The sequence below is a fragment of the Xyrauchen texanus genome, chromosome 37, assembly GCF_025860055.1.
Source record: "Xyrauchen texanus isolate HMW12.3.18 chromosome 37, RBS_HiC_50CHRs, whole genome shotgun sequence".
NCBI classification, from domain to species: Eukaryota; Metazoa; Chordata; class Actinopteri; order Cypriniformes; family Catostomidae; genus Xyrauchen; species Xyrauchen texanus.
The window spans coordinates 24,958,633-25,030,721 of record NC_068312.1 but is presented as its reverse complement, the minus strand read 5'-3'; the positions used below and the strand labels follow the sequence as shown (position 1 = coordinate 25,030,721).

Sequence of the window (72,089 nt, the reverse complement as noted above, 5' to 3'; positions counted from 1 at the left end):
TCACATTCCTGTCAGCTCCCAAATTAATATTCCTATCATGCACCCGCAAACCAAGCGGCCTCACTCAGTTCCTGCTCAGTCAAATACAGCACTGTGGCTTGCCGAGAATTAATGCGCACTTCTTCAGTCTGCATTCTGCACATCTCCCGTGTTGTCGCTCATATTCCGAGACGGGTTTGCCGTTTTTAAGACCCCTCTCTTGGCATTCACCGCGTGCCTTAATTGTATGGATAATAAATCAAGGTCCGCCGTGAACACGCAGAGTGGCGGGCCCATGTCGCCACCCTCCATGACGCGCGCGCGCGACCGCACAACCACAAACACACCAGAGCAAGCTGCTCTTCAAAGAGTACCGCAAAGAGGGATGTCGTAATGCGTTTGGATAAAACAACAATAGCCTACAATGTCAAAATCAAAATACTAATCATAATATGGTTTTATAGGCCTCGTTGTTTTCTGTTTCTGCTGGAAGCAACACAGTCAAATGATAAACCATATTATAAAGCATTAGTGTGTACTAAGAAATACGCAGAGCAGGCCATGAAATGGCCTATAAATGCACTCCCCATGAGCAGCTCTGGGAGCCTGCAAGATTCTGCACCCTCAATTCAAGGAGCCATTTCTATTGTGCCCCTTCTTTTGAGTCTGGAATTTTTGTGCTTCAATGGCAATGCGTTTAGGAATTTGAAATCCCAAGAATGTCCAAATAAAGCATATAAGGAATGTATCAGCGTAAACCAAGGAATTGCATTGTGGACGACAGAATGAACGTAGCAGCCACCGGCGCGTCGAAAATCTCGCACATTGTTATGATTCTCACTCATTTTGCTGACCTCTGCAGTAGTGCATCCCTTAGACTACATCAGCTGTAAAAAAAAAAAAATTAAATAAAAATGATAGGCCTAATAATAAAAAAGTCTTAAAATCTCAAAATACAGATATGTAACTGTTTTACAAAAAACTGTCAATCAAGCTTATCTAACAAATATATTATCACTGCCAAACCAAGCGAAATGACTTAAACACCATTACAGTCCAGCAAACACGATGCTCCATTTTCTTCATCGAGCATCCTTTGAGCCACCGCCGTATATCTGTTGCATCCCGCCGCGAGGTCACGTCTGTCGTTTAACGCTGATTACGCTGATTGTATCCCGTTTTTAATCGTAATCGTCTCCTGCTGCATTGTTAAAGGGTCTCGTTGCGTCTTGGCTTCGTTGATCCAGTATGGAGTGATCGTATGGAGTGATCAGTGATTCCGCGCGCTCGCCCTCCACTGCTGATTGGACTCAAACGCGAGAGGATTACATCGGGACACGGTGACGTCATGACCCGCACCGAGGGCCCCTCCCCTCCCGTTAACCAAATCCCCATCAGTACGATGCCCTTGAAAACCAGTGAGGCTGACATTCCGAGGAATGAGAACCATTAGCGCCCTTTGCATTCAGTTGCTGTAAAGGCTACCCAAAATTGCCCATATATAACAATAAAGTAGAACTGCTTCATAGATTTTTGTCTGGTTCATTGTCAATCTTTACAGAAGGAGATTGAGACGTGCAATCCCCACCCTCTCAAAAAATAGGCTAACATTGTATTCAGGGGTTGTGTTAATAATTTAGGGATTGTTCACCCAAAAATACAAATTATAATCATTAGGCTCTCATCATACTTTAGCCATTCCAGATGTGTATGACTTTCTTTGTTCTGCTGAACACAAATGAAGATTTTTAGACTAATATTTCAGCTCTGTGGGTGCAAAAAGGACTTAAAAAAGTACTTAAATATTGATGTGTTGCTCACCCACACTTCTGGAGACATATAATTAACCACTGGAGAAATGCATACCAACCCGTAGCCTATAATAGAGAAACAACTGTTATACACCAAGTTTAGATAAACGTTTTAATGCAAAGAGGAACTTGACATTAGATTTGATTATTATGACTGATAAATAAGTTAATAAAATAATATTTGCACAATATGATAGCTATTTCTCTCTGAACATGACAAACCGATAACACAGCCTTATTAACCTAATGCCCCCTCTACTAATTTGCTCTCAGCGCCCCCTGGCATCCATTGAACGCCCCCTGGGGGGGTGGTATACCGCCCACGTTGAGAACCCCTGGTCTAAATTATGAGACTAATTTTCTTTCTTTCTTTTTCTTTTTATGACATTTTTAAGTATAAGACTATACTTTGCATCATTAAAACGAAATACGAGAAAACACGCCCAAACATAGCTCGAAGAGTCCAAATAGGATCTGATGTTGAATTTGCGCACTGCACCAGATTCTTCGGTCGTGCGACTTTCTGACGAGACTCGTAAACATAGGCCCATCTAATTTCTACAAATATAACAGGACATTTTGTAAAAAATGGATTTGAATATAGCATGCCAAGAAGACTTTAATCCATCCACCATCTTTAATTCACCTCACTTACAATCCCCCTAATTTCCACTGAAAATGTGTGCAATCCATTAATAGATGTTCAACAGGGGATATGGTTATTTATTCTTCCCTTGAACAGATATTTTGGGCTTACTTCCGTCTCTACCGTGCGTGGGAGGAGTTGAGTCTTTGCATTACAATAACGCCTTGACGATTCATCCCGTGAGTCTCTGCTCCTTCAGCGGCCTGTCCGCCCAACGCGCGACCGGGGCCTCTCATCACAAGACGTCCGCACAAATACAAGTCGGTGCAGGAGGGAGGCTTTGGTGATGCAGCGGTGCGGTTTATCGGCTTTGTCATTGACGAGTAGTCAAGATAATGTAGATGAATAACAACTGAAACAGCCCATTGAGTTGAAGTAACTGCCTGCACCTGCTTCTACTGTCATGTATATCTAACCCTGCTGGCGAGGTCAAAGAAACCTCATATTATTTAAGGGATTATTAAAAGACGTTTAGACCTTCTCGTTTAGTAGCTATAGGCCTAATAAATGATTGCTACTGCTTATGACCTTTTTAGATGTGACTGTAGACTACCACTGTTTGTTATTTAACATTATGAAAGCATATTAAATGTGTAGTCATCCCTGGAGAGCTTTATTATTTGAGAGGTATAAAATGTGAATTAATCTCGGATAACATCACAGTCTTCGGTTAAATCACATGGTCAAAAAAAAAAAAAGACAATTAAAAAAATAAAGTACAGTACACTGACAAAGCTAGCTGGACAAAATACAGGTTTACCTCTGAAGAAAAAAAATGTTACTCTAAAAATGTGCTTCACGTGGTAACATCTACAGTAAATCAACTGGTTTGCTTCAAATCAAGAATATTAATTAACATCACTGAATCAATCTGTAAGCGTAATGTTGCACCAACAAACCAAATGTTTAGGATTAGATTAAGCAGAAATGTCTCTTTTTTTACAGTAACAGTTGATGTTACCACGTTTTATGTTGTAGTTAAAAAGGCGAATATCTTTTAAAGGGGTAGTTCACACAAAAATACAAATTCTCTCATAATTTACTCACCCTCATTACATCCTAGTGAAAGTGAAAGTGGAGATTTAGAGAAATAAAAGGCCATACGTTTTGATCTGTTTCTCTCCCACACCTATTTTATTGTTTCTGAAGATATTGATTAAACCACTGGAGTCGTATGTATTACTTTTATTTTCTTTATGTGATTTTTAGAGCTACAAAGGTCTGATCCATCCACTTGCATTGCATGGACCAACAGAGCAAATCAAATCTTTGATTGTGTTCTGCTGCAGAAAGAAGTCATACACATCTGGGGTGGCATGAACTATCCCTTTAATGGTGAATGTGTTGCCTATGACAAAAATTTTACAACATTTAAAGACTAAATTTTCAAACTTGTTTGAGCTTCCTGTGCTCCACATTCCCACTTGTTTGCTTTTGCTCTTCTTATATCTTTTTATTTTCTTTCTCCATCTGTTTTATCCTTTCATTCCGTTTGCTATCTATTCTTCCTTCGTTCCTTCCCATCTTATTTTCTTCACATCAACTCCTCTTCTGAATCTTTTTCTTCTGAACTTTCCTCTCTTCCTCCCACGTGTTTCTACAGCACTATGTTCAATATGAGATCCACTTTGCCCTACATGTCTCAGCTGATTGGACCAGCTGCTCAACTCAAGTTCACCATAGCAACTATGAATCAGTCGCTCAGCAACGGGTTTTACTTTCACCCCACTTCCTACTCAGGGACCCCCATCTCCCCACAGCCAACAGTCCAGTGGATGAATCTGATAATAGGTGATGGAGTTTCACAGTGCTGATCATAGCAGTGGGCAGCTGAGATGAACTTAGAATAAGGTAAAAATAATGGTGGGCACATTAAGGTGAAAGATCATCAGCAAATACTTATGGGAGAGTGTCTGCGTGGACAGATACTGTATGTGTGTCTGCCTGTTCTGCGCTCATCTCCTCTGTTAAGTTTGTTCTCTCTGTATGCATCATGTTAGGCAGGATGGGAGTGCTTAACTTAAAGAGATAGTTTACCCTAAAATGAAAATTCTCTCATAATTTTCTCACCCTCATGCCATCCCAGATGTGTATGGCTTTCTTTGTTTTGCTGAACACAAACGAAGTTTTTAGAATATTTCAGCTCTGTGAGTCCTCACAATGCAAGTGAATGGGTACCATCATTTTGAGAGAAAATGTGTGGGTGAGAAACAGATTAATATTTAAGTCCTTTTTTACTATAAATGATCCTCCTTGCCCAGTAGGTGGTGATATGTACGAAGTATGCTAATAGCCAAAAACAAAAGAAGAGGAATGTGAAAGTGAAAGTAGAGATTGATAGTATTATTCCTTAAAGCTAAGTCATGTGGTGTATTTTTGAACTTGTGTCATTTATTCAAGTGCAGCCCACACTCCAATAATTATATGGCTGATGTAAGCGATAAGTGATGATGTAGCACAATCTTGTTACTTTGCGATCACATGTAAATGGATCATGGCTGCAGTTTGATAAGCTCACTCAGAAAATAAATTATTTTAATTTTAGAATGGATGTGAACAAAATATGCCTTGGCATGAATCTCCAAAATATAATTTGTTTATCCAGCATCACCAATATGATACAAAAAAGACATTACTATGACATTACATTAACATAATTCCTCTCTGTCATTCCTGTACATGTTTACGGCCATTGGAGTCATGTTTGGATTTTAATAATTAAAACAAACAATTTAGGCCATCAACTCTCACTTGCTAAACAGATGTGTTGCTCCTTATCACAAAATACTTGATTGCATTCCATCAACCCCCTCCACATGCTCCACATGGAAGTCTCATTTCCAATCATGCTCATTTGCATTAGTAGATGATGACTAATTAATCAGTCTTCTTTGGGATTTTTGTTGGGTGCAGAAGGAATATTGTCATATATTATATCATTTGCTAGACCGATATGAACCCTGTTTATAAAAATACAACAGAAAAATTGTCATCTCTTGGCCTTGGCCTAGAGTGTTAAGAAGAATGGACAAAAGGATAGAAATCAAAGAGAGAAAAGAGGAGAAATGAGAGAGTAGTAGAAATTATAATAAGTGACAGATGAGTGACACAAGTAATTCAATTTACAGTAATGAGATAAATGCTTATTTTATGAAAAGACGATTTAGCATTTTAGTAATGAGAACGATTCAGTTGAACGAATAAGCCATCATCTGTACTTGAACAATATTAAACGATTAAGCTTTTTAATATTACCCAATAACAAAAAACGTGGCTGATACATATCGTTTCCAAAGAAATTAGCCTAATTTGACATGACTTGAATTTTAAATCTGTTTAAAATCATAATCTTTGTTTACTTTATTGTCACAAGTGTTTGTGTATGTGCGTATGCATTGGCCAGTCTTCCTCTGACTATTTGAGGAAGATATTTTGTGAATGTATGCTCTCTCATGTATACTATTTCTTAAGATGGGTAGATTAACTGTGACTGTCTTCCAGCAGTTTATGACCCAGTTTCCAATGGCAATGCCGCTAGTTTCTTCCATCTCTCACAATGTCAGTTTATATGACAGAAGCCTTCAAAAATATAAAATTATCTGCAATAGCTATTCGACCACGTGGCATATACTAAATTACATGTAATGGCATATAAAGAAAGAAAGAAAGAAGTTAGAAAATAAAATGTTACACGCACACACACACACACATTTCTTTTTCACTCCAAAATGATGGTTTGTAATGCGCAGTATTAAAAAAACAGGACATACAAAATATTAATCATCATGATTGACTGTTATAACATAAAAAGCTCCCTTATTTGTCAAAAAACATGTTTGTTTATATTTTTGTGGGGCCGGACCCAGATTTGATTGGACAGAAGTTTAATCCTTGATCAGTTTCGCCAGGTCAAATAGGCGTTTACCACATGCGAGAAACTCGAGCGGCAAGGGACGTTGGACGAATACAATCATATTTGCTGATAGGATGAACATCAGGAGAGAGAATGCAGTGCCAGTTGATGACCAAGACTGTGGACGGCTCTTCTGCGCTTCGATGAACTGCATGCCCCACGGCCAGAGTCTCGCAGATGGAGTTCCCACGCAAACCTCCGAAGAATTACGCATGGGCCACAACATAATCGAAGAGACAGCACCGGAGACGGACAAGACAATCTTTCAGTGTTTGGAAGATGGGTTTCATGTAAACACCATGACGAACAGAAGAACAATCGAAAAGCCCAGCTCGTTGCGGCTACTGATCAATGCGCGTGAACGGAGGCGCATGCATGATCTGAACGATGCACTGGACGACCTGCGAGCTGTCATTCCATACAGACCGAATCAAAGCGTGAGACTGTCCAAGATCGCAACGCTGCTCCTGGCAAAGAACCACATTCTGATGCAAGCTCGAGCCTTGAAGGAGATGACTAGTATAGTTCAGCAACTGGACCTTACACAAAACATTATGACATCACAAATACTGTCACGAGCGCATTAAAATTTTTCTTTCTTATTTCTTTTTTATATGTATTTATAAGTAAACTATTGTAGTTACAATAACGATGTGTAGCTACAAAAACGAATTGGTTTCACAAAATAATTACAGTGCATTTTGACTCTTATGCAGCTAAATAACCTGTCAAATAAAGTGTAGTAAATTTTTTACTTTTTACTGTACATTTTTACTGTAGCCATACACTGAAAAAACAATTCTGTAATTTGAACGGTACAATACTGTACAACTGCTACAAGGGAAAAAAAAGTTAATTAATTAACAAGTATTAACTGTAAATTATACAGTAGATTTGTATTTTATTTTTTGAAAAGGCAACACATTTCGATGTAAAATAAAGAATGATTTACCTGTATAATTAATGTTAAAAAAATTACATCGTGTATAACAAGAGAGTATGTGTACTTTTTACAGTAATTTATTGTTAAAATTACAGTAAAAAAACAATAATAAGGCATTCCCACAATTTATGGGAATATTTCATTGTATTTTATTGGAATATGTTTCTTCTTATTTTTAATATCAGTTATGTACACTGGGGTAGCCTATTCTGTGTTATATTTGATATGGTTTAGTTAATGTTTACTCCATTATTTTAATTTCACGTGTTACCCTGATGGTGTTTTGTGTTTGTGTGAGTGACACTGAGCACTGTCTCGCGTTGATTGGTCATTGCTCCTGGAAGAGCCACTATTGGTGAACTTCATGTCATCATGTGCTCTTCTGTCATTTTTACAGTGATTAACAATACCTTATAAAGTGAAAAACAGATTTTTACAGTTTCAGAAGTTGTTAATCAAGTTAATTTCGTTTTTGTTTACTGTAAAATTAACAGTACGTTTTTTTACTGTGCCAGCATGTCATGTAATTTACAAGTTTTAAACTGTAAAATGTACAATGTTTTTTTTTTATTTTTATAAACCAACAAGATTTTTGTTTACAGCATAGTCTTAATATATGTTACTATTGATTACATTTTATGTCACATCATGTAAAGTATTAATATTGTGGAATGACGTTTTTAAATTAAAAACAGACATTTTTTTCAAGATGCTCATGTCTTGAGGTTTTGGTTTGGTTTTGGAAAAGAAAATAATATTTTGTTTCATTAGTAAGTATTTATTTGCTTTCATTTATTTTGAAACAGGGAAAATGAAGTCACCAAAATGCAAACACTTGTCAAGTTGTTCAAAACAAGCCACAGCTGAGAACATTTTGTACTCTGAGTATGTTAAGTTTGGTCACACAAACTGTATTATACTGTAAGTAGGCTGAAACATAAGAGTATTGGTCTTTTTTTTATTTTCTTTGAAAATGGTATGCTCATTTTAGTATACAACAGGGCTTAAGGCCCCCTAAAAGGCACTTATGATTTTATTTTAAAACACCAACCAAGCAAACACCACAGAATTCTTCAAATCATCTTATTTATTTTGAGGCAAAAAAAATAATTTCAAGTCACCAAAGTCACCTTGTTTCCGGGGCTGAAGGCCCCCATAAAACACATCTTAAGTTGGGGGAGTAGAGATGTTATGAAGAATAACAATAACAACAATGGATATTCATTTGATTATAGATATACTTGAGAGGTTGTGAAATGCCAAATGTGATTGAAATTAACAGAAAATGTGCCAAAAGTGGTTATTTTGAATAAGCATTATCTCAAATTTGATACTCAAAAAAAGCATCTTGCTGTCTTAAAAGTATTTGCATAAGTTGACAAATTTCATCCAATAAAAATTGCCCCTGTATATTATATTACTGCATCCCTTTATATCCCCATGTGTGTATATGCGTATATATATATATATATATATATATATATATATATATATATATATATATATATATATATATATATATATATATATTGTTTACAGAAAAGGATTTTAATTTCTTGCATCATCTGTTTTGTTTAAGAAATAACATATGTGGTTCAACCTGAAAGCACAAACATAAACACTTTTTCATTGGCTCGTACCTTCTGGTCATCATATTGCAGAACTTAATACATGTTATGATGAGGAGGGGAAATAAACAATGACCCCACCCCCTTTGAGCCATAATTAATTATCTTTCTGGTCCTATATTTCAGTGCTTGTTTTGCAATAACAGTATTGTCCTAGCTAAGAGGATTTAAGCTTGTTTGGGAAGGTTAGAGAGTATCAAGGTAAAGCATCAAACGTGATTGCTTGTGGTGGGCTGTTATCTCTCTTTGCATGCACAGAATGCTTTTTTTTTTAATCAATCTATTTCAAATTTAGAGAATGTTGGAAATTAATTAATGAGTACATCAATACGCTATTACTAGAACCATTTAGCCAAGATCTATTTAAGAAAAGCTTTTCAAGGCAATAGTGCCTCCAGCTGATGAGACACTTCACATATATATATATATATATATATATATATATATATATATATATATATACAAGAGGGATTGTTTTTTTTTCAAAATCTGTATGAAGTGTCTCAATTATATTGATTGTAACACTTACTATTCAGGGGGTATTATATTAAATTAATATTTAAATTAATATGGTGGCAAAATTATATTTTTGCCTCCATCTCATGAGACACTTCATATAGATTTTGAAAAAAACCCTCTTATATATATATATATATATATATATATATATATATATATATATATATATATATATATATATACAAGAGGGATTGTTTTTTTTCAAAATCTGTATGAAGTGTCTCAATCATATTTTGCCTCCATCTCATGAGACACTTCAGAGTTTGAAAAAACAATTCCTCTTGTATATATATATATATATATATATATATATATATATATATATATATATATATAAGAGGGTTTTTTTTCAAAATCTATATGAAGTGTCTCATGAGATGGAGGCAAAAATATAATTTTGCCACCATATTAATTTAAATATTAATTTAATATAATACCCCCCTGAATAGTAAGTGTTACAATCAATAGAATCAAATGAGATATGAGACATAGCATGCTTCCAATGCAGCATACCTATTTTTATGGCATTTTGACCGTCAATGCAGACTAATAAGGGAGGTAGAATCCAGGCAGAGGTGTAAAAATGGCCCTGCCTAGATAATACCCCCCTGAATAGTAAGTGTTTATGTCAATAGTCAAAGGAGTTATGAGACATAGAATGCTTCTTATGACAATGCAACATACCTATTTTTATGGCTTTTTGAGCATCCATGCAGACTAATAAGGGAGGTAGAATCTAGGTAGAGGTGTAAACATTGCCCTGCCTAGATATAACCCCCCTGAATAATATAAGTGTTTAAGTCAAAAGAATCAAAAGTGTTATGAGACATAGAGTGCTTCTTGTGAAAATGCTGCATACCTATTTTTATGTCTTTTTGAGAATCCATGCAGAAAAATTAGGTACAATCCATGTAGAGGTGTAAAAATTGCCCTGCCTAGATAATACTCCCCTGAATAATATACGTGTTTAAGTCAGTAGAACCAAAAGTGTTATGAGACATAGAGTGTGACAATGCAACAATCCTATTTTTTATGACTTTTTGGCCAACCATGCAGAATGAGGGAGGTAGAATCCAGGCAGAGATGTAAAAAATGGTCCTGCCTAGATAATACCCCCTGACTAATAAGTGTTTCAGTCAATAAATTCACATTTGTTATGGGACATACAGTGCTGCTTGTGTCAATGGACCATTTTTATGACTTTTTGGGCATCCATGCAGAATAATGAGGGAGGCAGGATCCAGGCAGGGCTTAATATTTATTTATTCTATGTCTTGCCTGCTCAAATAAAGAAATGCCATTATTATGTGGGTTGGCATGGGATGTGTGTGTGCACTTACTGTATGCTAATACATTTTCAAAACAACCAAGAAGAAAAACTGTTTAAGTAAATAGAATATGTTATGGTGTTATGACAGTGTTGCTTGTGTCAGTACACAGTATATATTTGATATTCATGTGTGTTTATGTTGTTTTTGTTTTAATACCTATAACATTATTAATTTGGGTTGGGTTGAGCGTGTCAGATTGACAAACAAATTTTCTTTTGTAAAGCATGTGACACCTTAGCGTCAAATCTACCAGTAGTGATTTAACGTTCAAATAGCAGACAAAAAGACTAGAATCGACTTGTTACAGGAGCTTTGTAGAAACACAGATAAATGTTTCCATAAGGATGTAGGGCAATGACATTTGAAATCCTATGATTTACATTTCAGAGTCTGTGCTGCCATCTACTGTCCAAAAAGCATATTTAGGCAGCATCAAAGTAATCCACATGACTCAATTAAATAATGTCTTCTGAAGTTAATCAATAAGTTTGTGTGAAAAACAAATCTCTAATTAAAATGTTTTTAACTTTAAATCGCTGCTTCCGGCAGCTCTCTGTAGCTGTTTGAGTTGACCTAACTCTCACGTGAACTACATTACTCTGTAGTAAACAAAGCAGAACTTCTGAATGTGATGACGTTACACGACAGCGACGTGTTTACAGGAAGCGATTCTTTTTAAGTTAATAAAGCTTTAATATGTGATTAGTTTTCCACACAAAAGTATCGATTTACTTCAGAAGACATTCATTAATCTGCAGGAGTAATGTGGATTACTTTGATGCTGACTGACTAAGTGTGCTTTTTGGACAGTCATAAATTGGTATTGGATGAAGTTAAAAACCTGGGATACCTATGTAAAAATCTTAAATTCTGTTGTGATGGGGGAAAAAAGTTAATACACATCTTGGATGGACTGAGGGTGAGTAAATTATCAGCTATTTTTCATTTTTGGGTGAACTTTAACAGCTTTGCCACAGCAACCGTGTCGTCACTATTCTGACCAATCACTGACATCCATTGAAGTCTCGTTAAGAGCTCTGCTCTGTTATCGCGTGAACTTCACTGAGGCCCACCGCTGTTTTTAACAGTAAACAGTAAGTATTTCTCACCATTCTGTGTATTTTGCAAAATATATATATATATATATATATATATATATTGAATGAACAGTGAAATTAATATATTTGAATTCAATTTTATTCTGAGATTTGGTCACTGACAAATTGAGTAGTCAGAAAATGGCTGAACAAGCCTGCTCGCGAGTATCAGGCTCTGTTGATGTACATTTTCTCGACGCGCTCGTTTTTAACGCCTTTCCGAAAATATAAATTCGGCATTTAATCGCTTAATTTATAGCAAGTTTTAAATACAACATGGCAGCTGCAGAAGTGTCGCAATTTCAAAGTCATTTTACGTCGTGTACGGAGTTTTTCTTTCTGGCAAGTGAGCCACTGGCTGCTCTGTTGTGCTTTCTGTGAGCAAAAAAACACCGCGAAAATATGAACACGCACAATGCCATTCGTTCATTTGCCAGCATACGTCAATATCATGATTATAGACCGCTTAAAAGTTAATATAATTTTCTATTTTTTTAAACGGAACTGTGGGACTTTTAAGAAAATCAAACTTCTGCTTTTAATGATTACAGTTGAAGTCGAGTGACTTGCGATTTACTTAAAACTGTTTGTTGTTATTACATGTCATGTCTCCCATATCTACCATAGCGCATTCAAGATGAGTTATTCAGAAAAGCCAGATGATGTTACAAAGGAGGAATGGATGGATAAGCTGAATAACGTGCACATTCAGAGGGCGGATATGAACAGGCTCATCATGAACTATCTTGTAACGGGTATGTCAGTACTATTGTTTAGTATTAGTTCGCAAGATGCTAGATTTGGGTTCAAACACAAAGATATGCACTACTAAAATGTAACTACAGAGGCCAGTACAAAGATCTGTTGTTCAAAAATGTTACCGTAGATTGCAATAGACAGGATTGGGAGGGTTACTTTTGAAATGTATTTCACTACAGATTACGGAATACATGCTGTAAAATGTAATTTTTAATATATTCCGTTAGATTACTAAAGGTTTTTGATTACTACTTCAGTACTGGTAGATTCTTCACTTGTTTTTTCACTTGTTTTGACTGCCAGTACAGTTAGACAAAATACACATGCTAAAAATACATTCTCTGAAAATCCTAAATATCTTATGCCGTGTTGTTCCTCAAACAAGATGAATCAAATTGATCTTGTTTTAAGGATTTTTAGATATTTTTACAGGAAAACAATACAAAAAAATATTATCAAGAATTAGATTTTTGCCCTAATATCAAAGGTCTTACTAGAAATAAGAAATTATGATCCAACGTGAAATTTCTTGATAAAAAAAATATGATCGTGCCTGGTAACGTGCATGTAAAGTGGCTAGAAATAGCATTTTAGCTTAGCGTAAAGCTGACAATTTACACAAGGTTTATTTTTATTTCTTCTGCTCCAAACTTACTTCAAACTTCTCTGTCTGCTCATATGAATGTAACGCATCATAAGAAAGTGTTTCACCGCTGTTCAAATGCACTTTGGATTGCATAATATATATGTATAAATGTTTTCCATCTGAAAGGACTGAAATGAAACAAATGACAATAAAATGCAAAGTAATCTCTTCAGTAATCAAAATACTATTTGATGTAACTATTCTAAATACCAATGATTTAAATTGTAACTATTGTGGAATACAGTTACTTGTATTTTGTATTTTAAATATGTAATCCTGTTACATGTATTCTGTTACTCACCAACCCTGGCAATAGAAACATTACTAATTCAAGTAATTTTTAGTAGAGTAAGATATCTTTGCTTGAAAAGACAAAAAAAGACATTTGCTTGAATGAAACTTTAGCTCTCACATTCATTATTTGGTGTCGGTCCAAATCACAAGCAATATTATCACTCTAATAATATGTCTTTTCCACAGAGGGCTTTAAAGAGGCTGCAGAGAAATTCTGTGTGGAATCTGGGATTGAACCAAATGTGGATCTGGACTCTCTGGATGAAAGGATAAAGATCAGAGAGTTGGTTCTGAAAGGTCAGATCCAGGAAGCCATTGCACTCATTAACAGCCTCCACCCAGAGCTCCTTGACACAAATCGATACCTCTACTTTCACCTTCAGGTAAATCGCTGACCTCCTATGGACATGCTGGGAGGGGTAGAGAGTCTAACATAGCCAATATTAACTGACAAAATCCTGACACAATTGCATTTATCCACATTACACAAGCAGAGGTATTAATAAAGGCTTTTTGTTCAGCCCAGAAGACACATAAAATAAAAGTGCATAAAATAAATTAATAGAGCTGTCAAAATTAAAGCATGTGATGAATTGAAAATGTTTAACGCATGAACTTTATTGCGACATGTATTTACCATTAATGAAGCATAAACAAGCATAAACACTGGTTTGAGTAGAGTAAAACCTTTGCGGTGTGTCCGCCCAGAGTCATTACACTGATGCATACACCATAATCGGCCTCTGACAGCCTCTTTGTAGCCTCTGAATGGTGCAATTTAATTGCCACAGAAGCATGTCAAGTCTTAATTTTCCCCAAAGTGCAGAATGAGACGTTTTCTGAAAGCTCTTTTCATGTGGAGTTCAAAGGCCTGACTCAAATCGTGTGTATGTGGCTTGACAATTGCTGTATCAAAGTGGATAGCTAGAGTCTGCCTGCCGATTGATATTGTGGTGAATAAGACTTCAAGAGGTTTAATGCGCATTGCAATGAATACTCAAACGATGAGGGTACAAGTTCTTTCAATTACTCAACCTCCCACTTAGACTTTGAGAAACATCTAATGTTACTTGAAGTGGTGCTATTTTAGTGCATTTCTACCTGTATACAGGTGCTGGTCATATAAATAGAATATCATCAAAAAGTTGATTTATTTCAGTAATTCCATTTCAAAAAGTGAAACTTGGATATTATATTCATTCATTACACACAGACTGATATATTTCAAATGTTTATTTCATTTAATTGTGATGATTAAAACTGACAACTAATGAAAATCCCAAATTCAGTATCTCCTGCTTTAAATTGTTTAACTTGGGTCAAATGTTTTGGGTAGCCTTTCACAAGCTTCTCACAATACATTTCTGGAATTTTGGCCCATTCCTCCAGGCAGAACTCTGTTCGAGTCACTCCGTTCATTGCACAATGAACCAGAGTTGTCATCAATAAACCATAGTCCCAATCAAAGTCGTTAAAGAGAACAGGTTCCTTTGTATCAACTTTGATAGTAAGCTGTCTTTTATCCCTCATATTGAATTATTGAAAAATAAATGTTTTATAGCTATGAACCTATTAATGGTTTTATTCCAAAATCAAATGGGGAGCAGACAGATCAACTCTCATGAATCTGTACAGAACCTTGATGGACTATGGAATCATTTATGGATCTGCCTGGAGATCATATATACGACTTCTAAATACTGTTCACCACCAAGGTATTTGACTGGCCTTAGGTGCATACAGAACATCACCAATTCAAGCCAGTGACCCTTTCTTGGAAATCAGATGCCTAAAGCTGGCCCAACAATATGCGACCAAACTGAAAATGAATAAAGAAAATCCAGCCTATCCAGCAGTTTTTTTTTAACTCAACATTCAATACTATATGAAAGAAAACCAAGTCACATTCGTCCATTTGGCCTACATATAAAAACCCATCTGGAGAATATTAAAGTGGATTTAAACATTCTGAAGCAGATCTATTTTTTCAAATCCCCCCATGGGATCTCAAAAAGCCCAAAATCTATCTGTATTGAAACAAAAATCTAAATCTCATCCAAATGATTATCACCAACAATTCATGGATATTAGAGCAGTGTTCCCCCAACATATCCCAATATACACAGATGGATCCAAATCTGGAAATCAAGTGGCAGCAGCCTTTGCAACAAGTCAACTGTGTCAAGACATATGCATACCTGACCAACGTTCAGTTTTTACTGCAGAGGCAAATGCTTTATTACTGGCACTGAAGTTCATTGAGACTGTTCCACAGAAATCCATTTTAATGATAACTGATTCCAAATCATGTCTGTAAGCATTGGAGTCCATAAAAACCGATCACCCAACAGTTGCGAAGATTTTAAACAAATTTTCATCTCCGGAATCAAAGAATTTGAGTAATATTTGTTATACAGGTGAAACTCGAAAAATTAGAATATCGTGCAAAAGTTCATTAATTTCAGTAATTCAACTTAAAAGGTGAAACTAATATATTATATAGACTCATTACAAGCAAAGTAAGATATTTCAAGCCTTTATTTGATATAATTTTGATGATTATGGCTTACAGCTTATGAAAACCCCAAATTCAGAATCTCAGAAAATTAGAATATTACATGAAATCAATAAAAAAAGGATTTTAAATACAGAAATGTCGGCCCTCTGAAAAGTATAATCATGCATATGTACTCAGTACTTGGTTTGGGCCCCTTTTGCATTAATTACTGCCTCAATGCAGCGTGGCATGGATGCTATCAGCCTGTGGCACTGCTGAGGTGTTATGGAAGACCAGGATGCTTCAATAGCGGCCTTCAGCTCTTCTGCATTGTTTGGTCTCATGACTCTCATCTTTCTCTTGGCAATGCCCCATAGATTCTCTATGGGGTTCAGGTCAGGCGAGTTTGCTGGCCAATCAAGCACAGTAATACCATGGTCATTGAACCAGGTTTTGGTACTTTTGGCAGTGTGGGCAGGTGCCAAGTCCTGCTGGAAAATGAAGTCAGCATCTCCATAAAGCTTGTCTGCTGAAGGAAGCATGAAGTGCTCTAAAATGTCCCGGTAGGCGGCTGCGTTGACTCTGGACTTAATAAAGCACAGTGGACCAACACCAGCCGATGACATGGCTCCCCAAACCAACACAGACTGTGGAAACTTCACACTGGACTTCAAGCATCTTGGATTGTGTGCCTCTCCATTCTTCCTCCAGACTCTGGGACCTTGGTTTCCAAATGAGATGCAAAATTTGCTCTCATCAGAAAAGAGGACTTTGGACCACTGAGCAACAGACCAGTTCTTTTTTTCTTCAGCCCAGGTAAGGCGTTTGACATTTGAAGCCCATGTCCAAGACCCGTCTGTGTGTGGTGGCTCTTGATGCAGTAACTCCAGCCTCAGTCCACTCCTTGTGAAGCTCCCCACACATTTGAATGGCCTTTTCCTGACAATCCTCTCCAGGCTACGGTCATCCCTGCTGCTTGTGCACCTTTTTCTTCCACACTTTTCCCTTCCACTTAACTTTCTATTAATGTGCTTTGATACAGCACTTTGAGAACATCCAACTTCTTTTGCAATTACCTTTTGAGGCTTTCCCTCCTTGTGGAGGGTGTCAATGATGGTTTTCTGCACAACTGTCAGGTCAGCAGTCTTCCCCATGATTGTGAATTCAACTGAACCAGACTGAGAGACCATTTAAAGGCTCAGGAACCCTTTGCAGGCGTTTAGCTGATTAGAGTGTGACACTTTGAGCCTACAATACTGAACCTTTTCACAATATTCTAATTTTCTGAGATTCTGAATTTGGGGTTTTCATAAGCTGTAAGCCATAATCATCAAAATTATATCAAATAAAGGCTTGAAATATCTTACTTTGCTTGTAATGAGTCTATATAATATATTAGTTTCACCTTTTAAGTTGAATTACTGAAATTAATGAACTTTTGCACGATATTCTAATTTTTCGAGTTTCACCTGTAATCTGCTGTGTACCTCGCCACTCAGGAATCTCTGGTAAAGAACAAGCAGATAGAGCTGGCAAAGAATCCTTATCCAACGTACCAGTAAAATGCTTTAATCCTTTCACAGACCTTAAACCAACATTAATCGTAAACACTAAAAACAAATGGCAGACAGAATGATATCAATGTTTAAACAACAAATTACGGGAAATAAATCCTGTTGTTGGAACAAGACACGTATTCCCTTTTAAGAATCATTGGGATCAAGTCACTTACACACGATGCCGGATAGGACATGCAAGGCTCGCACACCAACTTTTACTGTCCGGAGAAAATGTTCCAAAGTGCCGATCCTGTCAGAACCCACAATCCATTAAACATGTCTTACTGGACTGTAACACTTCTACACACTTGATGAACCTGTATTATTCTGTTGACATTTTAAAAGGCTTTTAGTCAAGTAAATCCAAATGTATTTTTAAGGTTTTTAGAAAAAATGTATCTTAAACACCTTTTTTAGTTTTACTCTTGAATAACTATACTGGCTCTCGCCATGAATACAGCCATAGAAGCTGGCATGTCGTTAAAAAGAAAGCGATTCACCGAAAAGGGCTTATCAGCTTGTTATGAACGAATGGCTTGCATGCGCTGCACGAGTCTTTTGGGTATACTGCAGTCTCGTCACATTTGAACTTTTTGTTTAGCCTCCCATTCAGCTGATGAAAACACGCTGCATGATCATGAAGGATTACACCACTATGTAGATTGGAATGCAGTAGCGAAAAAAACCTCATAAAAATAGCCTGCTCCTCTCTCTCCTCTCTTGCTATTGCTTGCATACTAGTGATTACCCCTCTTCATGATTTTGAAAAATATACATACTTAATTTGAGAAATATTTAAATTTGGTTGGTGTCGACGTCAGCACAGCCATTAACCAGGAAAATAAAAAAATAGCACTCCATGTCAAACAATTTTGCCGACCCCTGGTCTAAATGCTTCACATAGTTTTCTGGAATTTTCCAAGCTGATTAAAGGCACAGTTAACTTTGTGTATGCAAACTTCTGACCCATTGGAATTGTGATATAGTCAATTCAAAGTGAAAAATTGTTGGAAAAGTTACTTGTCATGCACAAAGTTGATGTCCTAAAAGACTCGCAAAACCTATTGTTTGCTAATATTAAATCTGTGAAGTGGATAATAAATGAGTTTTAATGTAAACTTCTGACTTCAACTGTGTATAGAGTCAGGCACTTTCAAATTCTATGATTAATCGTGATTAACTATGAAAATTTATAAAAATCTGTATGAATTTATAAAATTATCAACTGACAGCACAGTAAAATAATCACAGTAAAACATATTTATAGTGACACTGCTTTTTTTCCTGCTCCGTTTTAAAATATTTAATTGGTTATAAATTGCTCTTAAATGCAATCTCTATAAAAACACTATTTAAAGTCCTTATCAAATAATCACAAACAACTGGAAAAGTTATGAAAAGGTTATGGACATTTATCGAGGTGTGGAAACCTTGTTAATATTTCTAGTAAACACGTCAAATTGCTCCAAGTGTAGTAGAGTTTACCAGTTTGCGCTCTTTCCTTGTATAGCAGCAGCATCTGATTGAGCTGATCCGTTTGCGGAAGACTGAGGCAGCGCTGGAGTTTGCACAGTCGCAGATGGCTGAACAGGGGGAGGATAGCAGAGAATGTCTTTCTGAGATGGAGCGGACCTTGGCACTGCTCGCTTTCGACAACCCTGAGGAATCTCCATTTGGAGACCTGCTCAACATGATGCAGAGGCAAAAGGTGTGTGTCTGTGTATTTATTTGAAAAGGATATAATAATCCCAATAAATTGGTGATCTTTGTTTTGACTTTGTTTTTTAGTGAAAGTGACCCTGTATGTTTGATTTGTTCTGAGAGATCAGACAAATTATTATGTTTCCATGATAGTCAATTCTCCTTTTTATATACAGAATGGGGCATTACAGTACAGTTGAATTCAGAAATTTACTTACACCTTAGCCAAATACAGTTAAACTCTGTTTTTCACAATTCCTGACATTTATTCGTAGAAAACATTCCCTGTCTTAGGTCAGTTGGGATCACTACTTTACTATTATTCTGACATTTCACATTCTTAAAATAGAGAGAATTATTTTTTCAGCTTTTACTTCTTTCATCACATTCCCAGTGGGTCAGAAGCTTACATATACTTTGTTAGAATGTGGTAGCATTGCTTTTAAATTGTTTAACTTGGGTCAAAAGTTTTGGGTAGCCTTCCACAAGTTTCTCACAATAAGTTGCTGGAACTTCCACACACATGCTTTTTTCAATTCTATCAGATTGAGGTCAGACCTTTGTGATGGCCAGTCCAATACCTTGACTTTGTTGTCCTTAAGCCATTTTGCCACAACTTTGGAGGTATGCTTGGGATAATTGTCCATTTGGAAGACCCATTTAGACCGAGCTTTAACTTCCTGGCTGATGTCTTGAGATGTTGCTTCAATATGTACCTATAATTTTCCTTCCTCATGATGCCATCTATTTTGTGAAGTGCACCAATCCCTCCTACAGCAAAACATCCTCACAACAAGCTGCCACCCCTGTGCTTCACGGTTGGGATGGTGTTCTTCAGCTTGCAAGCCTTACCCTTTTTCCTCCAAACATAACAATGGTCATTATGATTAAACAGTTAAAATGTTGACTCATCAGACTAGAGGACATTTTCCAAAAAGTAACATCTTTGTCCCATGTGCACTTGCAAACTGTAGTCTGGCTTTATGGCAGTTTTGGAGCAGTGGCTTCTTCCTTGCTGAGCAGCCTTTCAGGTTATTTCGATATAGGACTCGTGTTACTGTGGATATAGATACTTGTCTACCTGTTCCTCCAGTATCTTAACAAGGACCTTTGCTGTTGTTCTGGGATAGATTTTCACTTTTCACACCAAACTACGCTGATTTCTTGGAGACAGAATGCGTCTCCTTCCTGAGCGGTACGATGGCTGCGTGGTCCCATGGTGTTGCATACTATTGTTTGTACAGATGAAGGTGGTACCTTCAGGCATTTGGAAATTGCTCCCAAGGATGATCCAGACTTGTGGATGTCCAAAAAAAAAAAACATTTCTGGGGTCTTGGCTGATTTCTTTTGATTTCCCCATGATGTCAAGCAAAGAGGCACTGAGTTTGAAGGTAGGCCTTAAAATACATCCACAGGTACACCTCCAATTGACTCGAGTTAACCTATCAGAAGCTAATTGCCTACAGGCTTTACATCATTTTCTGGAATTTTCCAAGCTGCTTAAAAGCACAGCTAAGTCCGTGTATATAAAGTTCTGACCCACTATAATCATTTAAATGTGAAACAATCTATCTATAAACAGTTGTTGGAAAATTACTTGTTATGCACAAAGTAGATGTCTTAAATGACTTGCCAAATCTATAGTTTGCTAATATGAAATCTGTGAAGTGGTTCAAAAATTTGTTTTAATGACTTCAACCTAAGTGAATGTAAATTTCTGACTAGAACTGTATGTATTGTAAATCATTTTTTAATGTTGGTTTCTGTCTCCCTCTATAGGTGTGGAGTGAGGTGAACGAGGCTGTTCTAGATTATGAGAACAGGGAATCTACTCCAAAATTAGCAAAGTTACTGAAGCTCTTACTGTGGGCTCAGAATGAACTGGACCAGAAAAAAGTGAAATACTCCAGAATGACAGACCTCAGCAAGGGCACCATTGAGGGCTCCAAGTAGAGAATGTAATCTAACCACAAGGACACATTTGTTGACACTATTTATAAACACTCAGTGATTGGATGGGAAATACGTATATATCTATATATAATGGCTTTTTCTTGAAAAATGCCTCTAAAAAATAACCTAAGCACATGTATATGATATTACTTCAAACAGAACATTACTGAAACAGTAAGCCTACATTTTTATGTTGGTAGCCTATTTTCCGAAGAACAGAATATTCAAATGATACTGTTTATTTTTTTTTGCTGCCAATTCAAAATATCTTCATGCTGAAATTAGGCTGCTATTTGAAGACAAATGGGCAATACAAGCATTTGGTCAGAAAGAAAAAGTCTTCTGATTTAACATTGGTTATGCTAGAGATATGGATATAATTTGTGGCTGAAAATGCCAGACAACTTTTCCCAACACATTGCAAAATTTATTTTGCCCTTTTTTTTTTTTTTACTTTAAAGTTTTCCATTTAATTATTATTTTTTTATTTAATGATGTGCACTCTCAACGCTTAGTAGGATTTATTTATTCATTTAGAGTAGTTTCATCATTATGAAGGATTCAACAATATTTTGCATTTTATTTTTGAGTGTAGACAGATGCTAGTAATGTCATGAGAAAGTTTTCGAGTGATGTTTTAGACAGCAATGACTAGCTTTATAATTTAAAATAAAAAATATTGCTTATGCTATTGTTACTACAAACCTATTAAGAGTTTGCCTTGCTCTTGGGGTTTTTCCTCTTTTAGGTTCACATTTTGTACTGCCTGTTTGAGATAAAAGTTGATTTATCAATAGACTTGATTTAATTCACCGTCATCTACATTTCACAAGGTCAAATCTCAAAATTCCATTGTGATCCTTTTGATACACAATAATAACTTGTTTTATTGTGGTCTTATGTAAGTGGTTTTATAAGAATGATCACATTTCTTGTGGTCCATTTATGTTGCTTTCATTCATTTTGCTTAGTTTCACTTGAAATTATAAAACAAAATATAATTTATGCTTTACATTTTGGGTTTTCATTAAAAAAAAAAATGTTTTTTTTACCATAGTTTAACTCAAGTTACTACAGTAAAACCATGGTTATAGATTTGTTATGAAAAATGTTTAAACTGGCTCACATTGATGGTCCAATCATAATTGTAAGTCATTAGTTTATATAAAACTTGAGATGTTATGATAAATGTGATTGAAATAAAATGATGCACCCTTTTCTGAAGTTATTTTGAATAAGCATCATCATTCACAAATTGTGCCCTATAACTATTGTCCCAATATCTACACTATATCTGTCTTGCGGGCATTTTACCACCTTTATTTATATCAAAGCAACCTTCCGTTACTTATTTTCACACACATTGTGTTGTTCCGTCAATATTAAATAAAGATAAATGTGTTTCTTGAATCTCAATACACTTTGTGACATGAAAAATGCAATATATATATATATATATATATATATATATATATATACACACACACACACACACAGTATCTCACAAAAGTGAGTACACCCCTTACATTTTTGTAAATATTTGATTATATCTTTTCATGTGACAACACTGAAGAAATGACACTTTGCTATAATGTAAAGTAGTGAGTGTACAGCTTGTATAACTGTGTAAATTTGCTGTCCCCTCAAAATAACTCAACAAACAGCCATTAATGTCTAAACCTCTGGTAACAAAAGTGAGTGCACCCCTAAGTGAAAATGTCCAAATTGGGCCCAAAATGTCAATATTTTGTGTGGCCACCATTATTTTCCAGCACTGCTTTAACCCTCTTGGGCATGGAGTTCACCAGAGCTTCACAGGTTGCCACTGGAGTCCTCTTCCACTCCTCCATGAAGACATCACGGTGCTGGTGGATGTTAGAGACCTTGTGCTCCTCCACCTTCCGTTTGATGATGCCCCACAGATGCTCAGTAGGGTTTAGGTCTGGAGACATGCTTGGCCAATCCATCACCTTCACCCTCAACTTCTTTAGCAAGGCAGTGGTCGTCTTGGAGGTGTGTTTGGGGTCGTTATCATGCTGGAATACTGCCCTGCGGCCCAGTCTCCGAAGGGACGGGATCATGCTCTGCTTCAGTATGTCACAGTACATGTTGGCATTCATGGTTCCCTCAATTAACTGTAGCTCCCCAGACCATGACACTCCCACAACCATGCTTGACTGTAGGCAAGATACAAGGCAAGGTTTCCGCCACACACACTTGACATAATCTGAAAAAAATAAGTTTATCTTGGTCTCATCAGACCACAGAACATGGTTCCAGTAATCCATGTCCTTAGTCTGCTTGTCTTCAGCAAACAGTTTGCGGGCTTTCTTGTGCATCATCTTTAGAAGAGACTTCCTTCTGGGACGACATCCATGCAGACCAATTTGATGCAGTGTGCGTCGTATGGTCTGAGCACTGACAGGCTGACCCTCTGCAGCAATGCTGGCAGCACTCATACGTCTATTTCCCAAAGACAACCTCTGGATATGATGCTGAGCATGTGCACTCAACTTCTTTGGTCGACCATAGAGAGGCCTGTTCTGAGTGAAACCTGTCCTGTTAAACCGCTGTATGGTCTTGGCGTGTCAAGGTCTTGCCAATCTTCTTATAGCCTAGGCCATATTTATGTAGAGCAACAATTATTTTATTTCAGATCCTCAAAGAGTTATTTGCCATGAGGTGCCATGTTGAACTTCCAGTGACCAGTATGAGGGAGTGTGAGAGCGATGACACCAAATTTAACACACCTGAGTCCTTGTAACACTAACGAGTCACATGACACCGGGGAGGGAAAATGGCTAATTGGGCCCATTTTGGACATTTTCACTTAGTGGTGTACTCACTTTTGTTGTCAGCGTTTTAGACATTAATGGCTGTGTGAATTTTGAGGGGACAGCAAATTTACACTGTTATACAAGGTGTCATTTCTTCAGTGTTGTCACATGAAAAGATATAATCAAATATTTACAAAAATGTGAACTCACATTTCTGAGATACTGTATATATTCAGTTACTGACCAGAAGGTCGGGGGTTCAAGCCCCAGCACCACCAAGATGCCACTGTTGGGCCCTTGAGCAAGGCACTTAACTCCAGGTTGCTCCAGGGGGATTGTCCCTGTAATTAGTGCACTGTAAGTCGCTTTGGATAAAAGCGTCTGCCAAATGCATAAATGTAAATGTAAATATATAATCAAAGAAGGCTGCTTTAGCTTCATGTACCCTAATAATAATTATATGTTTTTATCAGTTAGTGTCATGGTATTATTTTAATTAAATTAATATACTGTAAATACATAAAGGTTGTCATATCAAATGGTTATCATTTAGCACTACAGTATTACATCTAGGGTATGAAGAAGCTGAGTTAAGCCAAGATGTAATTTGTCATAATCAGAATGTACAGCTACTTTTGAATGGAGAAAGATGCTTTGTGGGTCCAGATGGTGTAGCTGTGTCATCTACCTTCAGGGGAAATCTGGACCCCTTGGGTGAGAATCCTATAATGTCCAGCGCTGGGGTTCTTCAGGGGCAGGACTGAGAAACAGCAGGTTTAGTGGTTGGCATTTTGATTGTATTGCTTATTGCTTCCCACTCCAGGCCAATGGACCGGACATGGACCCTGATGCTGCTGTTGGTCAAATACCATCTCTACTGATCACAGATGGCCATGCCAATCTGTGCCGTCACTATGGCAAAATAATTAGTATGGAGCAAGACAGAGACTGGCATGGTACTGGGTGCTTTTTTTCTGGGGTTACTGTTTCAGTTAGGTACTTTGTGGCTATGCCATTGACAGGTGAGTGTTTCAGTTTAATCCACAGGTTTTGGCGAGCGACTGACAATGACAATAACCAGAGGCAGTTTAGCAGAGATGGAGCACTGGTATTCAAATGAATGCAAGAAACTGGAACACCCAATGACCAACGGATGCAGAAAAGGAAATCCTACCTTACATGTAAAAAAGCCAATCACTTTTTAGATACAGACATCACCTGTCAGTGAACTTGAGAACATGCATGTGCATTAGCTGAACCAGCCAGTAAATTATTTATTTATTTTGTGTGATCAGAGCTATAGAAGCACAATTTATGATACCATTGTTTGTAGATTTTACTGCTGATTTTATATATGTGATTTAATCATAATCTTGACCAAACATTTTGGAGATTCATCCAGTGTTGTTGTTTTTGAGTATTCATCACCTACCCTTTTACAGAATTGGGGGAGAGAGTACTAATGCGGTCCACAACCTGCTGGGCAGTCATGCTATCATCCCGTTTCTGGCCAGCATTGGACTCAGACCCTTTGTTACCATGACGATGGCAAGGTTTCTTATGGGTGTAATGTATGTAAAAGCTTTTTGAGGATTGAAGGAGAAAAATTTACACAAAGAGTCTTGCAAACCTGTGTAAATAAGGGCAGCATGTTCGAACTACAAATTACAATCAGGAAGTCGGGTGCTGCAGGGGACATTGGCCATAATTACTAGGGTGTGTCTGTGTTAGTTTATTCAGAATCAGCTCACCCTGACTAATTTAGAAAGATAATTTTGCACACAAGACATTTTTACACTGACTGATGTTTCATTTTCCCCTACAAAGATGCACTTTGTTGTTTAGATAAAAGTATCTGCCAAATAAATAAATAGTAACCATAATAGTTTTAGTATCTTACTTGCAAAATCATGAAATGACAGAGAGAGTCTGTGTGTCTATCTTTTCAGGGAAGGACATGATTGTGATTTTATGCTGAGCTCTTTTATGTTTTTAGGGGTTTACCACCCTTCTCTAGCTAGTGTCTGTGCTCAGCGTGTGGCGGAGGGAGAGAGAGTTTTTTTGATGGGCACTCTACCCTGTGGAGGCTACCTCGGGTGAGAATAATACCCAAACAAAGGTCATGAATCACACACACACACACAGATAGGTTGCTAAAGGAGGAGCATATCTTTTCCCACAGAAATGTGTTTATAAAATTATTCTTGATTATAGATCTTAACCTGTTCTTAATGGGATAGTTCACCCAAAAATGAAAATTCATAATTTACTCACTCTCATGCCACCCAGATGTTTATGATTTTCTTTCCTCTGCAGAACACAAATTATGATTTTTAGAAACATATCTCAGCTCTGTAGGTCCATACAATGTAAATGCAAATGCAAAATTTTGACGCTCCAAAAAACACAAAGGCAGCATTAAAATAATCCATATGACTCCAGTGGTTAAATACATGTATTCAGAAGTGATATGATAGGTGTGGGTGAGAAACAAATAAATGTTTAAGTATTTTTATGCCTGCCCAGTAGGGGGCAATATGAACAAAGAATGTGAATCGAAAACCAAAAACACAAGAAGAAGAATGTATAAGTAATCTGTTTCTCCCACACCTATTGCTTCTGAAGATATGTATTTAACCACTGGAATTTTATGGATTGCTTTTATGCTGACTTTTGTGATTTTTTTATTTTATTTTTATTTGCTTCATATTTGTTTACTCCCATTCAATTGCGTTGTATGGACCAAAAGAGTTGAGAAATTCTTCTATTTTTATTCATTTATTGTTCTTGCAAATATACAGAAATCAAGAAAAGACAACACTAGTCCAGACAACACTATTGAATAAGTCTTCTGAAGCATATGATATTGCTATCCTATAGTCCTCACATATTTGCTTGTGTGAGGACTATACCAAAATTAAATGGGTTAAGTAAATTATTAAAATAATAATAAAAAATGCTTTTTGTTGAACTATTTTTTTAAATGGGGTTTAGATGTGGTTTTCTACACTTTGTTTACTGATGAGTGTTATTTTATTGCTCTAAAGAAAAACTTTCCCAGAAAAGCTGCATCAAAAAAACAGTCAGTATTTAACTCCAGCATCTGTGCTTACCATAGCAACTGTGCGGAAATGAATACAAGGGCCTTTTTTTGGCCAGTGTTCTTTCAAGACAATCTGACTCACCATGCAGCACCATAGCAATAGAGAATTCTGTACTGGTCAACTGTCTTACATTATCTTCAGAATTGGTGTTCTTAGTGATACATTTGTCAGTATTTAGAGCATTATAGTAAAAATACTGAGTCCGATTGTGCGGTGTGTTTGTGCTTGTAATTGTTTTTAACACACAGGTCCAGTTTTCTCCTTTGACTCGCTGTGGATCAGCAGCAGTTGTGCATCTGAATCTCAGCCAGTGTATCTCCTTGTGTCTGGTGTGGTTTAGAAAATGAACATTTGTACACCTCCCTCATTTGCACAGTGCATAATCTCCGCTTTCACTCTTTGTGTCATTGTCCTTTAATGGTTGTCCATTTCCATTGTCTTGAAAGAGGTTTTCGATGGAAAATGCCAATAAATAAATAAGGCTGAGAGCAAGATTTGAAAATCAGTATTGTAGTGTACTGTATATACCAGGCAATTAAAGGTGAAGTGTGTAATTAATAAAATTATACATTGCAGCTTCAAAAAGCAGATTTTACAGACACATAATTCCATATTATAAAGTGTTTTCAATCAAATAAAGGTAATTTGCTGGATTACATCTAAGAGCAAAGCTAGACCTATTAAATGGCCAGCAACTGTTTAAAAATGGTCTCTACCAAACTGCCTGTTGATGCAGTATTTATGCAAATAATTGATCATTGTGTGTTTTTGTGTGTCAGGGCCATGGTCATTTCTCACCTCTGCTTTTAGTAGCACCTATTACACACTCATGGTTACTAACTTTCTTCAAAGAGATGTCATGGTTCCATAGTCATCAAAGCATTTTATATAACACCATTATCTTTATGGTTGTTTACCTGCCTGTGATGTCTGATACCTTTATAGAGGTGTATTTGTGTACTTGACATCTCTTGCACTCCACTTCCTTTTTATGTAACCTTTACTGAACTTTACAATTCAATTATAGCCAGCTCCCTTTCATCGAGTACATTCATGACATAGAGTGACAGCGACTAATCAAACTAATTTAAGAGTGTCACATACAGATACCATTATTAGTTACAAAAAATCCTCTAAATTGCTAAATGAATTGTTTAGTCATAAGATGCCACGTAAACTGCGCCCAATTTGAAAAGCTACTCAAACAGGCCACAGGAAGTGCAATAGATTTAATGTATTTGTTCTACAGCTATTGAATTCAAGCCTTTGATTGTGGTTTTAAATTAAAATGATGCATCTTTTTGGTTGTTTGATGTTTTCATTTTTAAAGCATTCTCTTTTTTTGTTTGATGACAGGATTGGGTGTTTCATTTGATCCCTTGGTTTGTGGCTATGCCCTCTTCACTGTTTGGAGGCTGCATCTCTGTTCATCTCATTAAGCAAGGTTTAAAATTCACATTTTACACATCTAGCATGTCCAAACATAACAGTTGGTGGAACTAAAGACCCTCTTTGTTTCAATCAGTAATCATCAAGAAATATTTTGGCCTAATTAATCAAACATTTGACCATTTGTCTTTATCTCAGGGTTTGGAATAGCAGCTTTAAGGAAATGATGCAGGTAACACAATATGTGCCTGCCCAAAATATACAGTATGTCAAAAATTTGGACACACTTAACTGAATGTATGTTTCTCATAATCATTTTGATTTTCAGGCTTATGCTAAAATACTTTTAATTAGTTTTCTTCAAGTTTTGTATGATTTATTGTAAATAAATAATAACAGAAGGCTATTTTGATTCAAATTCTGAAGAATAAATACATTTAAAAAAGGCCCCCAGAGGATTTATAGTGAAATCATGTAGACATATGGGCAATTGTAATAGTGCAGAATTTCAGTGGGGTGAAATTGTCAGTTAATGCAAATAATTTGGTTGAGTAACAAATTAAGATAATACTTTTTCAAAATAACTATGTCAGAAAATGGCACACAGGTGTTGCTATTAAGTGTTTTGGGAGAAAATCAAATCAAATGTACCTTTTAGTGCCCAGGGCCTTGAGCCTTGTTGCACCCTACTTTACTGTTATTGCAACATAGTCAGAATTGTAAAAAGAAAGAATGGGTAGGTGTGTCCAAACTTTTATACTTGGAAATTGTAATAAATGTAATAGCAATAAATGTGAAAGTGACTGGCAAAGCTTTTTTCCATTTTAAAATGTAAATGCATTGAAGATTTTCCCAACCGACTAACCGGTGATTGTATTGAGAAGAGGAAGTAAAATATAGTAAACTATATGTTTCTGTGTGCAGTGGGGTGTCCACGAATGTGCATGACCTGGCACCACCTTGTGCGGGAGCCCTGTTTGGCAAGTCCACCTGTAGCTCCTTAAAACATAAATGTGATTTGTGAGATTTTCTTAGGACATTTGACAGATGATGGTTTATTAATTAACTCTTGCTTGATCATCAGTCATTTGAAGTTGATTAGGGCTGATATTTCTGTATTTTTTTTAGAATAGAAGAAGCCTTTATTTTGGTCACACATTATACATACATTTTTTGCACACACATATATATATATATATATATATATATATATATATATATATATATATATATATATATATACACACACAGTGAAAAGTATTTGTTTTCACATCCCAGCTAAGCTGGGGTCAGAGTGCAGGGTCAGCCAAGATACGTCACCCATGGAGGGCCAAGTGCCTTGCTCAAGGGCCCAACAGTGGCAACTTGGCATGCTGGGGCTTGAACCCACGATCTTCTGGTCAGTAACCCAAAGCCTCAACTGCTGAGCCACTACTGCCCTATTTTAAGGTTAAAGGAAGTTAAAATACACTTTGGGGATGGCATCACACCCTCATGCCATCCCCAAAGTGTATCTTTCTTCTGCAGAACACAAACAAAGATTTTTAGAAGAATATTTAAGCTATTTCAAGTGAATGGGTTCCAAAATCTTTGACCTCCAAAAAGCACATAAAGGTAGCATAAAAGTATTAGAATTAGATCAAAATTTAAGTCTTATTTTTTTACTATAAATTCTCCTCCCTGCCCAGTTGGTGGTAATATGCATGAAGAATGCGAATTGCCAAAAGCAAAAGAAGAAGAATGTGAAAGTGGAAATTTATAGTAATAAAGGACTTAAATATTGACCTGTTTCTCACCCACACCTATCATATCATTTCTGAAGACATGGATTTAACCTCTGGAGTCGTATGGATTACTTTATGCTGCCTTTTTGTGCTTTTGGAGATTTAAAATGTTTGTACCCATTCACTTGCATTCAGCAGACCTATATAGCTGAGATATTCTTCTAAAAATAATTTGTGTTCAGCAGAAGAAAGTAAGTCATACACATCTGGGATGGCCTAAGGGTGAGTAAATGGTGAGAAAATGTTCATGTTTGGATGAACTACCCCTTTAAGGGCAAAACTAACTTGCTGCTGTATCTGAATCTTAATAATCTATGCTTTATGTCATACATTGTTATGTTGTGAACCATATCATCCAAACACAATGTTATAATTTTAAGGCTTATGTACGTGTCCTTCTGTTTCCTACAGGGGTTATGAACACATGCTGCTTTTATTTGTGGGTCTTTATCCACTCTATCAATTAATCAAGTGCATAGACAAAGATTGTTCTCATTCAAGCCATATTTAAAGCCCTGTGCAATAACTTATATAATTTACTACCCCATTTGTAGTTTATTAACATGTCTCCTTTTTATCCTTCTCTTTTATTATCATCATTTTTATTCTTTATTTCATTGCTGTGCTTTACCGTTTTGATGGTGTATATTTCTGGATACATGATTGAGATCACTGGCTCCTGGGTGACTGTGAGCCCTCCTGGCTCTGGTGAATGACATTGGTGTTGCTATATTTATTTTGTTGGGTGAAGCAAATCCAGTTGACCAGCAGAATGAGCCTCAGAGCGTCTTAACTTTATGCACAAATTCAGCATTTCAGTGGTAGATTGGGGACTTATTGGTGGATGTTATGATTATGACACATGAATTGAAACCCCTCAACACTAAAGAAAAAGAAGAGTTGGACTTCAACATACAGTGTAATAGACACTATATCTGTGCAATATTTTCAGTGCAACACACATTGAAGCACACATTGTTTATACATACATACATAATTTAGATTGAATGCATTCAATTTTACCTTGAAAAATGTTTGAGAGGACTGATTGGAAATAATATCTGTTTACAACAATTATCAATTTGAAATATTAATTTAGTTTTAATAGTTTTGTATGACCATTTTCAGTCGTCAAAAGTTATATTTAAATAATTATATTTTTTATGATATATTGCATAATTAAATTGATGATTTTCTTCAATGTTTTTTGAAAAACATTTGATAGGTTGCATGTCTACTGATTATTCGATGTAAGTTCTCTTAATCACCAGAAGGTGGAGGCAGAGAGCATTGATTTAGCAAAAACTGTTATCGGTGATTCATTAAAATATTTCATATCTAAACAGATTTGACATCATGAAATATCAGGATTATTTGTTATTTTATTTTTATTTTTTTACGCCTGAACATATTCTGGTGAATACAGTACCGCTTTTACCTATTTATCCAGTGAAAGAGTTTTACAAAGGGTGACGCACGCGCCATCACGTGTGGGCGGAGTCAAGCGAGATCTGCTGCATCTGGTACTTACGTGATCACGCGCGCTGTTCCCGGGGATGCAACCACAAATGTAACATCGGCTTCTTTACTGCACTGAAATTAAATCAAGACGCCGTGTGTCGGGGCCGACGATACGGTAAGCGGAGCATGTGTTAAAGCAACCTTACACCTCCGGAGAACCACATTTTCCATAGTTTGATTCATCAGTGGGTTTGACTAAACTGGTCTAACTGGAGCGCGAGCCAACAGGCCAGAGGAATATGGATGCTGGAGCTCAGAACAAATCAAAGCACTTCCTAGTGATGCAGAAGCAAAGCAAGTCAAAGCTTAACTGTAAATCCTGTATTTTTCTTAAGTAATCTATAGTATATAATACAGAAGAGCACAAAGCGCATTTAGAAGAGCAGGAAAACGGTCTCGTGCCACAGTCGTTTGTCGCTTAGATTTAACAAATCGACCCCCTCGTCAGATGTTATGAATGAATGAATAAGTTGTCAATTTGCCCTTTTTGCCATTGAGGTTGATAGACGCACATTGTGCGGAATTTCTCTTTATAAAAACGGGCGCTCCTGCATGAAGACAGTATAGCTCAAATGCTCGGGAGTCTCTGAACGTAAACGAAACTGCAGCATCTCACAAACTCATCATTCATTATTGGCTGGGGCTCAAAACCTTAAGTGTATAAGCGCGCTCAAATTTCGTTTCAAATTACCCCAAAATGCAATGACCCCAATGCTCACTGGATTTTGAGACAGCCATCGCTCCCATAACATGCGTAGTGCTGTATGCAGCCAGGCCCGTTTGTGAGCTACCCCCAGCGCTAGAATCGTCCTGATGCATTTGGAAAATTTTCTGCCATACACCCAAAACGGTTATATGCATCCATTTAAAAGTTGATCAGAAATATTAGACCTTATTATAGGGTTTGTCGTGACGTCATCACATAATTAGAACGTTTCGCCTATGATGGTCAACGTCGATAAGAATTGTAAGAAAACAAGAATTGTAGGCAATTAAGAACACAAGCCCACCGCAGAGCTTAGTGATGATGGATCAAATATTCTTTTGACTCTTTGATAAACATTTACAGTCCTGTCCAGACAGTTAAATTTTGTATATGAGTATGTTTTCAAAAATAATGCCACAAATAATTTGTATCGATCAATTAACTTCATACAGACTGCAGTAAAAAAAAAAAAAAAAAACGTAATCAATATTTGGTGTGGCCCATCCAATGCATTTAAAATGGGACCAATTCTCCTATAGAGGTACACTTATGCACAGTTTTTCAAGGTTGTTGGCAGATAGGTTGTTGCAAGCATCTTTGTGAGCTTAGTATAGTTTTATGTGTTTAGGCTGTCTCAATTGCTAATGTATCTTAATTGTAATCCCAGACTGAATCAGTGTTGAGATCTGGGCTCTGTTGTGACCTTATTCACACTAGCACCATCTTTGATTTGTAATTGGAATGATAACGAGGCAGTGAGGGATATACTCACCATCTCTTCAATGGTCTGTACTGCAGTTTAAAGTGTTTTTGGATCGTTCAGTGGAAAAAACATTGAAATATCTGCCTAAGAATGTTTAGTATACAGAGAACTCCAGACAATATGTGGGAAAATGAAATGTGAGCTTTTTACAGGCTTATTTGGACAACAGCCTCGTTGTCATTCCCATTAAAAATCGAAGAAGGCACTAGTGTGAATGAGGTAAATACTGTCTTTTGCAGGACTCCTTGTTCTACTTTTATGCTGGTTTTTTTCTATTTGCAAAAGGAATGTTTTGAAATTAAAACTGTGTATTATGTATCAATGCTCTAAAGCAGAAGAAATAAAATGACCATCTCAAGACAAATGTTTTTTTTTTAAACATCTAATGTGCACAAGGCTTCTTTTTTGTGTGCAAAAAACAACACCAAAGCGTTCAATTCTAGAGACTTTTAGATAAGCATTTGTTTTATTTTCTTGAGAATGAGATGCATTCATGTAACTATTGGCTAAAGAAATTCTTCCAGTAACTGTTCAAATAGATGCGTTTTCATGCTAAAAAGCAAAACTCACCACAATGAATAGAGCAGAACGCAAGTCTCTCAAGATACATTTGTATCAGTTGAAGTTCTTTTTAACTTGACAAAGCATCCAAAAATGTGCTTCTGTGAGAGATGCTAAAAACAGTGAAACGTGATGCAGTTTTCAAAGGACATCTATTTAGCGAATGTTTATATGGAAAACGATTGAAAAACAGTATGAGAGGACACAAAAACACGTTCAGTTTGAACAGCCCCTTGTTCACATGGCACAGCACTAACTGAAGTTTCTCAAAGTTACCTCTCAAAAAGACAGACTTTTGTTTCAGTTGATTGCAAAACATTTCCACTGTATCCAGTGCTGAGTGAGTGAGAAACCGCTCCAAATTATTCAGTGAGAGAGCGGACCGAATTAATTGTACTGAATCACAAATTGATTCAGACCGCTTTGCCAATTCACTGAAAAGAACCCACTCCAAATAATTATTCATTCGCACATTTTGAATTGCTAGTTCTTTTAAACAGCCAACAGAAATGCGGAGAAATATTCTGTGATTTAATATTTCTCAGGTCAGTCGAAGTGCTCAGTGCGTATGGCTGTACAGCTGCAGTCGCGACTGCAGCACTGTACATATTTAAGCTCTAAGCATCTATTTTCAGACTAAAACATGTGCACAAATCACTTGGAAAATCTCCTGATCAATTGCACAGTGCTCAACCCACCTGCCTCTTCAGTCTCTCTCTCTTTCTCTCCCCCTCCCCAGGAGCCCTGAATGCTTGTGTCAGTTATTGGTGTCTGGCAGTGCTGAGTAAACTAGCCAAGGTACTACCGTCAGCCGAGGAAAGCTCCTTGTGCACAAGATTCATTTGACACATACCCAAGGCTCCCCAGACATGAGACAAGCAAACACATGGAGAGGCTTTATTTTACAAGAAATTCTCACTTGTATAAAACAGTGTCAGTTATGTTTGGAATAGAATAGCACTCAACCATACTACACTTACTATACCTGCAGGATCTATGTTTACTATATCTAGCCAGTGCACAGTATGCTAATTTTCTTTATGCATACTAGAATACCCGGATGATCTTCTACATTTGCTAAAATAAGCAGTATACCGCAAAGCTTATTTTGTGGAATGCAACATGCCACAATGGAATGCGCTCAACTTGAATTTGTATTTCTAGTGTGATGGATAAACTGGAAATAATATATTTTTTATAATATCTTAATATCTCTTTCTTGAGTCATTGTTTGATAGGAATGCCAAAAGCTTAGATATTTTAGTCCAAAATTGTATTAAAATGCAAAATAACTGTTTTATATTTTCAAGATGATAGTTGGACGCATCTCTGTGAATCAAACAATGTAATGAAGTAATTTGACAAATGTAGTACTGTAACATACACCGTTTGAAATGTTTGCTGCTGATTCGTTTTCTATTTTAATAGGCAGCATACAGAGTATACACAGTATTCACTCTGTAATAAGCTAGTATTTAATTCTGAAAAGGTGGGGGCCTGGGTAGCACAGCGAGTATTGATGCTGACTACCACCTCTGGTGTTGCAAGTTCGAAGCCAGGGTGTGCTGTGTGACTCCAGCCAGGTCTCCTATTGGCAGCTGATATGTCGGTGCATCTCTATATTGACTGATTAATTAACAGGGTGACACTCATAAAAGATGTCAGTACTCTGCTTGATTTGTGAAATATGACATCTGCTGAAAACAAACATGTGACTCAGAATCAGCTGACTGGAAAAGAGTGAGTCAGCTGGTGAACATGACTAATGCTTCTGATCACTGGAGAGGCCTGTTTATAATAACAACATTAAAGGATTGCAGGATTTGTTAAAAAAAATCACTGAATTGGTGTGCAATTGAGTAAGTTTTCAATTAAAATATTCTTTATGATGATATTCTTCGGGGTTCCCACGTGTCCTGGAAAATCTGGAATTTTGTAGTGCAGTTTTCCAGTAATGGAAAATTGGAAAAATACCTAAATGTCCTTAATTATTTGTCCAGGAAAATATTTTAATATAATAGAACTGATTGGCTGTGTTGCTAGCAAGGGTTTTGTTACATACACAAAAACATGGTAACAATCGGGACTCGGAATAGGAGTAAAATACACAAATTCATATAGTTTTGTCCCTACCACGGCGGCGTATTGGGAAACGACGGCAACAATTAACTGTCACGAAAAAATTCCTGTCACATACCTTTTCTACTCATCTGCTGTCATCTCTGCTCGGCTCCAACAAGCATTGCTGTTGTATTAACCACAAAAACATTTGAGTTGTAAATTTTACGCAACGATGACGGTCAACCCACTGATTTCTAAAAAAATGTATTCACACCCTGAGTTAGTAGCGTGGTGATTCGACCTTGTGATGTTAATAACATTTAAATTATTCAATGATTGGTGTCCGCTTATACCGCTGTTACCACATGTACAGTTAAACTCGGTTTTTCACAATTCCTGACATTTATTCGTAGAAAACATTCCCTGTCTTAGGACAATTAGGATCACTACTTTATTTTAAGAATGTGAAATGTCAGAATAATAGTGGAGAGAATTATTTATTTCAGCTTTTATTCCTTTCGTCACATACCCTGTGGGCCAGAAGTTTACATACACTTTGTTAGTATTAGGTAGCATTGCCTTTAAATTGTTTAACTTGGATCAAGCGTTTTGGGTAGCCTTCCACAAGCTTCTCACAATAAGATGCTGGAATTATGGCCCATTCCTCCAGACAGAAATGGTGTAACCGAGTCTGGTTTGTAGGCCTCCTTTCTCGCACATGCTTTTTCAGTTCTGCTCTCAAATGTTTATCGGCTTGAGGGAAGGGCTTTGTGATGGCCATTCCAATACCTAGACTTTGTTGTCCTTAAGCCATTTTGCCACAACTCCGGAGGTGTGTTTGGGATCATTGTCTATTCGGAAGACCCATTTGCGACCAAGCTTTAACTTCCTGGCTGATGTCTTGATGTTACTTCAATATATCCCCATAATTTTCCTTTCTTGTGATGCCATCTATTTTGTGAAGTGTACCAGTCCCTCCTGCAGCAAAGCACCCCCACAACATGATGCTGCTACCCCCATGCTTCACGGTTGGGATGATGTTCTTCGGTTTGCAAGTCTCACACTTTTCCTCCAAACATAACAATGGCTATTATGGAAAAACAATTCAAATTTTGTTTCATCAGACCATTCATCAGACATTTCTCTGGAAAGTAAGAACTTTGTCCCCATGTGCACTTGCAAACTGTAGTCTGTTTTTTTTAATGGTGGTTTTGGAGCAATGGCTTCTTCCTTGCTGAGCAGCCTTTCAGGGTATGTTGATATCGGACTCATTTTACTGTTGATATAGATACTTGTCTACCTATTTCCTCCAGCATCTTCACAAGGTCCTTTGCTGGATTGATTTGCACTCTTTGCACCAAATTACGTTTATATATAGGAGACAGAATGCATCTATGTGGAGCGGGACGTGGTCATGTGTCTGTCGCTGGGGAGAGAGGAAGCGGCAAGGGCCATCACCTGGTGATTTAATGATTCATAACAGCTGTCTCGTTACAGTGACGACAGAGATGGGTTTGAAAAGGCTGCCGAGAAAGCCAGTGAGGCAGAGAGATAGTGACACGAGTAACCAGTGACTGTTGCGTTTTAGTATAAATGGACTGTATGCAATGAATTGGAAGAATAGAAATATGGATTTACATTATCTTGTTTAATGGGAACATGTCCTTTTTATACACTTGGAAAATGTGGTTCAGGATATTAGTGTAGACTCTGTTAAATAACAAAAAGTGTAAGTATTATTAATCAATTTCATCCACTCACGCACAAATCATGGCTAGTATTAACAGTGATGGTATTGGCATGCACTTCACTTCAAGCAAAAATTGGAGCAACATTATTTGATGATCTGTACTTTCAGAATTTGGACAAGAACTTTATTACCAGTTACCACCTGCTGGTGAAATCTCCAAACTGCAAATACAGCAACTGAAGTTGGACTTTAGTTTAGAAGTGGTGTTTAAATGTCATAACACATCAACCAGATTCTTAGGAAAATAGCAAATTGCGTTTTGCTCCACTTTTTTTATACAATACACTCTGTGTGTGCGCCTACACCCACAGAGTGGCAAACACTCCCACCCACGGCCATTTGCGCTTTGCACTGACATGAAAATTGCACTTGGAATTAGCGGTCACAAAAATAGAGCCCCAAATATTTGGATGAAAACAAATATTTGAATGCAAAATTAATCAAATAAAAATTGCAGTATGTCCTAGTGTGATAAACGTCTGATTTAATGAAATAGATATATTATCTGCATGTGCTGCTACATACACTGAAAACACATCATCATCGTGCACGCTTTGTGCTTGTGTGTGTAGTAAAAGATTGAACAGAGCATTCTGAAGTGTGCAGCACATAAAGTCTATGTATTTAATTAAATCACTGCTTTAAGGAGGTTTGTAATCACACTAGGCCATGTAGCAAACTTCTTATCTACCGTCCAAAACACAGAAATGGCAAAATAAAAACTCAAATTAAATGAACGCATGTATTGTTTTGTATTTTTATATTACACTTGTCGGGCACATAAAATGTCCGGGATATGTCCTGGAAAATTGTGCCTTGAAAAGTGTGGGAAACCTAATTCTGTTGTCCCTGAAAATAGCATACATAACATAACAATGTAACCTGTGAACTGTTGTTAAATCATTGTTGTATGTGCACTTTTAAAGACTTCAAACCATCTTTAAAAGATTTGTGTTCTCTTATTTGCAGTATTGGCTAGAAATCCATTTAACCTACTAATTATCCTGAGTGGTTTTAGTGTTTAAACCTCAAACTGTGATCTGGAGAATATCGAACAAGTTCTCTCTGCTGGTTCTTCGTCTGATAATGCATCCTCTGGGTTTTAGAGGCACATTTATCATCTGTGCGTATTTAACAACTCAAAGGGGTTCTAAAAGGTCAATAAACTTCGCTTAGAGCAACATCAAGCACACAGGCTAAGTAGTGAATATAATGCATGTCCTCATGAATGTGTTTTTTTTTTGGGGGGTCTGTTTCTCCTCTTGCCCATTTTAGTCACCAGGCTAGTAGCAGCTAGTTGCTGTGTTCAACGAGACAAGGAAGTCTTTGCCACCAATCATTTTTGTAAGTGAGCATCTTTAACATATGTCCGGACAGACCGCTCTGCTACTTATTGGCTTCCTGGATCTAACAATCCATGAAAATGATTTTTTTTCCCATTGGAACATTTTTTAGGTCATTGTTCAACAAGTGCTATACTTCCTCCATAGAGCCATAGGATTAGTGTAGAGGATAGGTACATCAGTGTTAGTAAAAAAAAAAAACATCTTGAAAGAATATTGTAAGCTAGTTCCAGTGTGTTTATCATTAGTCAAAAACCCCTGCAGTCAAGTTGTACGTTGGATCTGTAAAGATATCCTGACAAATGAAACAAGTTAAAGACTCATGTTCTAGCTTATTACCTCTCGCTGGAAATCAGCCATTAAAATGTGTAAGAATGCATAAAAGCGAACCATTTTTAAGGAGTAATATTTTTCCATGTCTGGTTGTATGTGTTCAGATTGTTGAGGAGCTAAATTGCCATGGCGGAGCAGCAGAGGCAGCGTACTCTCTCCACCTCTGGAGAATCACTGTACCATGTGCTGGGTGTCGACAAAGTGGCCACTGTTGATGACATCAAGAAGTCTTACAGGTTAGTTCGAAAAGGCTCACCCCTTTCCTCAGCATCTTTTACTTTCAGTGGTTGTCATCACATGCTTATGGTTTTCCATCCATAGTTTGAGCCTACTCTTAGACTACTCTGAAAAAGTGGCTCTGGTTTTGCAGTCTTTCATTAAAGGAATGTTCCGGGTTCAATAAAAGTTTATCAGCAGCATTTGTAAAGCAAAGACTTCTAAACGGACCACAAACAGGAAGTACTTTGCCTTTAATACTGAACTCAAGCATACCTGGTTCATCTCATCATATGATCTATGTTACAGTTTGGTACCGGCGTCGGAACCTCCATCAGCCGCCATTGCAGCATATCTTCATTTGCGTGTGCAGCGGAGGAATTCCTGGCACTGTTTTGACACTTTAAACAGTTTTGTATCTTTTGTTTTGTATCTTTAGGTTCGGTGTTAAAAATCCCAGTGTGAACACTAAGTGAACCAGGACTAAATGCATAATTTTATTTTTTGGTCCAGACCAAGTGAACCAAACCACAAGTGTGACCATACAACAGACTTGTCCCTCCTTTCCTTTAAAAAAAAAAAAAAAAGCAAATATCTGTTACAGCAAGGCACATATGAAGTGAATCGGGCCAATTATTTATTTATTTTTTTGTTAAAATACTTGCTCTTTCAAAAGTATATCTTCAACATGAAAACAATATGCATGTTAAAGTGATTTAAGTGTGATAACATTGCTTACTAACCTTTTCTGTTTAAAGTTATAGCCAACTTTGTTGCCATGACTATGTAATGTCAACAAACCCTGACAACTTGACAGCTCAAATAATACATTAGTTTTAACAAAATAAATAATATAAGTGATTTTATAAAATTATAAGTTTCACATTTCTGTTTAATCCCTCCAAAAATGGTCCCCATTCACTTCCATTGTAAGTGCCTCACTGTTTTTTCTTTTTTTTTGTTTATAAAGAAAAGGAGGGTCGAGTCAGAATACATTTTTGTGGTAATCAGCATTATGCCACAAATGCTGTTGACTGAGCTTGAATTGAACCCAGAACATTCCTTTAAGAGATGTTTGGGTGTAATTTTTTTTAGAAAAACCTTGATATTACAGTATTATGCTTTTGTTTACAAACCACGTAAATAGATAGTGATTGTCCTCTTAATCTCTTCATAAGATTAATTGCTTGTATTTGATCTTTCCTCCTTTTGTAAGTCGCTTTGGGTAAAAGCATCTGCTAAATGAATAAATGTTAATGTAAGGAATGTTTGATGATAAACAACCTTAGTGATAGTACAATAAAGATAATGGTATTGAATACAATTTAATGAATAAAATCTTATTTCTGAGGGTGTTTTGAGCCCTGGAGAAGTTTTGACATGCCTTGACATTTGTGCTTTTTCAGTTGCTTAAAAACATATTAATGGCTGAAGTCTGATAACACTGTATTCAGCACAAACTGGGCTACAATAATATGTGAGCAACATGTGTGTACATTATTTTTTTTTTTTTTTTTTTTGAGAAAATAACTTGTGCGTGGTTTTTGAAAAAACAAAATGTACAAGTCATTGAAATAAGGCCGTATAACACATACTAAACATTTGTCCACAAGCCTTTTGAGAACTGGATCTTGTAGCTTAGAGTTTTTGCTACAAAATTATGTGAAAACCATCCTGATCACTCATTCATACAAAACTATATAGTACTTTACCTTTTGTAAGACACCTTTAGTATTGAAAGCTCATATGCGAGGAGGGGTGAACTATAATGAATATTGAGGTAATTCACACCTGAGGACACAAAAGACCCCTCCCCTGGGCCTATCAATGAGGAATGTGACAGAAAGAGAATGAATGTGAGGAGACTTAATGATCAAAATCAAGTTTACATAAAGACTTTACTTAATTTTATACCTACACTACCATTTAAAAGTTTAAAATGCTCACCAAGACTGCATTTATTTGATCCAAAATACAGTAAAAACATTGATATTGTGAACTCTTTTTACAATTTAAAAGAACCGTTTTCTATTTTAATATATTGTAAAATGCAATTTGTGATCAAAGCTGAATTTTCAGCATCATTACTGCAGTCTTCAGTGTCATATGATCCTTCAGAAATCATTATAATATGCTGATTTTCTAATATGGTCATATTTAAAGTGCATTTTACTCATTTAACCTGAACACATATTTGCAAGCACAAGCATTGATGATAATAAGGCAGCATAAACACTAGATAAAATATATTCTAAACATTCATATAATTTTATATCATATTACATATCATATCTATATTATACAGCATACAATTTAAATACCTGCTTTAGCCGAAAACAACATTTACATGTAACTAAAACTTGCTTATTAGGAGTCATATTTCAAATGTCAATACTCTGAATCCTGGCTGGCAAGTATGGAAACTGTCCCACTAGTAAAATATGTACATGTTTATATAAAATAGCATGTCAACAAATGAAAACTAAATGACTTACTCGTCTGAAATTGGATCCTCGGTTGGATCAATCTCTCTTCAAAATACAAACGTTCATCGGAGTCCCGCTCTTCTTCTGAGGAAAATGTTAACTCTTCCTATCCAGGAGTTTCATCGCCTGTGGATAGTTACACACGTGCAATAAAATGAATTAATTGTTTACATCAAACCTCTGAACACTGTCGGGGGCGTTGATCGACTCAGCATATTAGCGTATGAATGGCGTACTCTGCTGGTGGGTGTGATCATATTAGAGATAATTAGATGAGCCGGTAAAAAATGTACATCGCTTTGTTTCATACAGATTACATTGTTTTAAATTTGAATTGTTTTATTTAAAAGTAGACATTTAAAGCTTTCTTTGGACATATGTTGTGTGATAAGTATTTGTGGAGTTTCAGGTCATTTTTATGACGTGTTTCAGAAATATGCTCGTGAACACAGAGACAGCTGAAAGCTCAACCTTTTTATTTTCTTTATTTTACAAAAGCACAAGGTTTTGTTGTTATTGTGAGTGTACACAAATAAAAGTAGACCCTTTATAGTCTCTAATGATGTCTTACACTTATCTGTATGCCCCAAAATGATGGAGAATTTTAAGTTGTTTCCGCTGTAATGGCGAAAATATCCAGCAGGACGCGCCGGTGCGTCAGTCGACCCCAGAGTGTTAAAGAGTATTTAATATTGTTGTGTTTTTTTTTTTTTTTTTCTTTTTCCATATTGTGATTCATATCAGGATACATGCAGTGCTGGCCCTGACTAAATGTAATTCTGGCAGTAAATGTGTAGCTAGGCATTCATATGTGTAGATTCATAATTTATTGTAAGTGTTAAGAATTCTTAAACCTTATGTGTTTTTTTTTTTCCTTCATTTGTTATGGTTCCAAAATCTAGGTAGTGTAAGGTTAATATAGTTTTTATACAATTTATTAACTTTTTCAGGAAACTGGCATTGAAATATCACCCTGACAAGAATCCTGACAATCCTGAGGCATCAGATAAATTTAAAGAGATAAACAACGCCCATACCATTTTGAATGACCCCACAAAGCGAAACATCTATGACAAGTATGGCTCTCTGGGGCTTTACGTGGCTGAACAGTTTGGAGAGGAGAATGTCAACACCTATTTTGTCTTGTCCAGCTGGTGGGCCAAGGTAAGTGGCATGTCTGTGGGTGGATATTTTTATATTATTATCATTAGTGTAATGTAGATTTCAGAAAACAGGTGTAATTCACACCTCTTTTCAACCCCTTTCATTTGTTGTATTGCTCTGTCTCCCCCTACAGGCTCTGTTTATTTTCTGTGGCCTGGCTACAGGCTGTTACTTCTGCTGTTGCCTGTGCTGTTGTTGTAATTGCTGCTGTGGAAAATGCAAACCACGGCCACCCGAGGGACAAGAGCAGGAGTTCTATGTCTCCCCTGAAGACCTAGAGGCCCAGCTGCAGTCTGATGAGAGAGGTAAGCTCATATAATGGCTTCATGTTCTTCATGAATGTAGCTCTATAAATGGATGCTATATGAAGTCAACATGGTGTAAAAACTGAGTATTTACTTTCTTAATGCCTGTTCCTGGACTTTTTGTCCACTAGGGCTGTGAAGATACAATCATATATTGTTATAGCACAATACTTGTTCTTGTGATATTGTATTAATATTTATGATCCCTGTATTAATATTTCAATTTGCCTATTTGTGTATTCATAGCAGGGTCAGAAATAAAGGGGTGCTCGGGGCACAAATTCGGGGCTGCCGAAAGTGACAAACATGACCCAGAAATTCAGAATGTCATTCTTATTGTTCTTTTCTATGCCTAGTTACATATTTAAAGTTAATTTTATGGAAAATATGATAAATTAAATAGAAATAGACATTAGTATATATTCATAAATATTATAATATAAAAATATTTAGTGTGTACTGTATATATTACCATTTATTTTAATATAAAATAAATGTAATGTATTGGACATAAATTACACACTATAACTAATATATATAGATAGATAGATAGATAGATAGATAGATAGATATGTGCCTTGACAAAGGTAAAATATGAAAACCAAATTTGGAGGGCAAATGATGCACCTCAAAGGAAAATTTTGTTTCCGATACTTATAATTTCCATCAGTTAAATAATGAAGCAGGAGGTCGTCTAAATAAACAAACTTGAGACCGGCGTTTTAAATTGCGGTTAGAACCGCTTCAATGAGGCGTGAGAGAGATTGAAACTGAACCCAAATAGGTATAGCTGCTGCCTGGAGATCTCCAGATGGGGGTGTGATCTCCAAAATAGGGTGTGGTTTCTCCAAAATGGAGTGCTCAACTCCAAAAGGGGGAGACACCTCCACAGGTGGTTAGGGTTAGTAAAAGGGTTAGGTAAGGGGCTGACTACATCTTTGCTGGCGGTATGCTCCTGTCCCTTTTTGGAGCTCTCTCTGCAGCTATACCCTTCTCACTGAACCTGCAGATTCACTCTTACACTCATGGACCCATTAGGTCACACTTGCAGCAGTTTCAGTCGTGATTGAATTCTGACGAAGTGTGATATTGGGATATATCACGATATAATGAATCCCGACGTGTTAGGGGGCTTACGATACCCAGCTCTATTGTGCACAATTCATTGGTGCACATAAATTCAAAATTAAAAATATTTATCAAAATGTAATAACTTGCTCCACCTCTAAAACAACTTTCTTTTTTGGATGGCATTACAAATTCCTTTTTTCAACCCCTCTCCTCCAACTTCCTTGCTCTAAAACACCCACTTTTCACAATCCAGTTAATTCCTGATGGATACAATCAAGTACCACCCTACATTTTTCTTTTCTCATTTAATATCCTCTTTTGTTCATAAATATGTTTGTTTGTTTGTTTATTAGTTTATTTGACAGGGACAATGTACATTAATTAGCATTACTGCAAATGCACCAGAATTAGCCAAAAGGCTATTTTTCATCCGTTGTCCCTGGACAGATCGTAATATTGTCTACCTTAAAAAGAAAACAGCTTTAAAACATTACAAGGAAAATACAAAATATAAAAACTATAAAACAATATAACTCGTTAAATCCTTTAAATTAATACAGTGTACAAATTTACTATATTTTCAACATTAGGTTAAAATTAAATATAATAATGTTGAACACAGTTACCCAACAGGGACACAGATGACAGTACGATCGGGTAGAGGGAAATTGTAGCCTATATACTTATTAGTGTTGACATGACTGGTGTAATATGAACCAGTTTTTTAGTTGCTTTTTAAACAAAGTGTATGTAGTGAGTTCTCTAATATTCTGTGGAACAGAATTCCAATTCTGTGCTGCTGAGACTGAAAAAGCATGCTGGCTGAATGCAGTTTTCCGCAAAGGAACAACACAGTCTCCTCGGGCTGACCCCCGTGTTACTCGCTGTGAGGAGTTTCTGATGTTTACAAATTTACTGAGTGGGAGAGATGACAGACCATAAATTATTTTATATAACAGACATAAGTTAGAATACTTGATAGCATTTTCCCAGCTTAAGAGTTTATGCTTTTGTAATATGGCACAATGGTGAGATCTAAATGATTTTTTATCCAAAATTTTGATTGTTTGCTTATAAAGTGACTCTTTATAGATTTTTTTTTATAGATTTTTTTTTATAGGTTTTAACGTTGTTTTATTTGTTTGTGACCATGTTGTAAGGCAATAAGTGATGTGGGGCAAAACCATACTATACATAAACATTTTGGCGGCCTCAGTTGATAGGTGTGATCTAATAAAACGGAAATTTGTGATATTAAATTTAACTCGATTACAAACCAGTTTTATCTGTGATTTAAAGGTTAGTTTAGAGTCTATTACTGATGCCTAGATATTTAAATTCTGACACAACTTTTATTTTTTCCCTGACACATAAATATCATGCTGATTGTTTGTAGTGTTAGATTTCGAAAAGTACATTGAAACTGTTTTATTTACATTAAGTTTTAAACAAGATTGATTTAACCATTCAGAAACTTGAACCATTGACTGTGTAAGCTTTTCAGCAACTTGTCTCCTGTTTTTACCATGGGTATAAATAACTGTATCGTCAGCATACATTTGAATAAAGACGTCTGGACAACATGACGGTAGGTCGCTTATATAAAGCGTAAAATAACAGTGGTCCCAAAATAGAACCCTGAGGAACCCCCGTTGACGTAACAAGGGCGGTGAGTGGCAGTCACTAATCCTGACTGACTGTGGGTGATTCGATAGATATGATTTTATCCATTTTACTGCATCTGATGAAAAATTGTATTTATTTAATTTGTTTAATAATATTTTATGATTTACAGTATCGAAAGCCTTTTTTAGATCGAGAAACACAGCTCCAACCACACCACCTTTATCCATTAGATGTTTAATATTTTCCATAAAAAAACAATTTGCAGTTTCCGCGGAATATTGAGTTCTAAAACCAAATTGCATAGAGTGAAGGGAAAATGTAGAAGTATTTAGATGTGTTATTATTTGTTGGGAAATTAATTTCTCTGCAACTTTTGATACTGTAGGTAAGATGCTGATTGGTCTATAATTATCCACTAACAATGGATCTCCATTTTTAAAAACTGGTACAACCGCAGCGGACTTCCACACCCTAGGAAATACTGCCTCAATAAAGGAGAGATTAATAATTTTAGTTACCGGTGTTAACAATGTGGAACTGAGTTCTTTCAGCATGCACATATCTATACCAAATATGTCTCTAGTTCTGGAAGCTTTTAATGTTCTAATTGTCTGTAAGACTTCAGATTCTGTCACTGTCCTTAAATCGAAAATAGGCTCTGAATTATTTATCGGGCAAATTTTTTCATTATTAGATGAAAAACTTTGAGCAATAGTTGATACAGATTCAATAAAAAAATTATTGAAAGCATCTGCAACTTTGTTTGTGTTATTTATAATTTGTCCATCTATCTTAATTTCTACAAGTTTTTTCTTTTTGTGTCCTGTCCTACAAGTTTCTTCAATTGGTTCCAAATTATTTTAGAATCCCTTTTATGTTTTCTAGTATTGTCAAAAAAAATCTGCTTTGGCCTTACGTATAGCCTTAACCGTCTTATTTCTCAATGTTGTAAACAGATTTTTAGCACTAATTGACTTAGTTTTAATTGCTGTTTTTAACGCAAAATCCCTCTTTCATTAGTTTGAGTATATCTGAGTTCATCCAAGGGAGTATATTTTTATTGTGTTTGTGTTTAATTGTACTGCTAAAATCTTTAATTGTTCTCTCAATTGTCGCCACAAAAGATGCACAATCCACTTCACAATTCGTTCCCGACAGTATGCGATCCCAATCTATCTGCTGGACAGCATTTATGTCAGATTATTGAAGTAAAATGGGTTTGGAATGTTGTTTCATTTTAACTTTAGACATCTATTCCAATTGCTGTGTCACAGAAACTTCTTATCTCAAAGTAATGTTCTGGGATCAATGCAAGTTTATCTCAAACGACAGCAGTCCATCCTTTTCTTAAAAAAAAAAAAAAGCTAAAATCAAGGTTACAGTGAGGCAGTTACAATGGAAGTTAATGGGGCCAATTCTTGCAGGGTTTAAAAGCAGAAATTTGAAGCTTATAGTTTTATAAAAGCACTTACATTAATTCTTCTGTTAAAACTCATGTATTATTTGGGCTGTAAAGTTGTTTAAATCATAATTTTTAGGTGTTTTATGATTTTAGGTGTTGTTGACATTACATAGTCATGGTAACGAAGTTGTAAAATTGGCTATATCTTTACACAGAAAAGGTTAGTAAGTGTTTTTATCACACTATAAAAACACTGGCCATACTTTTGAAACGGTGAGTATTTAAAAAAACAAATTGGCCCCCATTCACTTCCATTGTAAGTGCCTCACTGGAACCCAGATATTTGCTTTTTTTTTGTTTTTGTTAAAGAAAAGGAGGGATGAGACTAAATAAATTTGTGGTATTTCAATATTATGCTACAAATGCTGTTGACTGAGCTTAACTTGTATTGAACCCGGAACATTCCTTGTAAGTTTTCAGATAAGATATGACTAGTTCAAGTTAGGATCTTAGAAGATTCTAGAGTTGGGATGTTTCTTTAATACAGCACCAGATGCTTTGTGTCTACGCTGTGATCTCCTGTTGAAACTAAACATGCACTATTGTCTGAACCCTGTGTTTTTTTTCTGAACTCCACACAGAGGCAGGTGGAGGTGAGCCCATTGTGATGCAGCCCTCATCGGCCTCTGAAACTACCCAGCTAACATCTGATGGTTACCATACCACCTACCACACTGACACCGGCTTCAACTAAAAGCTCTGCCCACTCCACCTCCACCCCGTGGCTTATCTCTCGTCACCATGCGCCACCTCTTTGAGGGGAAAAAAAAATGAATGGAAAGTATCCTTCAACTACAACAAAAAAGCCTGTTTTTGAGATTAGGAGAGCCAGCGATGGAGGAATGATAGCTGAATCCTTTAGCGTATCCTGTCCCTTATTCACATACCACTTCCATCACCCATGAGTGTCACACATTCACCTTACCGTAGCTTAAAAAAAAAACTTTTTCGAGTTTACGAAAAAGATAAAAAGATCCTGTCGTTTGCCCTCTTCTCTTTGTTGCCTTTGACCTCCAATCTTGCCTTCCACTCATTCCCTCCTTCCTCCACCCAGATTTGCTTGTCGTCCTGTGGCATGCACTGTTCCTTGACTTCGTTAGATGAAGTTTTTGTAATTTCGGTTTTCTTGTTGGTATATTCATTTCTAAATACTTCTGAGTGTGCTTTAAATTTGACTCTGTGAACTTGCCATTGGTGTTCGAAGACCAACGAAGGTCCTCCAAGAAACATGTCATGGAATTCTCAATTCAACCTTTTTTCTGTAAAATTATCTAAATTTTGTGGCAGTTAACAAAAATATGCTGATTGATTTGGTTCTACGGACTCACTTGCTTTGGTAATCCATCAGTACTGTATTTTTTGTTACATTTATTCCTATTGTTTTCTGAGAAAGAGAGAGAGATACAAGTGATGCAAATGATAACATGCCATTTACTCTTTAACTATTTTGTTGAGTTTCGATGTTGGTGTTCTGTGTTGTTTTAAGGACCATTTGCAACGAGCTGATCCAAAATTAGGACTTCTGTATATTTGGAATGGTTTTAGAAGTCATCTTTGTGTGTGGCTGTGTAATGTGTGGACATGGTGTGCTGTGGTTGTTTGTTATGTGCAAAAACATGTTGGGGCAGTCAGCTTTTCTCAATGTTAAGCTCCATTTGGCCCAGTTGTATTTCTCCTTGAAAGGGAATCATGAATGCCATAAAAATGACAAACTCCAACAGTGTTGTCTGATGTCACATCTTGTGTACGTAAGGTTGAAGCTAAAAAAGATGTAACATTTTTATATAGATATACAATCTACACACACCATGTGTATGTACAATACAGTTGTGGCCAAAAGTATTGGCACCCTTGGTAAATATGAGCAAAGTAGGTTGTGAAAACATCTGCATTGTTTATCCTTTTGATCTTTCATTCCAAAAATGTATCCTTTAAGTAAAACAATTGAAAGAGGGGAAATAACTCATTAAATATTTTTCTCCAAAATATATTGGCCACAATTATTGGAACCCCTAGAAATTCTTACGAGTTAAAATATATATGAAGTATATTCCCATTCATATTTAAAATTTTTAGTGCACATGGGTGACAAAAAACATGAAATTGTTCAGCCTGTTTCACAGGGGTATAAATATAAGCTAACACACAGGACAAATTCCCTTAATCATCAATCTCAGTGGGTTAGACAAGAATATAGTTCTGATGTGCGGCAAAAGTTGAGTTTCACAAAATGGGAAGTGGCATTGAAAAATAGCCAAAGCATTAAAGATGCCCATTTCCATCTTCAGAGCAATAATTAACAAGTTCCAGTCAACTGGAGATCTTAAGAATTGGCCTGATAAATGACGAGTGTCTATATTGTCTCCACGCACAGTGAGGAGGATGGCCAAAGAGTCCAAGGATCACAGCTGGAGAATTGCAGAAATGAGTTTGGTCTTGAGGTCAGAAAGTCTAAAAACAAATATCAGACATCACCTACATCACAAGTTGTTTGGGAGGGTTTCAAGAAAAAAAGCCTCTACTCTCATCCAGCAACAAACTCAAGCATCTTCAGTTTGCCAGACACTACTGAAACTACAAATGCCATCAGGTTCTAGGGTTAGATTAAACAAAGAGCTTTTTGGAAGCGAACCCCAGAGATGGGTTTGGCACACACAGAAGTAGTACCCGATGTCCACGGTTAAATGCGTTACTGGATTTATGTTGTGGGGCTGTTTTTCTGCCAGAGGTCCTGAATATCTTGTTTGGATCCATGGCATCACAGACTCTTATCAAATACCAACAAATAAAAAAATCAAAACCTGGCTTCCTCTGCCAGAAAGCTTACAATGGCCCTGGTTGGATCTTCCAGCAGGACAATGATCCAAAACAAACATCAATATCAACACAAAAATGGTTCACTGACTACTAAATCAAGGTTCTGCCATGGCCATCCCAGTCCTCTGACCTGAACCCCATAGAACCTTTGTGGGGTAAACTGAAGAGGAATGTCCACCAACATAGACCTCTGAGTTTGTAGAGATTCTGTTTGGAGGTGTTCTCCAACCTCATTAGGCATTATAAGAGAAGACTCAGAGCTGTTATCTTGGAAAATAGTTGAATAACTTGCAAAAAGTATTCAATAAAAGGGTGCCAGTAATTATGGCCAATGTGTTTTGGAGAAAAATATTAATTAAAAATGAGATATTTCCCCTGTTTCAATTGTTTTACTTAAAGGTTACTTACATTTTTGGAATGAAAGATCAAAAGGATAAACTGCATTTTTTTTTCACAGTCTATTCTCATATTTACTAATGGTGCCAATATTTTTGGCCAAAACTGGATATGTATTTTTTTATGCATTTTAGTTGTTGCTGCATATAGTAAGAAGATTGTGTCTGTGGTGCTGGCCCCTTGTGGTCACTTGAGACCCCATAATGCCAAGATATACTGTCTATTGTGAGAGAACGTTTTTTTAATGTAATTTTATTTACTCATTCATTCATGTGTGGTAGCGATTTTATGCTGTTCCTTAAATGTATTTATTGAAGTGGCAAACATGAAGCATTTATAATACTATAAGCATCTGGATAAATGCTTAAATATTGAAAAATGACTGCGATTTTAATTGTAATTTTTTTTTTTTCAGGCATACATCACGTTTGGCATACATAGGTTCTTTAATATTTAATTCATTGGATTGAATGAACTTGCAGTTGTGGATTTTTTTTATTTTGCGTGCAGCTAAGGTTTCATTCTACAATTGAGGAGATAAAATATACTTAAACAAATATTTTAGCATTTATTTGATAGGTTCTCCTCTAAGTGGTCTTAGAGGTGTGGCATTATGCTTCAAAAGATTTAATCACCATTCAACTTTTTGTGTCATATACTGTATTATGTGTTAGGATCCTGATCCGTCATGGTGTTGCTCTTTATTATGTTAACATTTTGTCCTGTTTGTTATATTGTGAGAAAGAAGGTCTGTGGCACAGCTAAACGGGTTTGATCCATGCTCAGTATACATTTAAAGTGCTTTAATAGCCTTCATTATCTGTTTTTTTAAGATGCCATTAATGCCATGTTCTTTCATCTTTTCATTATTTTCTTCTAACTTCTCATGAAAATCTGCTTACATAGGCAGTTCCAAATTATGCTGTTTGTCTATCTCTTCTCATTTTTTCCTTCTCAGCTCAAAATGAAGTATAATACAAATGTCACCAGCCATGTTCATTGATGTTATTCTCCAATGATGCTTTATCAAGTTAACATTTAGTTATATATTTATCTATTTAGTTTCTCTTGTTTCTCTCTCCGGTTCCCTCATTCCTCTGCTCTAAATGGCTTTTAATGGATGTTAGCCTCTGTGGTCCCTTTTCCTGTGCATTTGACTGTATCAGAAATACACTCATAAAGAGTATGGCTTTTTTGTTGAAATGTTGGATTTATTTTTTAAGTCGAATGGACGTTGTTTAATGGAGAAATAAATGAAAAATTCTGGTGTGAAATGGTCAGGACGTTGTTGCATATGTCTTCAGAAAGCAGAAAATGTTTAGTGTAATTATAGTGAAATAGTAATTTTATGCTTTTTAAATTTGTAATTATGATCTTAATTTGTCATGTTTATAATGGATCGTCCTTGTTTCAAATGGTATGTTACATGAATTTGACTCAAACTATGCTACTCTTAGGTCAATGGTGAAGGTCACTTGTACATACACTAAACTATAAAAAAATTATAGTAGACATTTATGTGGTAGCATGATTATTGTAATGCAAAAAGAAAGAAAGAAAAGAACATTAATTTGCTGGTGTAAAAATAAATGTTTCTGAACATTTGATGTGGCGAAGAGTAGTCTTCTTAAGATACATACTCAGAAAAAAATTACTTAAAAGTTTCTGTAAAAAGGGTGTTTGAAATAGGAAATTGAGGGGAAGCTCATTAAAGGGCATTAAGCATGGCAGAACAGTTGACCAACCACCCACAAAAGTTAGTTTTTATCTATCTTTAAATGGAAATGTAAAGTTTTTTTTTTTTTACAATTATACCAAAAGGATGTATTTCCACTGGGAAATTATTTTCATAATATACTGTGTTTAAGCAATATCACAAGAGCAAGAGTGCGATATGGCCCTACATCATGGCCCTACATCAGACGGAGCATGTGCAATCACCTGTTGCCACTCTAAAGCAGAGATGCTGTCCGCTTTCTGAAGATCAGCTTTCTCTGTGGAAAAATAGCATCCAAGCTGGGGCATTTCTCCCTATTTCATGGTAGCCGGTGCACAAGAGTTGATCACTATAGAGACAGCAATGTCCTCCACCATTTTAAACAGCACCCATTGTGTAGTTAATCAGATTTAAATTGTGTCTCTCAGCTGTGATGAGCCGTAATGCTGGAGTTGTTTGTTTAAAGCAGTTTAAAGCTATTTTCTAGCTTTAGTAGTAATACTAACGATCAGGAAGTACTGTTGTATTTAAACAATGACTGACGGATTCATTTCACATCACCTAACTGGGTTACACACAAATTGTAAAACATATGTAAAAAGAAAAGAAAAAAAGAAAGACTAACAGTAGCTCTTAGCACTGCTCGTACACTTTAGTTTAGATCAGCACGAACACAAGCGGAGTGATATACACAGTGTCAGACCATCAGTGCTCATGGATCGTCTCTCCTTTAATCAGATTTGAGGAACGGAACTAACTGTTGTATATATGCATATATATTAGCTTAGAGCAAACATAAATAATTGTAAATGACTGTAATTATATTCTATAAAAGGATTGCGAACTTAATGAATTATTTAAACTAAATTAAAGAGGGATATGAGAGCATTGTAGTAACTGATTAACATTTCTGTAAGATTTCAGAACCTTTAAAAATGTGTCCATACATTGGCAACACTGTGTTTATGAATGCAAAATTTGGCTAACTAAATAAAAAGTATATTATATATTCAAGAACCTTAAATGAAAAATGAATATATAAAAAACAAATAAAAACGTTATTCACAAAACAAAAAAACTTTCCATGAGCCCTGTTCATATTCACATTACATAAAGAGCAGTGAGCACAGCATTAAAGAACTACAGGAAAATAGAAAACGCCAAACCATAAAAAAAAAAAATACAGATACACTTTTAATTTGAATAAATAAATAATTTATAAAATATAACAAAATAGTAATCCTTCCACGCACCTTCACAGCAAGCGCAGTGCGTGCTGACGTCATACCCACGTTCCGGAAGCTTACGCTCGTCGTTAAACCTCTTGTTTCGAAGTCACCGAAGTCAACCTCTAATAAACTGTGTGACATTTATCTTACAAATAGTAAAAGTGATCTAGGATCATATTACATAAAAAATGGACTCTTCTGAGCATGGTAAGGTGTCGTCCGCGGGAGAGGATTGTGTATTTTTGAGCAGTTGCCGTCTGTTGTTGGGTGAATAGCGCTAATAAAAAGTGCAAAACAATGAATCTGCAAAAGGGTTATAAAGACAGTGTCATATAGTGAAGCTATCATAACTGTTTATACTTGCTATAATGCTGCTTGCTGTGCCGGTTTGCTTGCATTGGCTTGGCTTAAATTGGGTGTGTTTTAAACTATTCAGTACTAGCCTCGCTGTGTAATTGTGCCAGGTCTGTATTAGATCAGTGCGGCGGCCTGACAGCTGATCATGTAATGTTGGACTTGATTGAGATTCTTTTAGTGTTATCTAAGTACTCTATTTTTATAGAAATGAGACACTTAGCATGATCTATTTGGCATCACTGCCTGCATTGTATAGTAGTATGTGAACATTCTTGATGTTGTGGCCAACAGGAAAATGATCAGACAGAAGTGTATGTCTGATGTTCTTTGAAGACACACAGTATCAGTATTAATTTGAGTTATCTCCTGAATCCCTGCATTTTCAATGCTGAGACAGGTTCTTCAATGACATATACAGGTGTAGCCAGCGGAGGAACTCTGCCTCCAGGCCTGACAGAGGAAGAGGCAGAAGAACTGCAGCTGGAACTTACCAAGGTACCACAGACTGCACCAAGCACACTGAACACCAAACAGTTAATCCACACCCTTTGTGTTGTGTGGAAGATGTGTGCTTGTATTACACTGACATCATAGGGATAAGTCTTAGGGACCCCTATCTATGACAGTCACTAGTCAGTGTCGTCTTTAACTGTTTGTTTAGAGAGAGGCTTATTTTGCAAAATGTCTCTGTTTGTGTTCCATGAAAGACACCAACACAATTTACTTCCATTGCCACTTACCTACAATATATAATACAAAATGAATGAACAATTAAATATTTTATGTTAAAGAGAAAGTTCACGCTAAAATTATACGTTTCTCATCAATTACTCACCCTCATGCCGTTTTAAATTCTTGACTTGAATTCTTCTAAGGAATATAGTTGAAGACAATTTGAAGGATGTATGATGTGTTTTTGTCTATACAATGTACACTGATCAGCCACAACATTAAAACCACCTGCCAAATATTGTGTCTGAGATGCGATTTTTCTCACTACAATTGTACAGAGCGGTTATCTGAGTTACCGTAAACTTTGTCAGTTCAAACCAGTCTGGCCATTCTGTGGTCACCTCTCTCATCAACAAGGTGTTTCCGTCCACCGAACTGCCACTCACTGCATGTTTTTGGCACCATTCTGAGTAAATTCTAGAGACCAACAATAATGCCATGGTCAAAAATCACTGAGATCAAATTTTTTTCCCCATTCTGATGGTTGATGTAAACATTAACTGAAGCTCCTGGCCCTTATCTGCATGATTCTATGCACTTCACAGCTGCCACAGGATTGGGTGATTAGATAATTGCATGGATGATTAGGATGTACCGATCCTGGGCAGGTTTACACGTGGTCTGCCACTTTAAGGACGATCAGCTGTCCTTTCTGTCTCCATGTAGCACTGTCTTTGGCATCTCACAGTACGAATATTACAATTTATTGCCCTGGCCACATCTGCAGAGTCAGTAGAAAGGTCTCTTTAGTGTCCTAAGTTTTTTAACTGTGACATTTAATTGCCTACCATCTGTAAGCTGTTAGTGTCTTAACGACCGTTCCACAGGTGCATGTTCATTCATTATTTATGGTTCATTGAACATGCATGGAAAACATTGTTTAAACCCTTTACAATAAAGATTGGTAAAGTTATTGGATTTTTACAAAATTATCTTTAAAATTCAGTGCCCCGAAAATGGGACATTTCTTTTTTTGCTTAGTTTATGTAAATGTATGAATAGCATCTCAGTATGCTATTCTGAGATGCGGGTTGGCGCTGTTTTGGCAGCATGAAGGGGACCTACACAATATTAGGCAGGTGGTATTAATGTTGTGGCTGATCGGTGTCAATGGGGGAAAAATTGTCTAAGCTCCAAATAGAACGTATTGGCAGCATGCCAGCATCAAAGTAATCCATACGAATCAAGTGGTTTAATCCGTGTCTCCTGAAGCTATACAATTGCTTTGGGTGAGAAGACCAAAATTCACACCACTGTTTTTTTATTGTTATTATTGTTTTTGTATTTAAACGTGCCAGACAGACATCTTTGACCTTTGCGCAACATCTCAATGTTTTTTCAGTGTATGGCTCTGTATTACTAAGTGGCAGCGTGTCAGGTTAACAAGAGCATCAACTTTCTCGAGACACCTGCGTTCTGTTCTATTCATTGCACTGCATCTAACTTTTTTGTGCAAGCATTCAGTTTGAACGACCTACACACTTCAACTTTAATTATCAAATTATAAAAATGTTTTGCTTTCTTTGGCGTTCCTCTGTGTTAGGTAGAGGATGAGATTCAGACACTAAGACAGGTTCTTACAGCAAAGGAGAGGCATGCCGCAGAGCTGAAACGCAGGCTTGGCCTCAGTCCCCTCTCTGAACTCAAACAGAACATTACCAAGGGCTGGCACGAAGTCCAGTGCTCCAATGCGTGAGTATTTCCTGATGGTTTAATTTCTCACTCTGTTTGACACTCACCTTAAAGGGATAGTTCACCCAAAAATGAAAATTCTCATCATTTACGCACCCACATGTAATCCCAGATGTGTACAACTATTTTTCTGCAGAACACAAATGAAGAATTTTGGAAGAATATATTAGCTCTGTAGGTCCATACAATGCAAGTGAATGGGTACCAAAATGTTTAAGCTGCAGAAGCACATGAAGGCAGCATAAATGTAATCAATAATACACCAGTGGTTTAATCATGTCTTCAGATGCGATTTAATAGGTGTGGGTGAGAAACAGATCAATATTTACGTCCTTTTTTTTTTTTACTATGATCTCCACTTTCACATCCTTTTGTTTTGGTGGTTCGCATTCTTGGTGCATATCACCAGCTACTGGGCAGGGAGGAAAATTATAGTAAAAAGGACTTCAGTGTTGATCTGATGAGGTTCTGATTAAATTATTTTAATTTTTCAACTATCCCTTAAACATCATCTCTGACCTCATTCTGTGTTCTTAAGAATCAGCTATATAAATAGATTATGTATCTATAAATAACAAAAGTATATCAAATGAATTCCTCCGCAGTCTTGTCTTTCTGCAAGATAATCTTTTTTTTTTGTTTACTTACCAGCATCTCAGCTAAACCCTTTCTTAAAAATACTTATTGAATTTTTCTGTATCATTTCTATATTTCTGCTTCTAGTTATATGAGAACTTCACAAAATCTTGGAGACTTAAATCATAGAGTTACCTCTTCTAATTTGTGAGTTCTATCTCTTTTGCCTGTAGTTGCTTGGTCTTGTGATTTTGCTTGCTAGGTGTGGACCTGCTGCCCTCTTGTTTCTATTTCATTTCTATTCTTAGTTTCTGTTGCCATGATCCTCTTCTAAATAAAGTAAAGAGTAACATTTCAGCTTGTATTTAAGGGTTCCATTCATCACACACATACTTTTTCCTGCAAAGGTATGATATTGTCATAATTACCTTTATGTCATGAAACCATACATCATAGTAGTGCCATCTTTGATTTTTAATGGGAATGACAACAAGGCTGTGAGGGATAGACTCACCCTCTCTTCAATGGCACGCAGTACCGCCGCTATGCATGCGTACTATGCACCAACTCACTAGTGGGGCACCATCTTATCCTAGGAGGGCACCAGAAAGTACACCGGCTGACCTTACTCGTACGTTATATGTTATTTTTGTCAACTGAGTTTTTCAATGTTTTGTCCATGGAACGATTCAAAACAATTTAAACTGCAATATAGCCCATTGAAGAGACTATATGTCTATCCCTCACAGCCTCGTTGTCATTCCCATTAAAAACCAAAGATGGCGCTGCTGTGAATAAGGTCTGAAGATGTATCAGTTCACATAAAACCAAATTATAAATAAATGCTCTTTATGTTGCTATAAAACAACTTCACGAGAACCTTGACCCGTAGCCTCAACATTACATACCACCAGCACAACATTAACATGTCAGATTTGTCCTTTCTCTCTCATTTCCTATTGATGCTGATCTCAGCTGGCCATTTGTCTGGATTTAGTCTTTGTGGTTCAGTGACACCTGTGCTGTTTGGCTCATATAGAAGCAGAGTAAACAGATGTTCCCACCAAGTCATTGATGCAGTTATACAATATGGTGGTGTGATGACAAAACCAAAATGAATGGCATACATTACAATACATTAAATTACACAAGTTGTGTGATATCAGACCTGTATTTAGCATGTGTAAATAAAATACTGGAAATGTGAGGTTTTTTTTTTTATTATTATTTATTTATTTTTCAGCAGAATATGTCCATATTGGTGGTGCACAGTAATATAATAGCAATAGTAACTAGTAAAAACATTCATGGTGTGTGAATGCAACATTATAGCTTTCTGTGTTAGGACTCACATATATTTAGAACCAGGCTTTTATGATCGCTAAGGGCATGGTTTGGACTTGAAGTAGAAGTCAGACCTGTTTTAGGAGTATGTCAACATGCCAGGCTGACTGTGTTTAAAGTGATATGCATTCAGTTCTGTCTTAATTGTAGATACAGCAGGCTGCTTTAAGATGCCTTTCACACTGGCAGTTTAGTAAGAATCAATGTATGGTTTGCATGAAAACTTTATCATATGAAAGCTGTTTTCAGACCATCGTACTGAGTCTACATGTAGGAGGTGGTCTGAGTACACTTGCAATGGAACTGTGGTACGGTTCGCATGAGTGAGAACGCAACCTGTACGAGGGTCCACAATAAACAATAACAAGCACATAGGTTTTTTTTTTTTTTAAAGCATATTCAGTTGCTCAAAAAATACACGACACAAATGTAAGCAGGGCTGCAAGTATATAGTCTTCATCTCCTGGACTTGCACATCTGCTGAATTACGGCACGCAATGCACAGATGCGCAAGTATTTCACTCTGGTACGCCTAATGGCAACAGTGTGCTCAGTTCACAAACATTTAGATGTTATTTTATGCTAATAATGTGGAAATGTTTTATTTGTGTGCAGATATCTAACAGCCTCGGCCACACTGGAGGAAATTAGCCGCTCTACTGTGTGAGTTTGATTCATTTGTTATTTTTTATTTCTTGTTTCATCAGTCTTTATAACATTGTTACCGCTCAGGGTTTTGCTATGTTGTTAGAGGTGATTTGGAAATATATTTCTGTTCTGAAGGAAATACGTTTAACTTTTTTTTGCAGGTTTTCCATGCAAACTTTGCACTGTTTATCGATTAAGCACCAAAGTAAAGATCATCTAGCTCAGCTTTATAATACACATACATTCCATAATGTAAAATTGTGATCGCAAGTCTCAGGACCTCCTACATCAACAGTAATACGCAACTAACACTATTGTCAGCAGTTCATCCAGGACTTGAGGAGAAACTTCTGCTGTTTTTTTTACAGGATTTTAAACCTTATACAAGATTTTAATCTTGTAACAGCATTGATGACAGTACTGTTCAAAGAAACACACTACAGTCATTTAGACCCCATTTCCATCTGGTGTAAAGATGCATTTTTGGTGATCCAATCACGCGTCAGCGCTAAATAAAGGTCTAAAATGTTTTGTGATCGGATCACAAAAAACCCATTAGAATGTGGTCAAAAACACATGTGAATGCATTTGTGTAAACGCTAAACCATCCTGCATGCGTCCCAGCAGCAGCGAAGCACCACCCCTTGCCTGTCACTCAAACACTGTGCTAAAACAAAAGTTTAAACTTTGCTGGATATGAGCGGCTTTAAAATGAAATAACTGTCTGATCAGAACATTTACACAAGTGGATACACAAGCACGGATCTTCTTCAGAGTGCTTGATGTCAACATGCATTTGAGAAGCACGAATATCTGCAGCGCAGGGTTCTACAGATAATCCACTACAATTACGGACAATTCTTTTCATAATGTTGCTTTTGTGCTGTTTTTTCACGCTATGACTTTTCTGACTTTGTTGCAGTTTATTATCATGCAAGAACACACTGACATAGTGATTGATTGATGAACGCATTTAAGCGACCAGGTGTAAACAGTGATGTGGCCAGATCTTAATGCCAGGCTTAAACGGGGTCTAAGGTGCATGTTGTTTTCTCAGGGACACTAGCAGCTTGTATCCCTCTATGTTCCCCTAATGGTAAATATTATTGTAATCTGTTCTCAAGTGTCTTGAAGAGTCCCAAGAATATTTTTAAGGACAGTTCAGCAGGCTCAGACCTGGGCGTACATATTCTTACAGACACAATGATTTCAATAACTGGCCAGTTCATGGATTGCCTTTGTAACTGGGATCAAACCTGTGTCCTTCGTGACCAACTCATATCCCTAGCCATTAGGCCAACACCTGCGTCAGACAAGTGTCTGATGAGATCTTAGTGCTCTGTGATACTGTCTGATCTCAGACCTACATAGCAAAGAAGGGTGCAGTGTTTGTGATCAGGGCATGTGCCTGGGAGAACACCTGATGGGATTTTGCAGATGCAAAGTGGCTTAGCCTTAGAGGTAATGCCATTAGTGGACATTATGATGTCTCTGTAACTGCACTTGTTTGTGTTAGAGCTCACATGCATGAAAGTGTGCGAGAGATGGAAAATGAGTGTATGTGTTTGTATATATTTGGAAAAGGACTGGTGCCTCTGTATATGCATGTACAGCTGTGTGTGAATAGTTTGCATTTCTCAGTGTATCTGGGCCTGTATGTGAATTCAGGATGAGAATGTGTGACAGATAGGTGTGTCTATATTGTTAGTCATGAGCAATCACTTTTCTTGACCTTCTATTTAGAACCTCTTGTTGCACAAGCTCAATCCAATTATTAGCAGCAATTAAATGTCAGTGTGGAAATGTTTCTATTTTGAAGTTTCTACCCCTATTTTAGCCACAAAGTCATCTAAAAAGGTTTCTAATACATTGACCTCTGAAGGGACATTCTGTGTTGGTTCTGGGTTGCCTCGCCATTAAAGACATCAGTTATTGTAGTTCAGTGCCTGGTATTTTCTGATAAAAGATGAAATCTCTCTCTGTAGGTATAAGAGGACTCAGGAGACTCTGTCTCAGGCTGGACAGATGACATCAACTGCATTCTCAACAATGGGCTCTGCAATCAGAAACAGACTGGGAGAGATGAAGTGAGCTCTACATTCCTTCTCAGCATGCCATCTCATCTCTCTCTCTCATTGTCTGTCCATCTTCTACCTCTTATCTCAGTCTTCCATCTTGTCATTCATCCCTCAAACCTCTCATCCTTTTTCACATCACTTTCTCTGTTCTCTTATTCATTGAGGTTGTTTTAAAAGCAGGAAATAAAAATGTATTTTTTTTTTTTATTTCATTTCGCTTTGTGAAGAATTTCACAATTAATTTTTTACAACAACAATTCATTTTGACTCGGCCGTCCTTTTCTTTAAGAAGAGCAAAATTTGAGTTTACAGCGAGGCACTTACAATTGAAGTGAATGAGGCCTCTTTTTGTAGGGCTTCAAGGCAGAAATGTGAAGCTTATAATTTTATAAAAGGATTTACTTTAATTCTTCTGTTAAAATGTGTATTTAAGCTGTAAATTTGTTTAAATCATGTTTTGTTTTTTTTTTACTACAAAATTACCATTATTTCAGGATTTCTAGCGTTACATTGTTGTGGCAGCAAACGAAAAAATTGGATTATAACTTTACACAGAAAAGATTGGCAAGCAATTAAAAACAGTAAAATCTTGTTAACACATTTTTTATACCTTGTGGCTATAATTTTTAAATAGTGAGTATTTTAAATACTCCCATTCACTTCCATTGCGAGTGCCCCATTGTAACCCAGATTTTTGCTATTTTTATTTATTTATTTTTAAAGAAAAGGATGGACGAGTCGTAATTAAATTTTGTGATAATCAACATTACGCCACAAGTCTGTAAATAGAACTCAACTTGAATTGGACTTGGAATATTCCTTTAATACATGTTTTAGCCAACAGACATCTGTCTTCATACCAGTTCTTTATATTTAACGATGCTCAGTAGATGTAATAATGAGATGTTTTTGTCATGGGAAATCTCCAGATGGCTACAGTAGCATAAATGAGCATGGCTCAGAACAGTTTGTTTTGAACACCATTTCAAGGAACAGAGCTTATCAAAGTGAGATTAGTTTCCAAACTAACATTTGCAGCTAACAAGGTTGGATATTTGCATAGCTTGTGAAATTGTGTAGCATAGCTTCTCTTCCCTGTATTCTTTTTAGCTGTTTAACCAACTAGCTCTAGCTTAGACCAAACAAACAAACAGTGCTGTACTAAACAATGTTTAACTTATCTCATTTTCAACCTTTGTTTCTACCTTCTCACACCTTTCCAGACACAGTCTCTTCTGTGCTGTAGAGTGTTTTTTTGTTTTCTTTGTTTGTTTGAAGTAGTTCTTTTGTTTATTGCTGTATTTGTCTCCACTGCTGCGTTTGGGCTGTTCAGGGCTCTGCCATACTCTAACTCTGGGTAAGAGCTATATGAGAGCCACACTCATCTTTTTGTTTTTCTGTGTACTTAAGAAGGGTTTTAATCTGTTCTTTAATAGCTGTGAAGAAAGACTGTGTGAATGTACATTGGCCTTTAAATTATTTGGACACTTAATTCACACTTGAATTTGTATGAATTCTGTTGAATTGGATAACAAAACATAAAATCAAATATTATCTGCAAACAAATGATCCTGGAGCTTTTCTCTGAGAACTAACTTTTCTGAGACACATTTGCAATTACTTTTAACCAACCGGTCCCAAGGTCATTTTTTATGGAATGTGTGAGGTACTGGAAGTTACCCTCAAGCTCACACAGGTGTCCTACCAAAGCTTTGTTATCTAATGCAATGATATTCAAAAAGGTTTTGGTGTGGGTTAAGTGTCCAAAGACCTTTTGAGGCTACTGTACTTCTGTCATAGTAAAATAAAACTCTTATAAGCTGTTAGTTGTAACACTTTAACATCCTGTTTAAAGTTTGTTCTAATGCCTAAATGACTTTCATTGTGCTGTGCAATCTCTTTTTCTTTGCTTTGTGCTCGTCTAACTCTGCCTGATCACTCTGTATCCAACCTGCTCTCTGCAGTAGCAACTTTTCCATGCATCACTCTTTAAGTATGCCAGCAATGAGGTAATGTACCAGCTTCAATAGCTCTTTTCTCCTCCTCTTACCTCTGCATATTATTATCAGTCTTTTCCTATTTGGTGCACATGGGTAAATTCTTTATTTGTTTAGAAAAAAAATCCTTTTGCCATGAGGATAAATGAGGTTAATTGCTGATTTTGCTGGAGAAAACAAACGTGAAAATTGAGTGATAAGTACAAGTGGTGAGCTGAAAGGCAAAAGACACAGAAATCTGCACTGCTAATGTTTATTTTGTATTACTTTAATTATTATTGATGTTTTTAAACAAAGTGCATAAGAGACATTTAAGTTTTGTATTGTAATTTCGTTGAAGAAATAGTGCAGTCATAATAAGAATTGTTGCCCATCAGCAACTGGGTTTTCAAAATAAATAATTTAAAGAAAGAATCCTTGTTTCCCTGCTGTACCGAAACCTTACTGAACTGTGACCCCAAAACCTAAGTACGTACCAAACTGTGAATTGTGTGTACCATTGCAGCCCTAATGGGGATGGATGCTATCAAACTCCAAACATGACGACAACAAAAAAAAGCATCAGAAATGTATCAGAAATGTTGTCCATACAACTTGTTGGCACTGTATTCCAAGTCTTCTGAAGCTATACAATCATTTTATGTGGACTACTGATGTGATCCTTTCAGGACTTAGACAGTGCTTATCCCTATTTACTTTCATTAAGTGGGAAAGAGCTCCCGGTACATTCTGCTTAGGTTCTCCTTTTGTATTCCACAGAAGAACGTTTGTAATAAGACTTTATCATAAGAAAATATCTCATTTGCATCATCTTGGTTTAGGAAGCAATAAAACAGTACACCAGAGGCAAAAGACAAAACAAAAATGATTGCCAGTTCACAGTCCACTGTTTACGATGAAAAACAATAGCTTTCTCAGTCTATGTATGTGTTTAAGCCCTGTCAACACTGCTTCTCTTTAACAGGTAAAGGAAAATGTATTCCTTGCCTTTTTCCTTTATAAAGCATAAATTACCTTGAATTTGTCTGTCTTAAAAATGCTCTCCAACACTTCAGGTTGCATGAAAAACATTTAAAATTAAATATTGGCTATTTTGAAAGGTTATTCTGTTTTAAAATATTTTCACAGGAACTCGCCAAGCTTTAAATCCTTCGAGGACAAGGTGGAGAACATGAAGGTAAGAGCTGGACATTCTTCATTTTTTAATTCCTTGCTAGACATATAAACGTCAGTTCTGTCTCTAAAAATGAGGGTAATGCATGTACATATTTGATTATACTGTCATAATTCAGTCCATAATCTGTCTTTCTCTTTTTTGCTTCCAAAAGTACAAAGTAATGGGACGATCGAATGGTGAGAGTGACCAATCGACAACCAGCAACAATGCACCCTTCTGAGCAGGAAGTGCAACCTCATGACCAAGAACTGACATCTGTGACCCATTTAACCCCTTACACACTCCAATCCACAGCTCTATTTACTTCAACTGAATGTATAAACAGAAAACAATGCTTTAATATGTTAAGATGCCAACATGCAAAGATTGTAATTTTTACTTCTACAGTTTAAGAGTTTGACTTTCACTCTTGAAAATGTATTGTAGCCAAACTGTTAAGCAAAACCTTTTTAATAAGCATATTTGGAAAAACTGGAGAACAGCTCTTGTGATCGTTATTGGAGAACATGCACTGTGCACAAAATTACTGTTACATATTATGGTTTCTTTGTCAAATAACAGGGCTTCTCAGATACTTCAGATCAGCATCAAGATGTGAACTGTTTGCACATCTCACACACTTGGAGTGTAAAAGTGTAAGGCTTCCTTACCCTGGCCTGTTGCCACTGTTCATTATTGTTATTGTTCCTGAATTGAATATTGCGTTATTACCCTGCTAATTAAAGGCTTGTTACTCAGGGCAAAAGGTGCTAAGCTTTCCTTATGATGAGACCCATGGACCTGATATGAATGGCATTTATGAAGATGTATACAAAATGTTTTCATGATAATTTCAAATCATAATGAAAAAGGTAACTACAGCATATCTGGCATTTTCTAACAAAGAGTGAATGAAAAAATTCTTGAAGCAAACTACACCTTAGTTGTTTTTCCTTCTTTTTCCTCCAACTTAGTTTAGCGTGTGTTGAATTGTTGTTCATTTTGTAGTTTTGGGGCATACTACAAACTTCATAGGGATTTTTTTTCTCTCATGGTAAGTATTAAATACTATTGGTGTTTTTCCCATGGTAGCCTACAGTATATTTTAAAGTGCTGTGTCTAATATAGATTGTAAGGAGTTTTGTTTTGGTTTTTGTCTTCATAAGTGATTTCACTATACAGTAATGGAAACAGTCAAGGCATTTGGTGAGATAATGGTGTCTGAATCTTTTATTTACTAATCAGGTGCCATACTTATATTTCAGTGATTTCTGAAATCAGAAAACTGTATGATATTGCTCTCTCATTTGGATTTGTAAAAGTGGATTTTAAACTAAAATATTGTTGTGGGCATACCCCTCATCCCCACTTTTTTGGGCAATTTGTTGTTTTGCAAATGTTTTCTTTGTACTTTCTTTGCTAGTGCTGATGAAAGTACTGGTGATGCAAAGGTCTGTAAAATAATAATGCTACAATGGTGACCTAAACACTGTATACATATTAGATGCTTTACGGCTGTTAAATACTAGATTGTTCAGGATTTAATGAAGATAAATAGATTAAATAAAGAAAATTAATGAAGTGAACAATTTGGTTTGGTTTGTGCGTACACACGCATTCAGAATAAACCTTTTTCATGTTTCACTTTACGGTCGGTACTGTATAAGCAAACATAGGAGACTAATAAAATGAGCAACAAAATGTGTCAAGGATGTACGCCTTGATTGATTGACACATCACAAGTTATCAATCCATCTATCTATTTATCCAAACGCTTTAAATGACGTTAAATGCTATCAATTGGAACGTGAGAATATTATTGTTAAATCTTGTTACAGAATAAGTGACTGTTTACAGTTTGCTTTATACCTTTTTTTGTGCTTTAAAACGCTTATTGACCAACAAGCTTCTAAGGCACGTGATTAAAATGAAATGGTTAACATGTGAATTGAGGTTGTTTTTTGCCCTTGTCTGTGACAGCTGCGAACTCCCCGTCCCCTTTCGTAGCCTACTGTGAAACGACATTGTTTTGACCCGTCTCATTCCAGCGACCAAGCCACGCCCTCTAACTCCTGCCAGCGACCAAGCCACGCCCCCTGGGAGGGACAGGTTTCTCAAGTCACTCAGGTAATAAATAGACCATGCTACACACTGTAGAAAAGACTCAGGAGAACAGAGAAAGACCTTGGAGGGTCTCACCCAAACACCAAACTACAAATGGGCCCCGTCGCCTAGCGTTTACCCGACCAAGCCTTGCATTTGGTGCTTTACCATCATCAGCACTCACTACACTTAAAAGGTAAGCAAATGAGATATCGAGTTAAATGTATTAGGAAGATAAATATTCTTTCATTAGAATATAATCCCATCACTTTGGTCTGACAGCAGGCAATGGAAACAGGTAGAAGACATGTATTTACAGTTTTTATATTTATTTTATTTGAATTCAATGGTTCTGTTATGGTACCAATAGATAAACCAATTAATTAAATAATTAACCAAATCAGATTCATAGATAAACCAACAAATAAAATAACTTAAGGTATATTGGTTTTTAGCACTTTTGATTCTTTCACTATTGGACCGTTTCTTTTTATTGTTAGGTTTAAATTTCACATTTAGAGCATCAGTGGGGATTTCTTTAAGACTGCAAGGGAAGCTCAGCTTCCCCTATAATGTCAAAAAAATAATGGTCAAATATGTACTATTGTGTAAACAATTTATTGACTAAAAATGCGTTAGAACACGTTCATCTCGAAGAAGAGTTCGTTCAGAATCAGCTACATTACATATAGCAGGTCGGCTGACTCGATTTACTTCTCATACATTCCCGTAGTGTCAGTGCATTTCCCTGTTGAAGCCGAGCGTCCATTGACTTCAATGGGGCTGCTATGAACAGTTTTTTTCAGTGCTCCGAAAATAGACGGTCATTGGATAAATGCTGCGATGATGTCCCGCCCATGGACGCTCAGCGTCTCTGGGGGTGAATGAGGAGTGGGCTGGCCCGGACTCCGGGCTTCCGCATGATGATTGGAGGATCTGTCGAAAGACTGCATCTCCTTTTGATTGACAGCGAATCTGTACTATAAGAAGTCACTGAAGCTATTTCGCGCTCAGTCCCATCGCGGATTTCTCAAGTGTAGTCGAAAGACAAACTGCTGCAACCTATTTCTTTATATTTGTTTGGCGAAATTGCTAGTCAATTTGCATAATACATTTCACACAATTATACACCACATTCCTTGTTTCAGTTTTACCAAGTTTAATATATTTTGTTTTAGAGCGTTCGTTCGTTCGTTCGTTCATTCATTCATTCATACAGTAGGCTAGGCTAGCGTCGTACGGGTGAAACTGCGCACGATGGCAGACGGTGCTAATATTGTCGACCTGATTTTGGCGAAGCCATTTGAAAGTCTTCCTTACGAGGAAAAAATTAGAATTAAACAGCAGGGCAGATCAACACCTAAGATTGATTTAGTGCAAAAAATAGGGTAAATAAGTTTATAATGTAGGCCGAAAATGAGCTTCCCCTCTTTGAAAGACCAGCAGCCGCCACTGTAGAGCATGTCAGTTTTTCAGATTATTTGACTGGCTGCGCATCTGCTGCTCTATCTAGCACAATAGGGTATTAACGCCTGGCAAATCCCTGTTCCAACCTGGAATTTGACATTGACATCTATAGGCCAAACAAACAAATCTTAATTACTCTACTTAATTCCATTGGAAATAAAAGTTTGACTAGTTTTGTATGCATGACTTTTTGTATGGAGTCTATATACAATACTATACTATACATATATATATATATATATATACCCTAATATTATCAGTGGGCTTTTCCAGTGTTTTTGGATGTAGCATTTGCAGTCAAATCGTGAGACATAACTTCTCATAAAATTTGAAACATAACCTTGTTTGTAATGACTAATGCAACTTTCACTTTCTTGAGTCTATGTTTGAGTGGAGGGGGAAAAGCAACAAATAATTGAAATGTTGACAGAACGCAATAAGAAGTGTGTTGAAGGTCAATTTTGTCTTCATGCACCTAAAGCATATGCTTTCATTCTGAAACCACTTTGAAGGTTGTTCAGCAGGATACTAATCATAAAATATATAGATGAAAGGCAACAGAGGTGTTTTTGTTTCATTTTATATTGACAAACTCTTTTTCTTAGTTGTGAAGTTTAAAATAAGCTTAAAATATTGATGTTGAGTTTATGGTTACAATTTTAATTCAGATTCATGAACAGATTCATTCGGACTCGGCCTTGAGTCCGACTCGATTGTTTAGAAGACTCAGACTTGACTAAGGTAGACTCGAACACTAATATATATATATATATATATATATATATATATATATATATATATATATATATATATATATATGGGTCTCAGCTGCTCTAGGCAAATTTTGTAGCTGGATGTAGAAACTTGATACTTAAGATAACCGCTATTTTTAAGTGTCATCACAATCTGGAGTATGATTTCTCCAGTTTCAATGGAACATTCTCTTGTCTCTTGACCTTGCATGAGATCTTGGCATGGTTAAAACCGTATTAAATCAATGCAGTTTTCCAACACACAGATGGTTTGGGCATCTGCCTGCCTAAGATGTTTTCCGGGCTACATTAGTATTTCAAAGGCAACATTGTTCTGGTGTCACGCAGCTGTCCTCTTCATTGGCTGCTCAGATAGACCTCATCCATGCTGTGAACTTTTTGTTTTAAACAGGGCTTTCATCTTTCCAACTTACACATGTTTAACTCTTAGAGGACGGGTAAAATGGCAGCAATTCCATCCAGCGGTTCCCTCATCGCCACCCATGATTACTACCGAAGTGAGTTCATTTTGTGTTCATGACCATATTCCTTTTTACATTATCATCAATCAAAACAAAAAATGTACTATATCCTTGATAAGTGAGGTATAGATTTTTATAAAAATGTAAATGATCCATTCTTGTTATGCACAGAATGGAAAGAAATTATTTTTACATAGTGACACTTGGTTACAAATGGAATTTTAGTGAAATTTGTATTCATGTTTTAGGGCGCATTGGATCTACCTCCAGCAATAGTTCCTGTGGCAGTTCAGAGTACACTGGGGAAGTCATTCCACACCCACCAGGTATATAATCTGAAGATGTTTATTTAAATTAAATAAACTGAGATCCACTTAATGTATAAAGACAAATATATATATATATATATATTATATATCAGTACACACGTACTTATGTACAATACTATATATATACACATATGTTATATATTATACATAATATATTAAAAAAATACATTACAATATACATTCCACTTTCATGGTAAAGGGAGAGAAAAGATAAATGTGGTATTTTATGGCAGGTCTGGCACGGCAGGACTCTGGCCACTGGTGGTCCAGTGTCTTCTTTGGGAAGCAGAACCAAGCAGGATTTGAATCCCAGCAGAAGTGAGTTTCAGATTATTTCCCAGCTTCAATTTAATGCATTTTCATAAGAGTCCTACTTTTTTTTTTTTTTTTTTTTGCAAGGTAAACCAACCTTGTTTACCTGTGATTTTGATTGACAGGGCTGGAACCTACACAGTGACAAATGGTCAGGTGACATGTGTTGCCCGGGACATTGTGTTGAAGAGACAATTGAGTGAAAGCAGTGACTCCGGGAAGGAGCCTGGATCTCCCCTCCCCTCATAAACCACCCTCAACCCAATGCTACACCCTTCACCCCATCCAGGAGTCACCGTGGGCAGATGCAGGGGACGGAGGCTCCATTTTTCTTTTTATTAGTAAAAACTGTCTGCTTTTATGTCAAGTTATAGTGCTCTTTTTTATTTATGAACAAATCAGAGCTGTACAACTAATGTCTTTCCAGATGGCTTGAGTGTTTTAGTGTGAACCACTCTGCTACTGGTTGCACTTTGTGATTATAATATTTGCATTAATAAATGACTGACTGCAGCCCACTTATGGTGTGATTTCAATATGTTTGCAATGGAAATGTGACTGTAATGGAAAATCCCCATTAGCAATGTAGTTTTATATAATGGTTTAGCATTACACTGTCTCTGGTAACTGACTTTGTTGTTGTACAAACAAAAAGAGCCTGACGGAAAGCTTGTGTGCAAGACTTTTGGAATTAAGCAGGCTTTAGTGTGATTAAAACACAGTGCTAAGACAGGACACTAATACGGTTTATATAACACTCCAGCACTGCTCAGAGGATTGATATTGGACGCATGTTGTACATGTAACAAAAGAAACTCGAGCAGTATTTACAAGTAACATCCATCTGTCATAGACAGCTAGCAGAGATAACCTTCAGAAACAAGCTACTATAAATAAGAAAATCACAAAAGAATGGTCATCTGTAAGCATAAATGGCAAATACAACAAGAAAGAAAAAACTTTTTAGCTTAGTTTATAAAGGGTAAACCCCCTTTCCCCAATGTTGCATTTACATAAAAGCAGAATTTTGGACAAAAATAAACAAGCTGTGTGTACTTTTTAGAAGCCATTAGGACTTTATAATACACCAACATGCTGTTTAAACAACTCTCTGAACTAATTCTGGTGGAAGTGGAAGGACAGTTTATTCTCAAAATATGTATTTTCTTTTTAAAGCCAGCCAGCTACAGGTGTTGTCTAAAAGCCTCTAATTATATATATCTATATATACACTATGGTCCTAATAAAGTGCCCCACAGAGACTAGCGTTTAAAAAAGAAGTGAAGTTTTCTGTTAAAAATAAAGTAACTTTTTGTCCTTGCCCAACCACAAACCCTGATAGACTTTCTTTTCTCTTTGTTTGTTGATTTTAATATTTTTGATTGTTTCAAATATTTTTAGTTTGTTGGATTGTTTATATGTGTGTATTGTATACAGGGAGGTTTGTTGAGGGACAGGGTAGGTTTGAGGAGGAGGAAATAATGGGGGTTAAATTTGATTCTGTTAAATATATATATATATATATATATATATATATATATATATATATATATATATATATATATATATATATATATTCAGTTTTAGTTTTTTTACAAGAATCAATTAAAAAAATTGTTAATAGCAAAACAAAAAATTATCTTACAATATTTTGGCAAAAACTTAAGATAGACAAGTTCACCTTATCTGGACAGTCACTTAAATTCACACAGGGGCCGGGACAATTATTTGATGGGTGGGCCCAATAAGTTGGTTACACTGCAGAGGACCTTAGTGGGCCTCCCTTTTTACAGGTCCCTTCACCCCACCGGCACCCCATGATGGCTTTGCACCCAATGGCACCGCTCACCTAAATAACTAACATTTTATTTGGGTCAATGGTAAATGTTTCCTTTACTTGAACTTTTGCCTAGTTTAATATTTTGGGGGCAGTAATTGTCACTGATGCAACAGTTGTTTCTAAACATAGACAATAGAAAAACTGGCACACAGCCTCAGTCATTATGAAATCTCCCAGCAAGCTGTTATGTGTGAACCTGCCCATGCAGAGCATTCCTCCAGTCTCATTTGTAGTTCAAGGTTTCTTAGCACAAAGTTGAACACATACACTCAGATGAATTTGTGAACAGACACATTCCTGGATGTATGCCAAGAGATTCTGTTCCTTTCAGTATCACACTAGCAGAGGTTGAGACACATAATTCTT

General features: G+C 36.4%; 6 protein-coding genes across 10 annotated transcripts in view; all 6 read left to right on the top strand.

Annotated features, from left to right (window-relative positions):
* Positions 1-181, top strand: part of LOC127631071 (YTH domain-containing family protein 1-like) — an 11,590-nt gene extending 11,409 nt beyond the window's left edge. The window contains exon 6 of the mRNA XM_052109036.1: positions 1-181. This exon is cut by the window's left edge and continues 3,502 nt beyond it. The gene's annotated coding sequence lies outside the window, so the exon portion shown is untranslated.
* Positions 182-6,359: 6,178 nt separating this feature from the next.
* si:ch211-196c10.13 (class E basic helix-loop-helix protein 22) lies at positions 6,360-6,936 on the top strand. Its single transcript, XM_052108197.1, has one exon. It carries the CDS (start codon positions 6,424-6,426, stop codon positions 6,934-6,936), a length of 513 nt encoding a protein of 170 aa, XP_051964157.1. The 5' UTR covers positions 6,360-6,423.
* Positions 6,937-11,816: 4,880 nt separating this feature from the next.
* LOC127630463 (glucose-induced degradation protein 8-A homolog) lies at positions 11,817-22,649 on the top strand. 2 transcript variants are annotated; one of them, XM_052108000.1, is made up of 5 exons: positions 11,817-11,864; positions 12,495-12,622; positions 13,753-13,949; positions 19,133-19,330; positions 21,104-22,649. In XM_052108000.1, the coding sequence occupies exons 2-5, from the start codon at positions 12,505-12,507 to the stop codon at positions 21,275-21,277; spliced, it is 687 nt and encodes a 228-aa protein (XP_051963960.1). In that variant the 5' UTR covers positions 11,817-11,864; positions 12,495-12,504; the 3' UTR covers positions 21,278-22,649. The 2 variants fall into 2 exon arrangements, with proteins under 2 accessions (XP_051963960.1, XP_051963961.1); XM_052108001.1 differs by lacking the exon at positions 11,817-11,864 and adding an exon at positions 12,013-12,339.
* Positions 22,650-31,844: 9,195 nt separating this feature from the next.
* On the top strand, positions 31,845-52,487 carry LOC127630464 (dnaJ homolog subfamily C member 5-like). The gene is made up of 5 exons (XM_052108002.1): positions 31,845-31,967; positions 39,474-39,605; positions 43,022-43,235; positions 43,369-43,540; positions 48,281-52,487. The coding sequence occupies exons 2-5, from the start codon at positions 39,496-39,498 to the stop codon at positions 48,391-48,393; spliced, it is 609 nt and encodes a 202-aa protein (XP_051963962.1). The 5' UTR covers positions 31,845-31,967; positions 39,474-39,495; the 3' UTR covers positions 48,394-52,487.
* A 1,434-nt stretch (positions 52,488-53,921) lies between these two features.
* On the top strand, positions 53,922-66,018 carry LOC127630465 (tumor protein D54-like). Of its 4 annotated transcripts, none has more exons than XM_052108003.1 (9): positions 53,922-54,065; positions 54,613-54,710; positions 56,491-56,639; positions 59,175-59,222; positions 61,193-61,294; positions 62,619-62,642; positions 63,250-63,294; positions 64,411-64,459; positions 64,611-66,018. In XM_052108003.1, exons 1-9 carry the CDS (start codon positions 54,047-54,049, stop codon positions 64,677-64,679), a joined length of 603 nt encoding a protein of 200 aa, XP_051963963.1. In that variant the 5' UTR covers positions 53,922-54,046; the 3' UTR covers positions 64,680-66,018. The 4 variants fall into 4 exon arrangements, with proteins under 4 accessions (XP_051963963.1, XP_051963965.1, XP_051963966.1 ...); XM_052108004.1 differs by having other exon boundaries at positions 53,926-54,065; positions 54,634-54,710; XM_052108005.1 differs by lacking the exon at positions 63,250-63,294.
* Positions 66,019-66,575: 557 nt separating this feature from the next.
* Positions 66,576-70,401, top strand: LOC127630467 (pancreatic progenitor cell differentiation and proliferation factor A). The gene is made up of 5 exons (XM_052108007.1): positions 66,576-66,737; positions 69,173-69,278; positions 69,491-69,568; positions 69,805-69,889; positions 70,009-70,401. The coding sequence occupies exons 2-5, from the start codon at positions 69,224-69,226 to the stop codon at positions 70,130-70,132; spliced, it is 342 nt and encodes a 113-aa protein (XP_051963967.1). The 5' UTR covers positions 66,576-66,737; positions 69,173-69,223; the 3' UTR covers positions 70,133-70,401.
* The last annotated feature ends 1,688 nt before the right edge of the window (positions 70,402-72,089 follow it).

Coding starts and splice junctions, on each gene's coding strand:
- si:ch211-196c10.13 (XM_052108197.1), top strand. CDS start 6,424: ATGAACATCAGGAGAGAGAATGCAGTGCCAGTTGATGACCAAGACTGT.
- LOC127630463 (XM_052108000.1), top strand. CDS start 12,505: ATGAGTTATTCAGAAAAGCCAGATGATGTTACAAAGGAGGAATGGATG. Junction 12,623..13,752: donor CATGAACTATCTTGTAACGG/GTATGTCAGTAC, acceptor TCTTTTCCACAG/AGGGCTTTAAAGAGGCTGCA. Junction 19,331..21,103: donor ACATGATGCAGAGGCAAAAG/GTGTGTGTCTGT, acceptor CTCCCTCTATAG/GTGTGGAGTGAGGTGAACGA.
- LOC127630464 (XM_052108002.1), top strand. CDS start 39,496: ATGGCGGAGCAGCAGAGGCAGCGTACTCTCTCCACCTCTGGAGAATCA. Junction 43,236..43,368: donor TGTCCAGCTGGTGGGCCAAG/GTAAGTGGCATG, acceptor CTCCCCCTACAG/GCTCTGTTTATTTTCTGTGG. Junction 43,541..48,280: donor GCTGCAGTCTGATGAGAGAG/GTAAGCTCATAT, acceptor AACTCCACACAG/AGGCAGGTGGAGGTGAGCCC.
- LOC127630465 (XM_052108003.1), top strand. Junction 62,643..63,249: donor CTGCCATACTCTAACTCTGG/GTAAGAGCTATA, acceptor TGCTCTCTGCAG/TAGCAACTTTTCCATGCATC. Junction 64,460..64,610: donor ACAAGGTGGAGAACATGAAG/GTAAGAGCTGGA, acceptor TGCTTCCAAAAG/TACAAAGTAATGGGACGATC.
- LOC127630467 (XM_052108007.1), top strand. CDS start 69,224: ATGGCAGCAATTCCATCCAGCGGTTCCCTCATCGCCACCCATGATTAC. Junction 69,279..69,490: donor CACCCATGATTACTACCGAA/GTGAGTTCATTT, acceptor TTCATGTTTTAG/GGCGCATTGGATCTACCTCC. Junction 69,569..69,804: donor AGTCATTCCACACCCACCAG/GTATATAATCTG, acceptor ATTTTATGGCAG/GTCTGGCACGGCAGGACTCT.